Below are 70,409 nucleotides of genomic sequence, written 5' to 3'. Positions count from 1 at the left end.
AACGAAAAACACAATGCTCTTGATTAAACCTGGTAAAAAAATCACGGAGGCAGCAAAAAGAAAAGAAAGGAGGGAAAAAAAAGAAAGAAAAAGAAACGATAAACTAAAACAAAACTTTCTAAAGAGAAGAATGTAAAAAAGATTTTGGGAAAAAATTAATTAATTTAAAAGTAAAACTAATTACCAAAAAGTACAAAAATTATTCCCCCATCTCTTACGCAGATACTAGAACACAAAACTAAAGGAAATACAGAAGCTTAACCATCGAACCAACAGACTCATTCTTAATATAGATTGACGCAAAAATAACTTAAGTCGAGAGTTTGAGGAAAGGGTTTAAACAAAAAAATAAACAAAAAATTTTAAAAATAAAGACTCAAATCCCCGATTTCAACCACATAAATAGAGCACTTAACCATAGATACAGAGACTTAGTTATTGATAGAATTTAGCAAACAAAGACTCAAATTTTTAGAGCATTACAAAACTAAATCATGTTAAAATATATGAGTTAATTTTCAAATTCAATGTAGTAGATGGATGAAAATCGTAATTTAATTAAAAGATTAATCAATTTCCTTGATTCATAGCTAGTGGTGTTAAAATGGAAACTATTTTATATATAATTTTTTAAAATATTACAAGTACAGTACAATTAAAGTATAAATATAAAATATATGTTCGAGTAGTTATAAGTATCAAATTATTACATTGGTGGATACAAGGGTAACCCCATAAATTGAAAATTTTCAATTGTAGCCACTAATAAATCATCAAATTATAAATAAATATAGGAAAATATACTTTGCCCCAATGAAAAAAACTAATCGTTTCAAAAATTATAAAATCTTAAATTAATCAAAGATAAAATCTATATTTAACGTCTAAATCTATATTTGGTTCATTTCACTATCATGCAAACGGCATGATAGAAGTAGCATTGTGGTTGTAGTAAGGGGATAAAGGAAATCTAAAACAAGTGCTGACGTTATATAATTTTCATTTAAAAACTAAAATTAGTTTGGTAATTTGCTCGCTATAATTAATGTACTATTTTTGGTCCAAACCAACAGAAAAAAATTTGTAATTAAACAAGAATATTAAAGATATTGCTATCAAGGATGGGCAGCGCAATATTATAGTGGAGAAACCTCCCGAAATTAGGTAAGGGGGAGTGACTACTTTCAAATATTATAAAAGCTGGTAACTGTGGAAGCACATGAACGAAATCTTTTCTTCTCCACATTATTACACCAACCTAATATTTTGTCCAGATTTTATTAGTCGCATATCTATGTCCACCTTGTCTTTCGTTTTATATATATATAGGGCAGCAAATTTGCTATTGAAAGTAAGTAAATGAAGAATCCTTGATGATGCAGTAACATGAAAGAAATGTGTAGAACCTACCATGAAATTTGCAGTATCATTAGAAAAATGGAAATAAAATACAATTAACAAATAAACATGCAATATTCAATGACAATGATAATAACAAAGTAGGAAGGAACAGAAGTATGTGTGGAGCTTGCAATGCCCTTCATGGCCAAAGATTGTTACTGAACCTCACTTTGCTGCAATTGTGCTGTTGCTTGTTCATATCCATGCACTAGGGGAATCTCGTAATATTTCAAAATATTCACAATAGTAATTTATGAAATCTTTAGAAAATATAACATTCACAATAATAAAACTACGCGAAATTGGAACCCATCATTGGAATCTTTTAAGGAAAGCACCTAGATAAATTGATTTCTCTCTTAGACTTTTTTCCCCTTTGTTTTCATTTGTTTTTAATGTTGTCATTTAAAATTCAGTGATTTTCTCTGTTAAATCGATTTCGCTTTAACATGTAGGACTTATTTCTTTTAAATATTGCAGTTTCTCATATTAATGATTTCTAAGGGAAGCTTTGTTACCGAATAATGAAAGATATTGTTGAGGTTGAGCTCAACAACTTTTATATAATAGCTTGCTTATTTCAATTTATTTTGACTTTCGAAATTTTATGACATTATTTGATTTAATTATGTTTTTAATATAATTATTTATGTTAACTTTTCATTTTATCTTTTATTATTTTGAAAACTATATTTTATGAATTTTAATTATGTTTTTAATTTTGATTTATATGTTTACATATTTGCCAATTTTATCTTGATTCTAAAAAATTTATCTGAAAAAGTGTATAATTTTTTTAAAAACCTAATAGATTCAAAAGAATAAATAAACCGAATGTGTAAACTTTAAGAGCTAAATATATTATTATACTATTAAAAATGATGCAATATTGACAACAAAAATTAATTTTGTAATTAATTGTCCTTGGATGTTTACTTTCAAATTTGAGAGGAATTAAATTGCTCCAAATTTTTAAAGGAGACAACTAGAGAAGTCTTTTATCAATTTATTTTTGTATATTTAATAAAATTAATATAAAATTAAATACTAATTAAACATAATTTCTAACAAATTATTAAAAGACGACCTTGCAATGTGAGGAATATTTCTATTTTTTTAAGAAGAAAGGAAAATTTGTAATATGACTTTTATTATAGGGACCTTTATAGTATTTTTAACTTAAATTTGTGTAAAGGGCATTGATTTGATATGATCAAATTTTAATCAACTATCATAATTTGATATGTTGATAAGTATTCAAATGAATAAGTAAGATTTAGTTGTTATAAAATAAACAGCATGAATCACCATAAATTCAACCACTCAAACTTATGCTTAATTTGGTCTATAATATAATATGGGCTAAAATCTTAAACATTTCTCTACTTTTTAGATAGAAAAAAAGGTTTTACTCTATAAAATTGATGACTATGGGATAAATTATAGGAAGAGAAAACAACTATCAATTCAGATATTAATTTTTTTAATACTAATCTCATTATAAGTTATTATCCGATATGCTCTTTTTTTTTATATAATGCTTAGAACTATCCATAGCCCTTCTTCAATTCTTAAATAAGAGGATAATGAGTTTCAGCGTACTCGAAACCATGTCCTCTTACATTAGCAACAATGCTGATACTAATTGAGTTAAGACTCAATTGGCCAATGTAGATATTAAACTTAAATGATGAGGAAGAGAAAATATAAATATTTTATTTAATTTTTATCTAAAAAGTTGAAATTATTTTATATTAGTTTGCATATTTTGTACAATGTAAGAGTTTTTTATGTAATATATAAATATTTTATTTTTATATTTTATTTTAAAATTAATATATTTACACAAAATATAATTTTGAAAATCATTAGTTTTAATTATTGGAAAATAAATAATTTATGAAGTAATAAAAATATAAATATTATAATTCGATGTTTTTCAATCCTAAAGTAAAACATTCTTAAAATTTTTATTTAAAATATTATTGTATATATATATATATATTAAATATTTTAACGTTATTTTAAAATACTATTTAAAGTGAAAGTTAATATAGTTGTGTTAAAAATTCTCAAACAATTCTTAAAATATTATTTAAAATAAATTTACATACCTTAAAATTGTAATAGAAGTGCTAAGAAATCTGGAAAGAAAATCAAGATTAACCAACATTTAAAATTATACAAAATTAAGAATTATTATAAATTGATCGAGATTTGGACATAAGTGCAAAATGAAAATAAATATTTACATAAATATAATAATGTAAATAAAAAGAAAACCATAGTAAGGACACTTAAAAGATATAAGAATGTAATCAAAATTTTTAGTAAACAATGAAGACCAAAAACTGATTAATGGACTAAATTACATAAAAACAAAATATAAACTCATGAGAGAAATAAATATTTTCTTTTAAAACTTTCATGACGTTACTCAACACGAAATCTTCTTTGGTTGCTATTTTTCACAATAATTTATTTTATTATGTATACAAGAGAGAAAATGACTAATCAGACTTGCAAAGGCATGTACAAAATCCTCTCCCATTCTTGATTTATGCAATTAATTATGTCAATTTAATCTCAATTTTTAAAAATTAGTTCTCAACATTTACATATTATGTACTTTTTTGTAGTTTTTTTGGTGATATTGAGGGTTAATTTTAAAATAATGAGAAAAGATGAAAATTATTATCTTGGATTTTTAGTATTTTCATTTTTTTGTTTATTTTCAATCAAATTTAGCTGATAAAATTGTTTATTTTGCTTTTTAGGTAAAATGGTTACAAAGAAAAGAATAGTTGCAAAAGGACCAAATTAGATAATATGTAAATGTTAAGGGTTAGAATTTTTAGAATCAAGACTAAATTGACACAATGTATAAAACTTGAGAGTTAAAGTTGCTATTATTCTAATTTAAAAGTTGCCACCGATAGGACCAAAAAGACAAAATTGAATAGTTGGGTGACCAAAAAGAAATTTATTAATAGTTGGATGCTAATTTTGTAACTTTTCATAGTTGAATGATCAAAAATAAATTTACTAATAGTTGGATGACTATTAATGTAGTTTATCTTAATTTTTAAAATTTTTAACACAATTTATATGGGCAATTTATCAATATATGTTGACTTTTAAAAAAAAATTGAGAACCTATGCTATTTTTTTTAAAATTTTGTCAATATAGGTTGTTTTTGGAGAGAGGAAGAAAAATGTGCCCTACAGGTCGTGTTTTCAGGCCAATAGTAACCTTTCCCTCAAGGGTCACAATCCCAACGACTACAATACCCCCAACAACCATATTTTTTTTCTATATAAACCTCTCCAAACTTCATTCTTTTCAACTTAATTCTCTATTCTTTTTTTTTTTAATTTTCTCTGAATTCTATTCTCTTTGATTTTATTTTATTCCTTATAATTTGTAAAATGGCAAATCAGCTTATTCGTTTGGATGATAAGCACATCTCCGACATTCAATTACAAATGGTAAGAAATATTATTACTGCCACACTGAAGTTGAAAAGAATGTGCTGGCAACATTGTATCGAGAAATGTGTCGAGCAACGATGCCATTTCTCACATTGAAGTTAGCGACATCTCCGGATTACATAGATTGATTTAGGTATAATGACAAGCCATATTTATTTCTAGATGTGGAAAGGAGTAGACAACATTGCTATAGGAGGCCAAGACAAGGGCCCATCAATCTTTGGTCAAGTGAACATGTCACAAGGAAATCAACATCTCCTCTAGCTCCACACTAGGACTCGATTGCCATGCAACGTCCCGATCAGTATGATTCATATATTTTTTATGCTAACCCAGTTTATTTTACACAAGCACCACTGATACGAGTCACAAAGGCCCAATTCAAGCTCAGGAACGTGATGGGCTCAAATTACCACAAGGCCCAATAACGAGGTCAAAGGCCAGACAAATGCATTAAAAATTAAATGGAACCATTCAAGAATTTATTAGCAAGGCCTTAGATGCGTACACGAAGGAAAAAGAAAATCAAGGTTCACTTTCTTATTTTCAAGAAAATCAAGAAACCGAATCTTAGCCCAAGTTTGCTGTTTGGAGCGATTTCAAGAATCGAGAAAATCAAGATTTCAAATCTTGAAAGTCTTGGTCCAAGAAACTGAATCTTACAGCTAAGGCGCATTGGATCTCCGTTACGAGCATCAACGAACCAATTTCGGTAGGAAACGGACTACAAACCCAAGTTCTTGAAGGCAAGGCCCAATAAGATGTTCCAAGCCCAATCAAGAAAGTTAAATGAGACTTAGTTGAAAATCAGGCCAAATTGTCAAAGTGGCCCAATTTGTTAAGTTTTAATTCTTTAAATAGTTAGTTTAAATTTTAGACTTTATAAATTAATTCCTATGTAAAAATTCAGCCTAAGAGGCCCATTAAAGGCCTTGGCCGAATTTCCCTTAAAAAGTCAATAATTAGGGTTTTTTTAGTTTTCCTAATAGGGTTAGGAAAATAGTTAGGAGGCCTATTTATATGGCTTGGCCAGCCACCCTTCAAAAACATTACAATACATTGAAATCAGATTTTATTGAGTGAAAAATTCTCTTTGATTTTTCTCCAAGAATTCTCTCTTGGCACAATCGACTTGGCCATCCTTGTAATAATGTTTTGGCTAGTGTGTTGCGATCCTGTAATGTTTCTTTCAAGCGGCATATGTTGAATAGTGTATGTACCGTCTGTCAGCTAGGCAAAGCTCACAAACTTCTATTTTCAACTTCAAAAACAGTGTATTCAAGACCTTTCGAACTTGTGGTATCCGATGTATGGGGTCCTGCTCAGTTACCTTCAAACGGTTTTCGTTACTATGTTTCTTTCGTTGACATGTACAGCAGACACACATGGGTTTATTTTCTCAAAACTAAATCAGAAGTGGCAAAATGTTTCTTGAATTTTCATCAGATGGTTAGAGTTCAATTTAATTGTTCTATTAAGATACTCCAAACTAATGGAGGAGAGAGTATCGTACTTTGTCTGCCGAATTGTCTCAACTTGGTGTGCAACACAGAGTTACTTGTCCTTATACCTCGGAGCAAAACGGGGTTGCTGAGAGGAAACATCGCCAGTTAGTAGACATGGGCTTATCTCTCTTAGCACGTGCCAAGTTACCTTTAAAGTTTTGGTTTTATGCCATTATGCATGTTGTTTATCTGACTAACAGGCTACCTACTCCTGTTTTGTCCCACACTAGTCCTTATGAAGTGTTGTTTAAGGTCAAACCTGACTATAGCTCCCTGAAGGTGTTTGGGTGTTCTTGCTTTCCTTATCTTCGAACTTTTCAATAGCATAAGCTGAGTTTTCGATCACAGCAATGTGTGTTCCTTGGAAATATTCCTCACACAAAAGGTTATAGGTGCCTTACTGCAGATGGCCGACTTTTTATTTCTAGACACGTTCTATTTGATGAGACCAAGTTTCCGTTCTGTAGTGGTTTCTGTAAAGAACCTCCGGCAAAATGTGGAAGGGTATGTCGTCGTGGGTCTGTTCTTCCTATAGTTACAACTCTTGGATTTGATACGATCACTCCAGCACAAGCATCATTCAGTTCAAGAAGGTAGTCTAGAATGGGAGCTTCCTCTGATCAGTTACGACCAAATCCAACTCTTTCATGTGTACCTGCTGGCTCTCCTACAAATATTGAGGAATCTACTACTGGTGATCGAAGTATACCTACTGCCTCTCCTACAAGTGTAGAGCAGTCCAATACGGGTAGTCGAGGTGAGCAACCTGTAGTAGCTGCATCTTCTCCAGTTCGTCTGAATTGCCATCCTATGCAGACTCGGTCCAAGAGTGGTGTATTTCGACCAAAGCTTTTTGCGTCTATTTTGGATGAGACTGAACCTTCAACCATAACTGAGGCTTTTCAGAGTTCTGCTTGGACTACAGCAGCCGAAGATGAGTACAAAGCTTTACTTGCTAATCACACGTGGGAGCTTGTTCCCTTACCAGTAGGTCGTCGCGCGGTTGGCTGCAAGTGGATTTTCAAGATTAAGAGGCATTCAGATGGTTCTATTGCCCGGTACAAGGGCAGGCTTGTTGTCAAAGGGTATTCGCAGGAAGCTGGCATTGACTTTCAAGAAACGTTCAGTCCTGTTTTCAAGCCAACCTCGATTCGAATTGTTCTTGCGGTAGCTGTGTCGCTTGGGTGGCCTCTTCGACAACTTGATATAAATAACGCATTTTTAAATGGGGATCTCAGTGAAGACATTTACATGGTCCAACCGCCAGGTTTTGAATAATGTGGCTCGAATGGTGAACCTCTTGTTTGCAAGTTGAAGAAGGCTCTATATGGTCTCAAGCAAGCCCCTCGGGCTTGGTTTCAGAAGCTGAGGGAATTTCTAGTTTCCATACAATTTGAGGTGTCTAAGGCAGATAACTCTCTATTCATTCTTCACTCAGGTACCGAATTGTTGTATGTTCTAATATACGTTGACGACATTATTGTTACTGGCAGTGATTCTCAGGCAGTGGATCAGTTTGTCACTCAACTTGATGCTCGGTTTTCCTTAAAAGATTTAGGCACGCTCATCTACTTTCTTGGTATTGAGGTTAAGTAAACGACAGAAGGAGTTTTTCTGTCACAGACCAAGTACATTCAGGATCTGCTTCGCAAAGCCTCATGGATCGCTCTAATGCCCTTCCCACACCAATGGTTACAAATCATCACTTGTCAGCTATTGATGGGAGTCCCGTTGAGGATGAAAGTCATTACCGAAGCATTATTGGTGCTTTGCAGTACGTGGTAATAACCAGGCCCGATATTGCTTACTCAGTAAATAAAGTATGCCAATTCATGCATAAGCCGTTAGGTGTGCACTTCAAAGCAGTCAAGAAGACATTGCGATACTTGCAAGGGACGTTAAGCTATGGTTTAAAGCTTACTCGATCCTCAAAGTTTCTACTTGAAGGCTATTCGGATGCCAGTTGGGGTTCTGATGTTGATGACCGCAAGTCAACCTCGGGATTTTGTATTTTTCTTGGAGGCAATCCGATTTCTTGGAGTTCAAAGAAACAATCGGTGGTCTCCCGATCTACAGCAGAGGCAGAATACAGAAGTATTGCCCATTTAGCTGTGGAAATGATTTGGATTCAATCGTTGTTAAGAGAGTTATGCGTTCCAGTGTTGCCTAAGGCTTTGGTCTGGTGTGACAGTTCAGCAGCAGTAGCAGTAGCAGGAAATCCTGTTATGCACTCCAAATTCAAGCATGTGGAGTTGGATGTTTTCTTTGTTAGGGAGAAAGTTGCAGCTGGTGTCCTACAGGTTGGTCATGTTCCAGGTTCTCACCAGATTGCAGATGTTCTAACGAAACCATTATCGGCGTTAGTATTCAATAGGCTTCACAGTCAGCTCCGTGTAGAAGAAGCACTTTCAACCAGATGATGGATAAGTAGGGGGAATATTAGGGAATAATATAATTTCTGTTATTAGTTAGTATCAGTTACAGTCTGTTATGCAAGCAATTAAAGAACTGTTATTATTTCTACATTAAATACATGTAATCATGTTGTGATAAGGGATGGAAGTATTATTCTTCTCCTGTATATTCTTAATCTTAACACTTAGGACTTTATTCATCTTTCTTCTTGTTTGTCATTCTTTAATTGTTTTTGTTTTTGCTGATTTGTGGGTTAACTTAATTTAATTGTTCTTGTTGCATTTCAGCCATTCCCAAATTTCAAGATCTGTCTTTATAACATTCTTTGGCATCAAGAAATGTCCGTCAATCACATTTTTCCAAATTTCTTGCCGTCCAAGTATTCTATTTTCCTATTTAGATTTGGGTTTCTTGATCCGTTGAGTTTAACTTGCTGTTTTGGGTTCTCCTTGTCAGATTCGGCTTGGAGAGTCGTTTGTGCAATTTAGATCTCATTTCTTGGCTTCCAAGAAACCATATTAATACGTGTTCTAATTATTAGTTGATTCTTTCTTGTTTTTGGGGCTCCATTATAGATCTATTGCTGCTAAGATTTAATTTTCTATTTCGTTTCAGATCCAAGTGTCTAGCATTTTCGTAGGAGTTTCTCGTGACTTGACAACTCGATCTTGGTCCATGTGCAACCCTCTATCAACCACAGCACGCACCATCATTATTACATCAACACTTTTTCCAGGTGTATAGTTTGCATGACTGCCACCTGTCGCACCATATTATACATCGATACTGTCAGCAACATCGATGCATCTAGTATCACCGACAATTCCTACCTTTTTTGCAATTAGCCCATGCAGTGCCATACAATTGTCCGTCGGTAGTGTCGCAAACACCCCCAACATCGTTATTCTACCGAGGTAGGTCATCCTCGCAACTGCCTATTCATACAAGGGGAATGTACGATGGGTGGCTAGGACCTAGACACGGTCAACCACGGCGGAAGGAGATGAATATAGATATCAACATCAAGGTGCATGTCAAGATGAAGATGAAAACAATGAGGAGTCGCCAACCCAAATTGTTCGACGGAACACTAGGCGTACTTGAAGCCCACCCGGTTGTGGCACAACTCTGGGATGCCGACGATTATGTTATTTGTAATTTTTCTCTCAAATGCTTCATTATTTAGTTTTTTAAATTTTAATTTGCGCTATAATAAATGTTTCCACCCACAATGCACTTGTTCCACTTTCATTGACACCAAATTTTATACTTTATTTTGCATAAAAAATGTACACTTATTTACAATCTACACAACAAATTTATTAAACTGGTTTGCTTTGTACCATATCGTATGGTGAGTTCGAATCATTATTTTCAATTCTATTACTTTTTCATTTAAGTTTTCTCCGTCCATTTGTTAATTACAATATTTTCAAAAAGCAATGATTTGTTCACAAGATATGAGAAAAGATTAAAATTTTTTATTTCATATTGTAATATATATTACTTCAATAATTAATATTAACTTACAATTTCCAGAAAAAATTAATGAATAAACAAATATATTGAATTTATATGGTTTTTGGTATGTTTGCTTTTTTGTGTTTACCAATGAATGAGTTAGGATTCTAATTAGCTCTTCTACTTGATGTTTCCTCCAGGTGCGAACATGTTGGCTTAGTATGACTTGGGTTCCTATAGTAACTGCATAATCTCGGCGTGTCTCTCTGCTCACAAATATCCATATTGTCTCGTACCTGAGTTGATTTCAACCGACCTTTTGGCTTGCGTCACAAGTTAATATTTGGTACCAACTCGAAAGGAGTGTGCGAGGTAGGCGGCCACATGCTTTCATCCGGCATAGGTGGAAATTCAGATTCCCAAACATTATATGTGTTGTAGTTTGTAAACTTTGTCAACGTAAGTCATGCAATCTACACATATCGAGGCACATGCCATAATTGCATGCGCGCATTGATAGTGAAGTGCTTGAAATCTCCTACAATCGCAAGTCATTTGTCTCAGGTCTACATGATACGCTCCCCCAATAACTCATTCATTTGGGTCCATGGAACTTCGTAACCCGAAATATTTGATTTGGACGCGAGTGAAACATTAAAGACTTTGAGGTCACTCTTTCTGTATTTTCCCCAATATCTTTCAACACTGACTCACACCTAGACCTGTTCGGGTGGCGCGACCCGAAGGCCCGCCCGAAATGTGAGAAGGTTTAGGCAAAAATATAGACCCGAAAGATGGGCTTGGATAAAAAAATAAGGCCCGTTTAAAAAATAGGCTGGGCCTCGGGTAAGACATTTTTGGCTCAGGCCCGGCCTGGCCCTGCTATAATTCACTAAAGGATAAAAAATATTTACTTTTTTTGTTTTTTAATATTATTTTCTTGTTGTTTTCTCCCTATTTTGCTACCATTTTACTATTATGTTGCTACTGTTTTGTTGTTCTATTGTTAATTTTGTTATTATTTTAGAGGCATTTTATTGTTAAGTTGCATCCATCTTAGTGTTATTTAAGTATACATATTTTTTAAAATTTATTTTCAATTTATTGGAAAATATTTATTTTGATGTATTATATATTTTTTAAAATTATTTAAAAATTAATATGGGCGAGCCGAGTCGAGCCCGGGTTTTAGCATTTTTATCCGGGTCGCGCTTGGGTAAAAATTTAGGCCCATGTTTTAGCCCAGGCCTGGCAAATAGGCCTAAATTTTTAGTTGAGCCCAACCCAGCCCGGCCCATTCACACCTTTACTCACACTAAACGTGACTACCTTTTATTTGTCCCTCGTATTTCTCAGCCCACTTTGGAAACAAGGCTACTAGTCGAAAATTCATTTTTTTTAACACCGAGGTTACCGACAAATCATGTGTCCCCTTCAGTACGAAATTAATGCATTCTACTGGATTCATTGTTATGTGCCCCTATCGTAGTCCTCCATCATACGATTGCATCCACTGTTCATTGGGTATCCTATTGAGGTATGTCGCACCCTCTCGGTTTATAGCCAGTAATTTCTCCAATATTTTATGGAATCAATGTTGGATGAGCTTATACCCTGTCGACGACAATCAATATTATACTCAAGAAACGCGACCCAATGTATATGTTAAATTGTAATATAGAAAATACTATGTATAACGTACCATGTTAGTGACATGTCTCCGCTTCGCATTCTTATTGTATCGACCCATGTAGTTGAACCCTATATGACATAAATAATACCTATGGTGTGCACAATCTTAGAGGCTTGAACGTCGGTCAATTGTAGCCTGTAATTTGGGGGCTGTGTTAAAAATGATGCATGTATCGGGTTACGGCATAACATGCCTTCTCAAGTTAGTTAAAAAGACATCTCAATCATCTTCAATTCTTCAAGCATTATTCAAAAGCTATTTGCAATATTTTTTTATTACCATCTGATGCAACGGCCAACAACAATCGATGCTGGTATCTCCTGTACATGAATGTACCATCAATTTGTACAAGTGGCTTACAGTACTAGAATGCATAACTGCATTGCTTGAAAGTCCAGAAAAACGATGAAAAAGACTTTTTCTAAAGACCAAGTGATCGCGATAATATACAGGCTTCGTTTGCAAGTCAGTTACGGAACTTGCTACGTACCGCTCTAGTACTTGACACCATTACCACAAATCATTATAGGATTTCTCCCACCCGCTATGTATCTTCTCCAACGCCTTCTATTTTTTCAATCATGCATTGTGGTAGGACACGATGTAATCAAACTAGCTATGAATGTGTGCAATCAAAACTAGGACCGGAATCCTAAGACTCGCTTTCACCATGGGTAATATAAAGTCAGATATCATGTCTAAATCCAATTTCGGATGATCGTAAAAGTATAATGACTAAATTTCTAATTTAAAAAAGTACAAAAGCTTAAGGTATATTTTAATTTTTTGTATTTTATTTGCTGAGCTTGAAATATGGTAAATTAAAGGGTAAATTAAACTGTTGGTCAAAATAGAACCGTTCTTATTTTGATCTCTCTAAAATTTTTCAATTTAGTCATTCTAATTAAGATAATTGTTCAATTGATCATTGTTAAAAATTTTATTAATCCATTAATGTATTTTCGACATGACATTTTTTTGACTTTTGATTAAAGTTACGGGTTTCTATATAATTAGTCAAAAACATTTTTTTTGCACCATAAGAACCATCAATCCTTATCATCACCCATCTCCTACTCCATCTCTATCGCTCATCAGTTCATTGCCCCTGCACCATAAGAACCACTTTACACGATTGCTTGTCCAACATTAGTGATGCAATTATTCGACACTCAGTTGAGTTTACCATAGATTTTATGTGTTGGCTTTTGTATTTTGTTGCATGACCTGCCTTGTGTTTCAAATGATATATTGCCTTGTTATATGCAGCTTCAATATCCTAGTGTTGATATATACCGGGAAGAAAAGTACCTTATACTTGTAGTTCAAGAGCTAGTGTCTAGAGTTCTATGGGAAGGGCGATTTGTTTTTGGACCGCGCAAGTAGGAAACCCAAGGATTTTACTGAAAATAGTAGATTCACGAGGAATGAAACAAACCTAAAGAGCTTGCTACAAACTATGTTAATGAGGGTCGGGCACTCACTTCCAAATTACAAGACAAGCATCTAAAGACAAATGAGTTTTGGGCATTAGTGGAATTCAAAGGAATGCAGTTTGTGGGAAAGCCTATGAAAAACAAGCAGCTTGTTGAGAGTGATGTCACTGTAGAAGCTCATTTGACTCATACCTTTGACAATAGTAGTGTAATGACGATTCCCTTCTTGGTGTCACTGAAAACATGTTAAAAATTTTGGGAAAGCGTTAAAGATCAAAACATCTATAGGTATACATTTCTCTATTGTTGTATGTTGTGCCTATCTATTGTGGCTCTAAGTGGCCTATAATCAGTGTTTAAAACAAAGAAAACTTTGGATATCCACTGCTAACTACTTCTCAAATTGTTTCGATGATTCATTATCGAAACCTAGTAATGTCAGAGTAAGGAGTTGGCACAAGAAATGTCAAAAGGATCTGTATAAGATCTATGAGCTGATCGCTGAAAAAAGAATGTAGATTTCTGAAACAAATGCATGCTCTATATAAATAAGGTAACTCTCCTTGCATGCAAGCATCAACTGTCATAAAAGCTGATTGTTGCATTGCATTGAGCTCCATAAAGAAATAGTTCTGCAATTATATGTTTGCAGAACTTATAACTCTAATTTAAGGATTATTTAAAACATTTTATATTTTTATTTTTGAACTTAAGAAAAAAAATTCACTAATTATATGTTTTTTTCTATAAATTTCATTTTAATAAGCGTTAAACTGCTGCTTAATGAGGAAAATAGGTACCCTAAACCTTAAACCTTAAATAAAAAAGTTGTGATGTACAACATCATAAACCAAGGATTGGAAGAAAGAAAAGACACTGCGAATGATACTTGCATCCATTTCTTAAATTCATCGGATAACTACATCACCCATGTTGGAGAAACAGTCGTGTAAGGTTGTTCTGATGATGTGGTGGTGACAGAATGAGGAGTGATGGAGATGGGGGAGCAAGGGATGGGCGACAATGAATATTGATGGTTCTTATGGTAAGTGTTGGCGGTAAGGATTGGTGGTTCTTATGTTGCAAATAGAAAAAATGTTCTGGAAAAATTATAGAGAGGTCCTTAGCTTTAGTCAAAATTTTAAAAATGCCACGTCAAAGATTCATTAGTGGATTAACAGAAATTTTAACGATAATGACCAATTCGGACAATTCTCTTAATTAGAATATGATAAATTGACAAAAAAATTTAAAGTGACCAAAATAGGAACGATGTTATTTTAGAATGACTTGTGGTGTAGTTTACCCTAAATTAAATTGCTTTAAATATTTTTCTTTCTTTGGTCTTTAGATTCTTTAATGGCTGGCACTTTAGCTTCCTATGACTTTGGTATACTACCGAACATATTTTTCATCATCTCCTTATTTAGAAGGCTTTTCTCAAGTACCTTTAATCTATTGGTAATGTTGATGAAATGATCGAACATCTCCTTTCTTAACTTTGAATAGCTCATAATCTAATGTGAGATTAATATTTAATTATGTGACTCCATTTGTTCCTTTATGTGCGACCTCAAGTTTGCTCCACATTTCCTTTGCATTATCACACATAAATACTTTATTGTACTCTTTTGGACCAAGAGCTCAAAAATTGAAAATCAATGGCCTTGCAGTTTAATTGAATTTTCTTTATGTCTTCTTCATCCCACTCATCTTCTTCTTTGTTGACAATTTTTCCATCTACTCTCTTCCTAGGGATGAATGGATCATTGGTGATGACTTTCCAAACTTCATAATCATTGGCTTGGAAAAACAAATTCATTCTTGTTCTTCAATATGATAAATTTGCTTCATTGAAGAGCGGAGGCCTTATGTTAGCTTGTCTTTCTCCCAACATTGTGGAGTTTTGCTTAGATACCATCAAACACGCCTCCTTCAAGGTAAAAGACTTCTTGATGATGATTTTCCATGATTCTTGTCTCTTGATAATTAAATCGTCTTCAGAAGTCTAGCTTTGATACTATTGTAATGTTTATATTTATATTTATTATATAATATATGCATTTTATAACAATAACAAGTTAAAGTGTTTTTTAAAAAAATGTTAAAAGTGGGATAGCATTTCTCACTAGAGTTGTTTGTTCTTTAATTGTTATTGAATGCTCTAGTTAAAAAACTCGTATTTGTTCATTGCCAAAAAGCAATTCATGCAAAAGAATGATTGAGGTGCAGTTACACCAAAACCAAGAGAAACCACATTGCACTGGAGGTTATCGGACATCTAAAGGAGTTCTCAATCTCATCGCTATAGTAATTAAATTCATCGCCACTATTGTTTTTAATTTCATCATGATAGTAATTAAAAAACAATGACGACAACGAGATTAATTATTGTAACAGTAAGATTAAAATCAATAATAAGATATGTGTTTTGACGCAAAGGCAGCAATGGCGATGGGAGAAAAAGAAAAATGACCATTGAAGACATTAATATAAAGAAACATTATTGAATTCTTTTTATATGTATTTTTAATAATATTAATTATTTTTGTGTTTTTATAAATTTATTTAAATATTTTAACTAACCAATTACATAATTTATAAATATATTTATTATATTAAATAACTTAATATTTTACAAACGAAAATAACTAAATAAAATTTAAAATATTATAAAATAATAAATAAAACTAAAATAAACAAAAACTAATAAATAGAAAAAAATTGACAAAAGGGATAAAATAATAATTTCATTATTCGTTCGGGGTGAGATTTGGTAATTAGACCCTTCCCCCTTCAGTTGAAAACCAATGACCCAATAAGAAATAATCCCACCGGTGATCCTAACCTAAAACATACTACAAACATATTTCAGTGCGTTTAATTTATAAAATAGGGTAGAAAAGAGTTATATTCCAACGCACCAAGGGCACCATTAATGCTATTGTTGTATTAAAATTTTTATATATTTTTTTATTTTCTTATTATAAAAATTTTCAATGTTTAGAATATTTTTATATATATTTTTGCAAAAAAAAAAGTCAATCGGTTTTTTAATATCATTGAACTAAATCGAATAATGAAATGTGATTTTAAATACCGATGAGAAGCAAAAATAAATTAAATTTCAAGTACTACTTCAAGGGCAAAAAAGGGCGGAATCCTGCGCCTTTTTACAAATTACAAGCGACCGGTTCACATTTCAAAGTGACTGGACTACGGGCATCGGCCCAATGATTAGTAGCTAAATGATTGAACAACTTTTTGGAGGTTGAGGCTCTAATTTCAGTGGCTCTCCTCAACCCAAAACCACCAAATCAGGCTCATATGGTACAGATTTTTTTTTTCGTATTCTCTTTGTTGGTTCTATGGTATTATTTAAAATTTAAATTTGCGTTCCGCACAAAACAAAGAAGCTTCATTATTATATTTGAATAAATACATGTTTTAGAACAAAAATTAGACTATTGAAACTTCATGAGCTAAACAAATAATTATGATGTTAAGTATAAAAAATAAAAATATGTAATATGAATATCATTAGATTTGTAAAAATATATAAATGACTTTAATAATATAATATAAAATATATATCTATTAAAAAATATTTGGTACAGAATCACGCTTCATAAACTACTATTCATAACAAAGTTATTGTTTAAAACAACATTAGTATGGAAATTAAAAGCAAACATCGCCCATCTTGATATTTCCTTGTTGATTTGCAATCTCAATCTCGACTCTTCCTCCTCATAGGAAACATTTCTAAGCCTCCTGATATCCTTTAAAGGCCTATGTCTTCAATCGAGCTTATCCTACTTTTACCAATCATTCTCACCAACTAACCGCTCTTCTTAATATGAATGAGAGCTTCACTTATTTAGAAGTTTGATTTTCTTTTTAATTTATATTGAGATTATATGTATTAAGAGAATTTAAGTTATATCTTTTGATATACTATAACTTGTAAGTGTTTTTCTTGATTAATTCAATGCTTTAATATTTTGGGAAAAGAAAAATATACTGGGCAAAATACCAAAAAAAGCCCTATTTTTTAAAATTTACCGAAATGGGCCCGTCATTTTATTATTTACCGAAATGGGTCATTTTCCCCAAAATCGCGTCCACGTCAGCGCGATGTCAGGGGACGTGTCAGCAAATCGCGTCTACGTCAGCGCGCTTTGCTTACGTGGACACAAATCGCACCTACGAGGACGTGATTTTCTAACACATCAGCAAAACACGCTGACGTCCACGCGATTTGCTGACACGTCCCTTGACATCGCGCTGACGTGGACGCGATTTTGGGAAAAATGGCCCATTCCAGTAAATAATAAAATACCGGGCCTATTTCGGTAAATTTTAAAAAATAGGGCTTTTATGTGTAATTTGCCCCCTTTTTTTGGTATTTTCCCCTTAATAATACATATTAATGTAATATTGAAGAGTTAATTGATGAAAAAAAATAAATGCAACAAGTACAAAAAAGATTCAAAATTATTACCAACAAGATTTGAACCAAGTTACTAAGGGAAAAGAGCAAGCATCTTAACCAACTAAGCTAAACTAATTAATTGACATATTATAAAAATATTGTTATTATCTTAATTATATTACTTACGTCTGAATGATTTATCGGACCTATTCCATACACGTGTCAAATCAGAAAAAATAATACAACAATTATGTAAAAAAAATCCGGTGTTTACTTCAAATAAATAAGGAAAATAATGATTTGAATGTTTCAAAATTCAATTTTAAACCGAAAAAATCAAAATTTAGAGGCAAAAAAGGATCTTTTTCGACGAAAAATGCGGCAAACTGCCTTCGACAATTTGTCAACGCGTAGATCTCGAAAAGTTATTCGAAATAAAAAAAAATCGTCTCAATCGGACAACCGAGCCAAAAGTTATGGCCTTTCAAAGTTTTCCAAGCTAAAAAATATAAATTGTTCATGAATTATTGCTTCCACGTCAGCAAATCGCACTTACATGGACGTGATTTGTTGCCACGTAAGTAATCGCGCTGACGTGGACGCGATTTGCTGACACATCCCCTGACATCGCGCTGACGTGGACGTGATTTCGGAGAAAATGGCCCATTCCGGTAAATAATAAAATACCGGGCGCATTTTGATAAATTTTTAAAAAATAGGGCTTTTATGTATGATTTGGCCAAATATACTTAATATAATATCGTATTAATAATTAAAATCTTGATATGTTTTGATAATTTGTATTCTTTTTATCATGCATGTAATTGATGCAAAAAAAAAAAAAAAAGAAGAAGAAGACAAAATTGATGAGAAATCTAATGTATAATTACTCATTTTAGGTCTATCAATAATCAGAATATATGAACACAACTATGGTCTTCATAGATACTTTGAAATTAGTAGGTGGCCTGGGATTACTAAATTATCTTATATTCTCACTTACCTGTTTTGCTTTGATTTCTATATTTTCCTTCATTATTTTAAACCAAAATCCAAATACTCAACATAAAGTCTTCTCAAGTAACCATCAAAACCCTATATTATATAAAACATTTTTAAAAATAATAAAAAATAATCAATGTTGACAATAAGGTGTTACTTAAAACAGAAATTTTGATTCTTTGAATATTTAAGTTCAAACTCTATTATTGCAATTGTGATGTGTGAATTTTAATTTTATCGCGTGTTTATGTTATGAATTTTTTTATTCGTTATATTTTGTACTGATTTAAATTTATATTATTATTTACCATTGTAAATATATAATATTTGAAATATTAAAAAGAAAAAGAAGAAGAAAGAAAGTCAATCTTCAACGGCGAGAATTAACAGGTAGCTACAATGTCTATTCTTCAGAAAGAATAAAAAAGAGAACACTAGTGAGGTGACGCAAAATTCTTTTTAATAATTCAACGGTTTATTTTTCTAAATTGTTTTTCATTTGACTCTTCTAGAATCAAGAAATATTACACAAATTTCAACGTTGAGAATTAATATTTTAATCCAGACATTAAAAAGTAATAAGTAAATAAAGAATTAATTAAATTATTATATGAATATGATCTAAATATATAATATGTTACTATGTTATTGATGTCACTAAAAAATACACGTAATACATTTATAAAAATCAATAGTAAAATTGAGACAATAAAATTATGATTTATTTAGGTTTAAATTTTATTATACATGTAACTTTTTTTGTAAATTTTATATAAAAAATATTTTCAAAATAATATTTGTTGATTTATGAAAATAACATGTTTTTGATGATTTTAGAATTGAATTTGGATTTAATTGGGTATTAAATAAAAAATATTAATATAAATAATATAAAATATTTTAAGTATAGTAAAATACACATATTATGGACACAATCGGTATAAGTTTTAATGTGAATCCATGAAACGCTTAAAAAGAATATATTAACCGTTTATGATTGTCAAACTTATTACACGTGATTAAATCAAATATAAACAGGCCACCTTCAAATTAGAAAAGAAAAAACATCTTTATTACAAAATTCCCAAAGGTAAAATAAGAGATATATATGGTCGATAGGGAGAGAGAGGGATTGGATTGTTAAAATTATTTACAAAGCTATCAGATGATATTCGATTGTTGTACGCCTATAACATATGGCTCGTTACTTACATTTTCTTAATTTCTAGCTCTACAAGTCTCTTTGAGTAGATTCTATTAGCGTAGTTATCTCAATACATTTATCCTTTTACTAAAGATATCGGTAATAATTTTATGACTAACAAATCCAAATTCAATTAATTAATTTATAAATTTATAATGTTGTAATTTTATAATAAAATACTTACTATATGGAATTTAAATCATTTATTAAATTGATATCTTTAAATTTTTAAAAATATAATTTCACTTCTTTAAAGATTAATTTCATTCAATAGAATATGAGTAATAGGTTTTATGTAAAATTTAGCCATTTTATGGAAATACTATCTTAACAAAAATCTATGGTTTTTATTTCTTTTATCAAGATCATTTATATTTAATAAAAGTAATTAATAATCTTTCTTTTATGAAATACATCTAGTTTTATTTTAAAATCCGAGATAAAGAATTAATTTAGCAAAATTTTTTTATAGTTTTGACTATTGTTATTATAAGTGAAAACTATTATAAAAGAGTTAAAAGCAAAATATTAAAAAAAAGTTCTAAAACTAACTTGACTACTAAAGTAAAATATTGCTAAAATAGTTATTATAGACAAGGCTAACTATATTAGTTACTGACTCTTTTGGTTGATTTAAATAAATATGCTGATTTGTTTTCAAAATTAAGGATATCTGCTGAATTTTTTTTTATATTTACTGATATATATATTATTTTTAGAGAGAGTAAGTGAAAATGCGTCCTGTAGGGGTGCGTCTTCACTGAAAACGCATCTTACAAGGCATGCCCTTTAATATGTATTATAGGACGCAGTTTCACTAAAATTAATAGATTTGCTTCTTTGCTCAGATGGTTAAATGTTGGTACTTTTGTCTTTTAGTCTCGGGTTCAATTATTCTCTTTCACATTTTCAAGCTTTTTTTTAACTAGTATTTTTAACATGTTAGCTCTTTTGATTAGATGATCAGATAATTGCAATTTCATCTTTGAGTTCTAGGTTCAATTTTTCTTATAAGCATTTTAATATGTATTTTTTTATTTCATGTTGTTTCAAGCTCTTTTTTAATTTTTAATTATGTTTATAATTAATAAATATATTGTTTTCAAAATTTTTATTAATAGTATATATTTTAGTGTTTGAATTAATATTTTATCTTTTAATTGTAATCTTGATTTTGGTTATATAATTTAATCATCTTTAAAATCCTTAATTTAATCATCTTTAAAATCCTCAATCAAATTGATTCAATCTGCTGTCTTTGAACATGGTATAAAAAAATCGACTGAATCAATTGAATTATATGTTAAGTGGAGGTCTACGCGAGGTTCTTTTAGAAAATTTTACCTGAAAACAACACGTGTCAGACACGTATATACTGATTGTAGAAACTGCACGCCCTACATTGTAGACAAAACCACCCCAAATATTGTTATCAAATTTGTATTTTATTTTTTTATCAAAAAAAAAATTGTATTTTATTTCGTATAAATTATTTCTCATTTTTATTTTTGCAAGTTTTATTTATATTTTATTTTCATAATAATTTTTAATTAAGAAAACTCTAATTTATTTTAAATTAAATTAAATTAAATTAATATTTTATAAAATTCTACTTAATGATACAAATATATTTTTATGATAATTTTACATGTACCAATTGAAAAAATTTCCTCAAAAGTTGTAAAATTTAAAAGGAACGATGGCTTATTTACACTCTTCAAATTTTAAAAAAATATTTTAGCTCTAGATTTAATTTATTCTTTTGTTTCTTTTAACCCTTAAATTTTCGTTATTTGTCAAATCACTTAAAATGGATTGAATAGTTAATATCTATTAATTTTGTTGACATAACATACACGTGCATTGCCACGTAGATATTATGTCAATAATTAATTACTTTTTAAAATATAAAAATTATAAAATTATATATTTTAATTTTTAAAATAAATGCAAAGTTAACATGCGTTTCATTCATTTTGAATAATATAAATTTAAAAGTTATATGAAAAATTAAATAAAGGGATGAAAATATTTTTTTTGTTTATAAAATTAAAGTAGCAAATAAGAGTAAAAAAGGGTAATGAAATCCTGTACCAAGCGAAAAAGGGCTAGCGCTCTAAATTAAGTATTTAACGTTACAAAAAGAGGGGGAAAAAATAAATAAATAAAGGAAAGAGATAAAAATGGCTCTCCTAACATATCTCTCTTTCATCTTCTTCTCCATCTTTCTTCATAACCCAACGACTGCTCAACGTTGTCCAACTTCATGCCCCGGCAGCGAACTCGAACTGAAGTTCCCTTTCGGGCGGAACCCTAATGGCAACCAAAACGGTAGTTGCAGCTATCCCGGTTTCGGTCTTTCATGCAGCAGGGCGACGGGAGAACCGATACTTAAACTTCCGGAATCCGGCGAATTCTCCGTCAGGTACATCGATTACGAAGCACAACAGATATGGATTGACGACCCAGATTCCTGTCTCCCGAAACGGATGCTGGAGAATTTTAATTTATCGGGAACTCCTTTCGGTACTGAATTCTGGTATACCCTCACCTTCTTCAATTGCTCCACTAGTGACGTAACTCAAAAGGGGTTAAGGTCGATTTCATGCCTTAGCGATTCGAATTATTCCGTCTTGGTTTCCACGATGATCTCTACTGTGGATTCCGCCGAGAGTTTACCGTCAACGTGTCAGGCTATAAAGGCGGTCACTATTCCGTTTGTTTTGGACGGAATCCGGTTAGGTTGGAATGAACCGAACTGTAGATCGTGTGTTGAACGGCGAGGGGATTGTGGCTTCACTGATAGAAATAGTCTGGAAACTGGGTGCTTTAATCTGCCAAGCCAAGGTATGTTAATGGATTAAAAACTGAGTAGAGCAAATTAATTGTGTCAAGAAATTTAATTCTAAATAGTGATTGAAACAAAGCGTTTTAGAATACTTGATTTTACGTGGATCAAAGTAAAAAAAGTTAATGGAGTCAACTGGTATGAAGGCTCCCACGCCATCCGGGTTGGAACCGGTTAAATTAGAAATAGGCTGGTATATTGATCTACAGTAAGAGAGAGAGTAGTTTCCCTTGAGATAAAAAAAACTTCGGATTTTATGTTTTTTTTTAACATATTTTTATTTTTATAATTTTTAATAAATTATTTAAATTGAAATTGGACCTCCGATTCAATTGAGAATTGATAATTTGATCAATTTAATTATCAATTAAGTTCTAAAAGCCATATTATATATACCCAATTGGAGAAAAATAAAAGGAAAGCAAAATCTTATTTAAATTATAAAATATCCTCTCTTTTTCTTTTATTATGTTTTGCTAGAATTCTTTTTAGAGTTAGCTCTGTGATTCTTTTAATAATCACGTTTTATAATAATATAACAGTTAAATTTATTGTAGAACTAATTTTTAATCTTTTATTTTTACTCTCTATAGTAATTTTTTATTTATGACACCGATACTCAAAAAGTACATTTGCTTTCTAGCTCTTCTCTTAATTTTTTGTGAAATTATATTTTAAGTCAAATAAAAATAATAAATTTTAATTAATATATTATTTAAATAAAATATTTAAATCGTAAAACAAAGAGCTATTGGTAATAATCTTTAATAAAAGAAATCAATTCTTAAGTTTTATCAAATATATTGAAAAAAAATTTTAAATTTGATCTAAATCTTAAATACTGCTATGTATGTATAGTAGTCTCCTTTTATAAGAGTAAATATAAATCCTTTCAAATAATTAAAATTCCATATTAAATCTGTTGTTAAAATGTCATGGTTGCTTGGTCAATATTTTGATACAGATTGAAACTTAAATTTTAAACTTATTTGGCCTACAATTTAAAAGAAAAAATTTATTTTAACGCTTTATTTAATTTTTGCTACTTTTAATTTTTAAATTTGTGTTATTTATCAAATCACCTCAAAATGGATGAAAAATTAAATTTTTTAACTTTGTTGATATAACACGTGGATGTCACGTCAACAATTAATTAATCATTTAAATTTTAAATCTTTTTAAAATAAAATTATTAAAAATATATAAAATACTTTTAAATATTTTTAATTTTAAAATTAATTAATTACTAACATGACATACACGTGAACTGCCACAATGTTAACAAAGTTAATAAACATTAAGTTTTTCATCCATTTTAGGTGATTTAACAAAAAATTATAAATTCTAGGACTCTGTGAAAAATTAAATAGAGGCTAAAATGAATTTTTTTTATAAAATTGGAGGATGAAATAAATTATTATGTTTTTTTTTGTTTCCTTTATATTTTCCCACTGAAATTGATTTCACATTGCAGGCGGAGGATTGCCAAGGGGTGCCAAGTATGGAATCATCATAGGAGCTGGAATCCCAGGACTCTTATGCCTAATCGGGCTCGTTGCATTCGCTGGAAGCCGAATGAGACACAGGCGACATCAACGAAACCTCCGCAACATCGAATTTTCCACATCAGTTTCCCCATCGGTGGCCATTGTCATGTCGGGACTTGACGGACAAACGATCGAATCCTACCCTAAAACTAAGCTTGGCGACAGTGGCCGTCTTCCCAAGCCTAATGATAACACTTGCCCCATATGCTTATCAGAGTACCAGCCTAAGGAAACATTAAGGACTATACCAGAGTGTAACCATTACTTTCATGCAGATTGCATAGATGAGTGGCTAAAGATGAATGGTTCTTGCCCTTTGTGTCGTAATTCACCCAGCGGATCAGCACCGATTACCCCATCTATATCTTCCTCTGGCTCTTCATCATCGTCGTCACAATTATCACCATGAACAAATTTTATTAAAAATATACCAGCTCCTGTGTATAAATACATATACCCGTGAGGATGTCAGTTTTGTGATGTTATTACAATGTGTTTTAATGGATTTGGTTATTAGATAGGAAAAGGGGGAAAAAATACATTTTGGGCTCCAAATTGTTTATTCATACTTCATCAAAGTCATCATACTATTCCGTTTAATATATGAATAGTTTCATCCATATAATCAAATTAACCAAATTTGAGGTCAAAACTATAAAATCAATAATTTTATCCCATACAAATACTTGATCATGTGTTTGTACTCCTATAATTATTAAAGAGTTTATGTTTGGTACAAGGATTTCAATCAAGGAATTCATTTGGAAAGAGATTTTAAAATTTTAAATTGAATTTTATTTTCCTTTTTTATAAAAAATAAAATTCCCAAATTTTGAAATTTGAATGAGGAATATTAGAAATGACTCAAATTCTATTCTCAAATTCCAATTTCATAGGTGGAATGTGTAAAGTTCCTTGATATTTTATTAGGATATATAATATTTTTACACAATTATCTTTTTGGCTTAATTCAACAAGAGGCCCTTAAACTATGTCATTTGTTTAAGTTAGACATCTAAACATTTTTTTTGTCAAATCAGGTACCTAAACTTTCTTCTATAACTGAAGTTGGCCCCTACCATTACATTCCGTTAAAAAATAAGCCAGAGCTAATTAAAAAGTGCACACAACCATGTAATTAAAATCTAATTAAAGAAAAAATTTTAAATTATTATTAAATAAGATAAAAAATATTCCTCCCCGTCCCCCAAGTCAACATCGTAGTCATCCCTTTCCGTAAATAGGGAGCTCTCCAAAACTATTGACGATGTCATTTCCATCTCCCCAAACCAAAAAACTCATCCCCAGTTGTGAGAGCTGAGTCCTTCGTCAAATCAGCAAACCTTTCTTTGTAGGGCCAACTTTGGTTACGTTGTAATGTTTTTGTACCCGGTTCGACCCAAAAAAAACATTTAGGTACCTAACTCAAACAAAAGACATAGTTTAAGTGTCTCATGTTGAATTAAGCCTTATTTTTCACACTAAAAGTATTTATCGAACTTCATATTGTATTTTTTTCACACTAAAAACATTTACCCAAACAATATAACTATCATAATTATAATTGATAGTTTTTTAAATGAAGGGTAAACTACACCCAAGGTCACTAAACTATTAATAAGTTTATGTTTTGGTCACTTAACTTCAAAAAGTTACAAAATGGCCAGTGAACTATTCAAAAGTTTTCATTTAAGTCACCAGGATGTTAAAATTGTTGTTGTATGGCCTTCTTTGTTCACACCGCCTACACCAATCCTTCCTATTCTCTTCTACAATTCATTTTTTTTTCATGAAACAACTTTGAACTTCACATATTTACGAACCAAAATCCAAACAACTTTCTTCTCCAACATTAACCGTCAGATCGACTTATATCTAATGTATGTTCTACTCATCAATGGGTACTAATCCACTATACTGATCGTTGAATCGTCGCTTAGAACTCACTAGAAGAACTTTAAAAGAAAAAACTTAACAACCCAGTGAATTCAATAAAAACTTTTGAATAGTTCAGTGACTTAAATGAAAACTTTGAATAATGTAGTGACCAAAAAATAAATTTATTAATAGTTTAGTGACTTTGAGCATAGTTTATCATAAATATGAAATTTAAATACTAATATGTTAGTAATGTTGAAAATTTTGAAATTTCTCGTTTGAACGCAACTTTAGACTTTTGATAACAAAAAGATACTTTATAGGCTATTATTATGCTCTGTTTAAAATGAAGAATTGGTTGGTCTGTCGTTGATTTCGTCCCCATCTGACAAATCAAGGGACTTTGATGAAACTTTTATAATCTTTTTGGAAACTATCTAAACTAGTAAATTTCTCTCTACTTGATTATGATGATCTCTTACTTATTGTGTAACGGCCCAAATTTAAGGTTATCAGAATAATGGTTTCGTAACCACAAATCTGATTTAAAGAGAAATTATTATTAATTTTTTATGATTTATTGATTGTTTAGATATAAGTATTGATAAGAAATTTTATTGATTGCATGCCTAAATTGCCTATTAGGACTTAATTGCAAAAGTGGGTAAATATGAGTTTTAGATGATAAAGGATTTATTTGAAGTGCATAATCAAAGTAGAGGTCCTTAAATAGTAATTATACCATAAAATTTCCATGGACAAAAATAGGCACGCATAGATAAAAATAACTAAAGTTTTAATGAAGGGTATTTTAGTCATTGAATAATAAAAAGAATAAAAAGGGAAAAAGATGACAAAAATATCATCTTCTCCAAAAAGCTTGCTGCCAAAATTTGAAGGACACCATAGCTAGGATTTTCTCACTTTCTCAAGCTCATAGTAAGTGATTCCAAGCCCCGTTTTTAATGATCTTTACGTTTTTGAGATCCCGGTAGCTTAATTTAGCTTATTCTAGCAATAATTTAACCTAGGGTTTATATTTGGAAAAATAACCATAGGTGAAAAGTGTTTATTTTGATGTTTTAAGATATAATATGAAGCTAGAAATTATGTTAAACAACTTTTGCTAGTCGATTTTAAGCGAAAACGAGTAAAACTCCATAATCGGTAAAATACCTAATGTTCATAAGTAGATGTTAGAGTGAGAATTTGATGTTGTCATAGAAGAGAAAAATGTTCAGCATGTTGTAAAACATAAGAATAAGAGATGAAGTTTAATTTCCGAGCTTTGGGGCAAAAGTGTAATTATGTAAAAGTTTAGGGGCAAAATTGTAATTTTGCCAAAATTAGAGTTGAGGGCTTTTTTCATGAAAGTGAGTATTAAATAAGTTAAATTTGCTATTATAGATCAAGAAGAATGAAATTCGAGGTTAGATCGAGGAAAGAATAAGATTGAAGACTAAGTGATAGATTTGGCTATATTTGGTACTGAGGTAAGTTTACGGTAAATAAATGTAATATTTTAATAATTATTATTAATGTTGTTATTTCCAGCAATTATATATTTATTTCATGAATTTATCTAATGTTGACTCATGTATGAGATGATAGAGAATTAGTGATACAATCCCTGTTGAAACATTAGGAATGTACTGGATACAAATGTCATGACATTTGGGTAAAGAGATCCCATGTAAGACCATGTCTGGGACATGGCATTGGCATCCTTGAGATCATGAGAGGTCTCATGTAAGACCATGTTTGGGACATGGCATTGGCACTGAGACAAGAGGTCTCATGTAAGACCATGTCTGGGACATGGCGTTGGCACCGAGATGAGAGGTCCCCCGTAAGACCATGTCTGGGACATGACATGGGCACCGATATGAGAACTTCCATGTAAGACCATATCTGGGATATGACATTGGCAGTACATGAAACATCCCATGTAAGACCATGTCTGGGACATGGCTTTGGCATGTTACTATCAGAAAGAGACCCAAGTATCCTTATTGTTCCAATATGGCTCAACGGGCTAGTAAATAACTTATGTCCATGAAAGTTCAGTTAAAAGCATAAATGGCAAGTTCAAGTAAGTTATAAGAGTTAAGAGTATATTACGTTACCCATTGAGAATCAACATTTCAGCAAGAGAAAAGTAAGTCATAATTATGAGTTATCTAAGTATACAAGTAAATGAATGAGTAAGAGATTAAGTAAAGAGGAAATTAAAGATTATGTTACTTGGTATTATTTTTTGTGTTCAATGTTGCTATTTATTTACTTGTAAACTTACTAAGCATTATGCTTACTTTTTTTATTTTCTTTTTATATAGCATTATTAATCAAAATCGAGAATCCTAAAGACGTCAGAGATCGTCCACACTATCAACCATAACGACTCGGTATTTTATGATGAACTATGTTTGAACTATGACATGTATAGGGACTTACTTATTTTGAAAGTTGTATTATGATTTTGCTAAAGAATGATGTGTAAATATCTAATGATGAATGGTTGTCAAAATGGCTAAGTATGAAGGTGTTTGTTGTTATACATGTCTATGTGATAAATTATGCATAGAAATCATGAAAGAGTAATAAATTGCAAAGAAACAGATTTCAAACAGTAGCAGTGACGTGATTTTGAAAAATCACTTAGGATAGTATAAAATGAATTAGGGGGTGTATGATATATAGAATGAAATCTTGTTGAGTCTATTTTCATGGAAAAATAATGGTTTAGCAAAAGGAATTTTATATTTTGAGATATGTGAATTTTGGTGAGACAGGGTCAGAACTGTTTTTGGAGTCCCCTGTTCTGAGTTTATAAAATCACTAAATATTTTAAAAAATATTTATGAGTTGTAATTTATATGTATAGATTCCTTATTGAGTCTATTTTTTGTAGAAACAAGTGAGAACACCATATGAAAATCCTACAATGAGAAAACTTATTTTTAGTGGCAAAAGGTTAGGACAGTCAAGTGGTGAAATAGGGGAGACTTTAACTAATAAACTGTACTAATTGGCTAAACCAAAAATTTTGAAAAATTTATGGTAAGAAGATATATGAGTCTATTTTCAGGAAAAATTTATGGATTTAAATTTAAAGTTTGGTAGCTCGAGTTATAAATGATTTAGTGACTTCTGCGCGAGTGGACAGCTTTATCATAAATCGTGAGATAAATTTTATGCCCCGAACTAATAAGTTAAGTAAAGTAATGCCTCAAGCTCGACTCCGGCAACGGTCTCGAGTAAGGGGTTTTACATATTGAGTCCTTGTGGGATATGTGTTAGATTTTGGATGGAGCACCATGGTCCTTTGAAAACAACCTCTTACTGTTTCAAACATATAATAGTGACTTCTAAGCATAGAACTACATTTTTGACCAATGTGAATTTTAGGTTCGAGTGTATGATATTCTAATAAGTATGTTTCACGAATTGTGGTGGAACATCTTGGCAATTTCCTTGGACATTATGTGTCTTAAAACTTGAAGAATGTTAAAAGGATGGAAGCTTATGGTTAGTTCGAGGGCTGATATCATGTCTACGACCCAATGATCCCTTATTGGGGTCCTTGGGAATTTGTCCCCAACATTGTTAATGGCAAATCTTAAAATTAAATTTTGGGGGTTTAATTAAAATATTCAAAATTTTTAGGAGTTTAATGATAATTTTTTTCTAAAAATAGGGGGTTGAACTAAAATTTTTAAAAAATTTGTGAGATTAATGAAAATTTTCAAAAAATTCAAAAGAGTTCAATTAAAAATTTCAAAAAATATATATATATAATGAGAATTACAAAAAAAATTGGAAGCCTAATTAAAATTTTCAAAAGCGGAAACGTTGCTATGACTATTCCTTTAGTTCATGCTACTACTTTTATTGTCTATCTTACTACTTCCTCTTCTAGACATGTGGGTATTTTGGTTTCCCGTGCTACTACTATTCTTTTCTCGTTTTGTCTTGGTTATTGTTACACTTCATGACCCCGTTGATGATGTTGTTAGCCTATCCTTTGTTTTAAGTAATCTTAGGAATTAGGGCTGAATAAAAAAAAAGGGAAATAAAAAATTGACCCTAAACGAAGTTATTTAGACAATTTATAGAATACAAGTTAAAACCAATGATGTAACGCCCCAATATATAAGTCTCTAATTTTTGCATGTTTTGACATTGATTGCTTGTTTGCCTTAATGGCTAAGTGATTTGAGTGTGTTTGAGGAGCCTGGGTTCAAGTCTTGGTCTTGGCAAAATTTTTAATTTTTGCTCTTAAGTGAATCTGGACATAGGCAGGTAGGCCTTATAAATTTTATTGTTAGTTTTATGTTATAAAAGAGCTTGTGGTCTAGTGGTAAGGTGGTGTGTGAACTTTCCTTAAGTTCTGAGGTTCAAGTCTTGGGTTGCGCAATGGGGTATTTATTTTGTTGCATGAGCCGTGTAAGTGGCAGAGTTGGAGTGAAATACTGCAGAAGGAAATTTGAACTGGTCATGGAGGGAGTTGGGGAGGATTTGATGGATTAGGGATAAGGGGAGGGATTGTAGGAGAAAATCAAGGAGTTTGAGAGTGAGAGGGAAAGTGTATGCCGTTTAGGGGAGTTGAAGTCTTAGGAATTCGGTTAAAGGGGAAAGTTGGCATTTTCGATTCTTGGAAGAATTTTTTGGGGTAGCTTTTAGCCGAATTTGGTCCTTAGGTTCTAAGGATACTCGATTTGGGATCAGTTTCATGTGCTCCTATTCGTTTTTGGTGCCGACTTTTGGCAGATTTTGGGGAAGTACCTTTCGGGTTTGTCCTATGCTATTTTTTTTCTTCTTTTCTCATTTCCTGTCCTCTTTGCCGAATTCCCCCTTCTTTTTCTTTCCTTTTCTTTTCTCTACTGGTCGAACTTAAATTTTTTTCTTCTTTTCTCCTTTGGCCGAATGTCATCCTCTTTCCGTCCTTGATTTTCACCTTCTTTGATTTCTTTTCTTTGTTTGAGGGTTATCTTCATTTACTGGTTGTGGCTCAGTTGTTTATCACACCTCTCTGTAGGTTCAAACTCCTGAAGGATTAAGGAATACCAAGTGTTATCGAGTAATGAAACCTTCCTCTCTTCCCTCGTTTTAAGGCAGGTATGTGGGCTAACTTTCTAATTGTTGGCCGAATGTTTGTTTTTTTTTGTAAGTGGTCATGAAGGGGATTCAAACCTTCTGATTAAGCAATTTTGTTTAATAAATCTGGTTGTGATGCAGAAACCCATCTAAAGGATCATAGTCAACTTTCATTAGTGGTATAAGTGGGTTAAGTCACTGTTGTCGGTCGAGGTAAGCGTTTTGGTTTTAGGATATACAATAATGGAGATCAACCCTTTTCGTTGCGTCTAATGAAAACTCGTATGAATGCAGAATCTGGGTGGTTGTGGATCTTAGTGCGTTTTCACAAACAGGTGTGTAATCACCTCCACTCTCAACTGTAAAACGACAAAAGCTGAAAAGCCGTGAACACGGTGTTTGAGACCACACGGGCGTACAAGCGCTCGAGTGGTAAGTCCAATATACGATTCGTGGGAAAATTACTAAAATACCCTCGTTGGGTAAAATTACCGAAATACTCTCGATGGGTAAAATTACCAAAATATCCTCGAAGGATAAAATTATCGAAATACCCTCGATGGGTAAAATTACCAAAATACCCTCAAAGGGTCAAATTACAAAAATACCTCTAAAGGGTAAAATTACTGAAATACCCTTAATGAATAAAATTACCGAAATACCCTTGAAGGGTAAAATTACTGAAATACCCCTGAAGGGTAAAATGACCGTTATACCCCTAGGAGATGAAATGATTGTTAAGACCTTATGCTAAGTATGACCGTTTTGCTTTATGATAATTACATGACTGTTACTGAGTATGACATATTGCATACACGTATGATTTATGACATGACATACTGCATAGGGTTGAAATTCTGATATAGGGGAAGTGTATTGTTTTGGTGGCTTTGCCACAAATACCATTACTGGTAGCTTTACTGTAATATTGATACTTGCGCCTTTGCCGCATTATCGTCATCGCGCCTTTGTTGCGTTCTCGATCTTGGCGACTTTGTTTGCGATATTGGTGTGTTGGCTCGGTGGGTCAATTTTATCCCCACATGGTGTGTTGGTGGTATGAAGTGGTTGTCGGTTGGATTGGGATGGGTTGCATTACTGCATTTGTACTGATTACTGTTTTGGGATAAGGCCCACACTGTTACTGTATTGGGCTAAGGCCTACACTCTGATACTGTATTGGGCTATGGCCCACACACTGCTACTGTATAGGGCTTAGGCCCAGACTGATTCTGCATGTTGCATGCTGATTGGTTGGTAGAGGGTTACACACTGAGTTTTCGTAAACTCACCCGCTTATCTAACTATGCAGGTAATCCTCAGCCATAGGCGGTTCGGTGCAGCAAGGGACTCAAAGGTGGACACACAATCACTGCTGTTCACTTTATCTTTTATTTTAATTAATAAGTTGGGTTTTGTTTTTGTAATAAGGCCTTTTATTTGGTTTTAAATTTTAATTGGGTTTTTACTTTCATATTTTATACTGTTAGTTATTTGAAAATGGATGTTCAAAATGATTACTGTTTTCAAAGACACGAGCTTTAAACATTAGATATTAAAAAGAGGTTTCCAAAAATAAGAAACATGTTTGTCAACAAGCCAAATTTTTGAGAGACACTTCGATGTGACACACCAGATACGACCATTATGTCTAGGCCGGGTTTGGGGTGCTACAAATGATTATTCCAACTAAACCAAATTATCATGGACTGTTCGAGACATCCAAAAAATTTGACTAAACCGAACCAAACTCACAACTTCTAGGAAATCTTGGAAGAGATTAGCTAGTGGACCAGATGGTATTGGTGCAAGTTGTTTTCTAGTGATAATCACAAACTCCCAATGGCTACTATGGATTCCCTCGATCCCGTGGCACTATAGATTATTGTTAAGGTTTCTTATATATCAGCTACTATTGCATGTAATGTTCCTATATTGAAAAAGGCTACTAGTTAACCTTGTCGATCATTATGAAGTTCTTATTTTGGAACTATTATGGGCTTGAGAACCCATGAGCAATTTGATGCCTTTGGATCTTGTAAAGACAAAGTTATTAAAGATTTGTTTCTTAGGAAGACGAAATTTAATGCTTGCTGAATGGAACATAGTCGAATTAAATGTAGTATACAACATTGTTTTGTAGTTGAAGCGGGAGGATCTTAGGGTGGTTTAGCAATATTGTGGAAAAATTTATAAATATTTAGTTTAAAAATAAATATTCAATTAACCTCAAAATAATGTTCACTATTCCCTCAAGAACCACAAGTGTAGGATATCATTATCAAGTAATACTTACAACAAAATAAATCCACTAAGAAATATTCAGATGGTCAAACTCATAAGAAAATGTTACGGATAATTTAGACTAAATTACTTGAGTCACTAATTAACTAAGCTACTAATATAAAAGAGAATGGAAAAATAAATAAAGTAAATATCAATAATAAATAAAAGAAATAATCTAGCTAGATTAGAAAGGTAAAGTGAAGAACTCTTTCAACCTACTTTCCCTTTAGAGTTTCTATTAACTTGTCACCTAGAGTTAATGCAGTACAGAAATCAAAGAATTAAACAACAACTTTATTCCTAAATCCAATTTTAATCCTATTTTGATTACCATGGCATTAACCTATGAATCTTCCAACCACATTAACAATTTAACTCATTGCAAATTGGCAAACAACACAAAAGGCATGAAAATAAAGCGTCACAACAAGAGAATTAAATAAAATTAAGAAAACTTAATAATAAACAATCTCTAAAAGATTTTTTGCAATTTATAACAAAATTGAGAGTTGAATGTAGAAAATGTTGATGTGTGGGTGTAATGACTTGAAAGTCAGTGATATAGAAAAGTGTGGTTTCGAAACCCTATTTCTGTAAACCAGACTCAAAAGTATCTCCACTAAATATTTACGAAGTTATAGTTTAAGTGAATTGAGTTTCGTTTAGGTAATTTTTATTGAATCAGAGCTTAATTAATGTATAGGGACTAAATCATGTAAGTGATAAAAGTGTTAATTATTAAGGATTTTAATTAGAACTTAATAAAGGGGACTTATAGAGTACTTAAACTAATGGTTTAATGAAAGTGGAAGGAAATGAATGAAATTATAAAAGAAAATGTAATATGTTATGAATGCTATTAAGTGAATGTTCATTATAATCAACTTTTCACCTTTCATCTTCTTGTAACCCATTTCCTATTTATGTATTAGAAAATGAGGATTCTAATCTCCTATATATATAGGAGTATACTACTTGTAATGTGAATAAAAAAAGAGAAATGCAATAGAAATCCCTTTATTCTTATCTATAATTCTTGTGTTCTTTGTATTATTTTATAACACGTTATTAGCACGAGCTTGCTCGATAATATTCAATATTTTGTTGGAGAACAAGTAATCTAGATGTACGATGTCATTGCTGAAGCAACAATCCTAAGGTATGTGATTTTCTATGTGTGCTTGAAAGATTTTGAGATTTCCATATTCTTAATGAAAAAGAAGTTGAAAATTATGCTCATTTTTTTCATATTTAAGTATGAATTTATGTTTTTATATATTCTATGGTATGCTTGTTAATGATCTAAGACTTTGAATAAGATTGAAATATCAACAACTTGAATAGTTTTGCTTAAATATGTATATATTTCATAAAATATGTCATTGATATGATAACTATGTTGCCTATTAGATTATTTCTAATAGAGCCACACATGATATGTGAGTATCAACAATTTTGACTTTTCATATAGACAAAGCAATAATTTGACTTTTATGTGGGGATTAAAAGTAGAATATCTAATTGCGAAAGATTCTCTTGACTATTGAATTGCGTACTAATTTGAAATAATGATTTAACCATTAGAAAATGATAATACTCTCTAAAGCTTGTTATAATTGAAATATTTAATGTGCTCCTACAGCATCAATATTGTGAAAAAGTTTTAAAAAGTTTTTAAAATGATCTCTTGCCTTCTAGTGAAAAAGACTCCATTTTCAAGTGAATGTAAAAATACATAACAATTATGAAAAATCAAAATATAGAGATCGTGGTTGTCGTTGTAATTGAGGATGTGGTTGGAGACTTACTAATAATTGTTATCATGGTAGTTATAATAGTGATATTTCTAACCACTAGAAAATGGTGGCCAAAATATTCTAAAGTTATTGAAAATTCATGCTACCAATGTGGTATGAAACTTCATTGGTCATATACATGTTGTATGTTTAAGCATCTAGTAAAATTTTATCAAAACATGCATTAAAAAAAGGAAATAATGTTGAGATAAATTTTGTTATTCCAAAATAATGAAATGGAGGATAAGTTTTCAACAAAAGATGAAAATTTTTATTATGATGATAAAGCTGACCATGCATACATGATGAATAATATGTTCTTAGTTTGTGTCAAAATTTTGTTGGGATCCAAGCATTGAAATTTAATTGTTTAATAATCATTAGAATCAATGGCTACTTGCTATTTGCTTGGGGATGATCTCTTTCTCCTCATTAAAAAGGATGCTTATAATCACTACTTCTCATCCATGATAACCTGAGCCAATCTAATCAACTTATTTTGAAATTTGATTTGATTTATATTAAGAAGTTCAATTTATATAATTCTCTACTTGTAACACTATGAATATATGAAACTCTTTACGCTTTTAGTTATTGGGGTTTCTATGTGGAGATAAATATTTTATTTTTTATTGGTTTATTTTAATAGAATTTATTGATTTAATTTTAATTTTCATTAAAATATATGATTATTATTGAAATGAGAGTAAAAGTACTTATTTGTCATGAATTTTGGGATATTCACCTGTCGGATAATTTCATGATTGAGATGTTTAAACCTTTAGTTGTAAAGTTACTCTAATCGATCTTATAATAGTTTGTATTTTATTTTGTTATGGTATATAAAACAATTTATCTAACCGCATGCTTCTTAAAGTGATTGATTAGTGACATGAACTTATTTTTTGTTATGTTTAACATATGTTTTATTTATACTTATTTTTTATATAAAAATATTTTTTCTTTTATACGAATAAATAAAGTTATTTTAAGATCTGAAATTTTATCATCCATGTTGAAAAAATTGCAAAATTTCATATTTTTTAAAAATAAAGTACACATTTACTAATGTTATATAATAAAATAATATTCTATTACATGCTTTTGAAGAGCTAATTAATATTGCATTAGATTGTAAAACTCTTGAAGATCTAATTTTGCACCTCCTTATGATGCAAAATTTTGTAAAACATAATATTATTTTTTGATCAAGAAGATATATGTTGAATGTAACCTTTATGTGTTTTACATTAAAACCAATGATAGAAATGACATGAGATACTCGTGTTTTTGTATGATAAATATTCTTCAAGGAATACATTACACATATATGATTGACATATGAGATAGTAAAAGAAGTTAATAGTGTTGGTATGATCGGTTAGATCATCCCAAGTCAATGATGATGCAAAACAATTTGATGAAAATTTATATGATTTTATTGAAGAATTAGAAGTTGTATTTTAATAATTGCCATCAATACTAATTATTTTGACAAGATATTGAACTAACACCGGCTAAAGTTAGAGGTTGGTTGCATTTTTGGATGATAACCAAATAATATATGAGCTCATGTATCACATGTGTGCAATCCGAAGTTTGCGATATTATTTCTTGAAATAATTTAATTGTGCACAATCTCTATAGTATGCAATTTGTGCTAACAACACTGGTGCACTATATCCAAGGCATAAATTTTGATAAAACCCCAGAAGAGGTTCAAGTACTTAAAATTATTAATATAATGAAATATCTTAATTTGTTATGTCATAACTAAATATAATGGAGCTGACAAAAGGAAATTGTTGTTGAAAACGATAATATATATAAAACACTTGAATATTATGGAAAAGTAAGGATCTTGAATGAAAATATATTTGAAAGTATTGATATGGGAACAACTCATCAAAATAAAGAGACACTTCTATTATAACTTATGAAATGTATCTCGGGCTTCAAGTCCAAACACCCGGAAGGTGTAAAGTCAAGAGGAGTACATGTTAGCATAATAACGAAAAAAATACAAGTCATAATATATAGAATTGACTTGTAAGAAGAGCGTTCACAAGACACTTAGGTTTTTTTTATGATGAAAAATGATTAATTTGTGGTGAATGTAAAAGCCAAATAAAGTTATATCTATACGTCTAGTCACTACATCAAAACAGGCTTTTAGCGGCGTTTGGATAAAAAACGGCACTAAAAATCAAGCATTAGCGGCGCTTTTATAAAAACGCCGCTAAAGGTCGAGCATTAGCGGCGCTTTTTGGAAAACGCCGCTAAAAATAAGCATTAGCGGCATTTTTTGAAAAGCGCCGCAAAAAGCCTAAGCCGAACGACATCGTTTTCTGAGTTTTTGGGGCCTTTAGCGGCGTTTTTGAAAAAGCGCTGCTAATGCTCGGGCCTTTAGCGAATTTTTGAAAAAGTGCAGCTAATGCTCTGGCCTTTAGCGGCGTTTTTGAAGAAGCGCTGCTAATGCTCGGGCCTTTAGCGGCATTTTTGGAAAAGCGCCGCTAATGCTCGGGCCTTTAGCGGCGTTTTTTGAAAAGCGCCGCTAATGCTCCGGCCTTTAGCGGCGTTTTTGAAAAGCGCCGCTAATGCTCCGGCCTTTAGCGGCGTTCTTGAAAAGCGCCACTAATGCTCTGGCCTTTAGCGGCGTTTTTGAAAAAGCACTACTAATAATAATAAAATTTCAATTATCTCATTCTTTGATATATTCTCAAGTAATGTGTCAATTATATTTTTTTACTATAAGTTGAAAAAATTGATATTTCGTTGCATTTATTATATATTGGTCAAATTTACATTTAAATGATAACAAATAATATTGTTTAATACAAAATGTTTTATTAAAGAGAAGTCCTACCTCCTAACTATTTATTATTATTTTTCAATCACGTTTATTTAAACTACTTTACTAGAAAAGTATATTAAATTATGAGTAAAATAAAATATCATAAAACTTAAATATCTTATATTTGCAATCATTAATCGAATTACGTTGGGTACTTCGTTAGGGTGGGTGAGTGGTGAGTGGCAAATGTAAAATGGAGAAATTAAAATACTATTATTTAAAATAATTTTAAAATTTTTGGGTACATAATTGATTGATTTTTAATTTATATATTAAATAATTTCAAATATAATTGTAAAAGATACGATAGTATTAATTTTAAAATATTTAATTTAATTATCATTATAGTTTAGGGTTTAATATATATGGTTTAGAGTATATATATGATTAATTTAGGATTTAGGGTCAGTTTAAAAGTTACAATTTTAAGGTTTATAGATTATGGAATTAGGGATTATGGATTAGGGATTCTGATTTAAGGGTTGTGATTTAAGGTTTATGGGTTAGGGGCTAGGGGTTAGGGGCCGGTTAGGGGTTAGAGGTTAAGATCAGTTAGGGATTTAAGGTTTATGGATTTAGGGGTTAGGGGTTAGGTTTAGATTAATTAGTGTGTTTTAATTTATATATTAAATAATGTTTAGGGGTTAGGGATTAAGGGTTAGGTTAGGGTTTAGGGATTAGAGATTTAGGGTTGGGTTAGGGTTTAAGATTTAGATTAATTAGTGTTTTTTATTTTATATATTAAATAAGGTTTAGGGGTACTTAGTGGTTAGGGGTTTGGGGTTAAGAGTTAGTGATTAGGGTTTAGAGATTCGGGGTCGGGTTAGGGTTTAAGGTTTAGATTAATTAGTATTTTTTAATTTATATACTAAATAAGTTCTTATATAATTGTAAAAGAGATAATAATAAATTGTAAAGATTATTAATTTAAAATTGATATGCAATATACAATAATTGAATATAAAAAATTATAAAATATACGAGCTTTGGCGGCGTTTTTGCTAAATATGTATTAGAATTTTTCAAAACGGTGTCGTTTCATTACAAGAATTTAATTTATTAGTGGCGTTTCTTCTGTAAAAGCCGAAAAAGGTAACATTAGCTGTGTTTATGACTAAAAAATATTTAATCTAAACCATTTGATATATTTATATATTAGATTTAAAAAAATTAATAAAAATGTAACAAATTGATACGGACGGTAACTATCTATTTTGGATATATAGGACCAAATTATAAAAATAAAAATAAAATACAAAAACTAAAATCATTCCACATCGAACATCTAGCATAATAGCTATATTTTAGTTAGAAAGAAATATCTCTAATAAAATGGAGATTAGATCGAAATGAATAATATAAAATCATGATTAACGTCTCAATCTTTAATAGAAATTTGATATGTCGAGATTAATTGCTTACATTGGATAATTCTAATTTAATAATTAATTACAGCAATTTAATCATTTTTCTTATTAAAATATAAGATATTTATTTTGAGAGTACTTGATTTTTTAAATTCAAGTTATAAAAAATAAATGTTTTATAAAATCACTTAACTAATAATTTTTAACAGACAAAATAAAAGATTTTTAGCAGAGTAAAATAGTGTCATTTTGTGCAAAATGAAATAATTTTTTACGGCATTTTTCATAAAAATACCGCAAAAGGTAAGCAATAGCGGCATTTTTATAAAAAACGCCACAAAAAATATTTTTACTTTAAAAAAATAGCGCAATTTTATAAATTTTCCCTCTGAAATCCCTCCCTAATTTCCCCCCTTGAAACCCCCAACTTTACAAACACACCGTCCTTTAAAACTTTTAACTCTATGCCCATTGCTATTTTTTCTTCCTCAACCCCAATTCTTAAGCGCTGTCTTTTAATTTCACTACGCCCCCTCTTCCTGATCCTGGTACCATCTTTTAATTTAAGAATAAGCCAAACCCATATTTCATTTTCTTAAGTTTCTGTTAACAACTGTTCATGCTAGTGTTTTCAGGAACTTTTTTATTTTTTTTTAGAGGGAAATGTAATTTGTAGGAAGCCAATTTGTTTTATCTATTTTCCCCCGTTTTATTGTTATTTTTAGTTGTTTTATGTTAATTTTCTTTCTTTTTATTTGGGTTTCAGTTGACATTTATTTTGATATTTCATTGTCGTTTAGAGTAAATGCAGAGTACAACTATCGATGAAATGGATTTCGCCATTTCCGTTTAATGGTGAAGTCGATGTTTGTCTTTTTTAAAGAATCATATGCTACAATTGTTCCTTTCCATGGGTTCTTAACTTAGAGGAAATGGGAAAAGGAAAGAAACTTGATATTTTGAAATTTCTGATTTTGGACAATTTGAAGTTTGAAAGAATTGGTTTTTATGCTCAAATAAGTGTTATAAGATATGTGGAAATCTTGCATGGCTGATCTGTTATTCTTCCACATTTACCAACCACTGGCTTTTGGTTTAAAACAACATTATTGCCTCAGAATTTCTGAATTAAGTATTTAAGTAAGCATTTCAAAAAGTTAATATAAGATGTTCTATAATCATCAATAATGTTAATATACTTTTTCTGTTTGTTTTTGCAATGTGTAAATAATCAAATAGTTCATTGCACTTACAGATAGCACTTTTCTTGCCTTTTGAAGTATCGTTGAAGAATGTGCCTGCTCCTTAGAACCATGTATGTCTGTCCAAGTACGGATTGTTTTGGTGATTATATTATGAAGGACTGATGTGCTAAAATTTACATGCAAAGTTATATGTATTTTATAGTTGAATTTACTTTGTGCTTATAGATTGTAGACTTCATCATATATACCTCTGCATTAACAGATTGGAGTAGTGTATTTTATTCTGTCATATATACCTCTATCCCTACTATTGTTATTGGCATTCTTGACAAGGATTTAAGTCATAAAACACTCCTAGAGTATCCTAAACTTTATGGCGTGGGGCATAGACATGAGGCGTATAATTTGCAACTCTTTTGGATCACAATGATTGACACACTATGGCAAAGCCTTGTTCTGTTCTATATACCTCTATTCACATATAATGAGAGCACAATCGATATATAAAGCATGGGCAGTTTGTGGACTATAGCAGTTGTTATTCTTGTTAATATACACTTGGCAATGGGCATTCGGCGCTGGGTATTCATTACTCATGCTGCAGTGTGGGGATCAATAATTATCACATATGCTTGTATGGTAGTATTGGATTCTATACCTGTCTTCCCAAATTACTAGTTAGTTTCACCTCAGAATATGTTTTCTTGATCTTTAGTTATAGACTTTTATTGGATTGATTTTATATTCTTCTTATATTTGGCAGGACAATCTACCATCTGGTGAAGTCACCCACCTATTGGCTCACCATTCAGCATGTACTGACCTCCGGCAAATTCTTCAAATTGGCGATTTAAATTTTCAAATTTAACTTATTGTAAGGATTTTTTTCTCATAATTTATGGTGAAATTTTACGGGGAAAGAAAAAGGAAGGAAATGCTGCGAGATATGTGACGAGGTCACAAGCTATTAAAATCCTTCAAGTTAGCCTTTCGGATTTCAGGTTCATCTCTTCTTTCTCACTTTTATTAATTTTTATTATTATTTAAGCTATTCAAATGCAATTAGTGTATGGCAAATGCAAGAACTAAATCTACTTATTGTTTCCATGTTCCTATTCTTGTTTGCAGCAAATATGCCATAGAGATTTGAAATTAGAAAATACCTTTTTAGATGGAAGTCCTGCACCTCGTTTGAAAATTTGCGATTTCGGTTACTGTTTGGGAATAATTATATATAGTCCATCTTAAATGTCAGTTGCTTTATGATTTTCCAATCATTAAGTTGTTTGTTTTAACACTTGGTGTAGTCATCTCTGTTGCATTCAAGACCCAAATCAACAGTTGGAACTCTAGCATATATAGGACCAGAAGTTCTGGCGCGGCTAGAGTATGATGGAAAGGTATTATTTCAACTGTATAAAAAATAAAAGAAGAAGAAGAAGAAATATCTGTGTGAAATAAAAATACCTACCTGAGCATTCTATTGATCTGGTGTGCTATTTTTGCCTTTGAAGCCTAACATGTGATCACAAATATCTATTTTTGCATTCTATTCTTCCACTTGTTGGATTTTCTCATTTTTTATTCGATTTATTACTTTAAAAATATAAGAGATGTGATGAAATGCATTTTGTAGTTGTCCTTGTTTATGAAAGTTTGTAATGCCTTATACATGTTGGAAGGGATCAGGTTAATTCTCACATGCTTGTTATAGTCAAGTACCTTTTTCATTCTCTTCTTAATTTGACATCCATCTCTTAATATGTTAATAGAGAGAAATTTTAAGCATTAACCAGACAATTATTATATCATGCTTTTCTGCAATTTAAAGTTTTTCTTAGTGGTTTCGTTTTATTAGGTGATGATATATTAGAAACTTGTAGTAGCCAAAGCTAAAATTAGCAGACCTCATTTGGAAACTGATTCAGCCCATAAATGGTGATTGTAAATTGTGTGAAGTTCAAATTGTGTGAAATAATTGTCCTTTCGGATCTGCCAATTTTAATGTTCTATTTCTTTCTTTTGGCAGTGTTGACGATGTTCTTGTTTCTGAGTACACTCAGACATGCCAATTTCATGTTTAATGACTAACAGTCTTGTCACTGATGCTTAAAGAATGATATTTGGGAAGTAAATGAGAAAGGGCATGAGCATACCAACTTTTGAAATAACAGGTGTCTTTGTTTGTCTTTCTTAGCCTGTTCTTGCTCCCTGTGTGAATTGCTCTTGGCAATAGGGCATAGCTAATATGTTGACTCCCATACCCTCAATTTTGACTTGTGAATGGGATGCAATCACTGATAGGGCAATTTTTGGTGCATGTTCCATTACTTAGATGCAAAATATGCATCATCAAAGAAGATTACTTGATTTAAGGGTGTAACAAACAATTAAGTTGCCTTTGTTGCTTTTACATTCATTTATTTTGCAGATTGTTGCCTTTTAAGTTTTGTTTTGCAGGTGAGATGGTTCTGAAATCTGAGTGTTTGTTTACTTGATAGCTGTCCAGGCATTGATTTGCAGCCTGCTACAATTCCCCCTATTCTCCTTATTCTTTCTCTCTGTTCCTTTAATGTAAAGCATTTGCAAGTCAAAAATCGATTATTAGAACATCCAAGCTTTCATGAATGTATTTTCCAGATAAGCTTAGCAACTTTAGCTCCAAGAGAGCCACATTCATACCTAATTCTTGTAAAACTTGGGCCCTGGCGCGACTCTTTTTCTATGCTTAATTTATGGCTTCACTGGGAATTGAAACATGGAGTTTGTATTCATTATCTATCATATATCTTTCTCACGATATGTCCTGAATCTTATGTTGCAGAAAACAGCAGAGCAGGCCGCAAGACCAAACTAAGCAGCCTTAAGGAGTCATGCATTTTTTAATGATGCCATTTGTACCTTTGTTCCCATTTACTGCATTAAGCCCTACTAATGTGGATGGCATCAAGGTTTTTAATGAGATTTTATTTATATTTTTTCTTGTAATAACATTTCTCCATTTATTGTGGTCAGTCTTTACTTCATTTCATTGTAATGGATAGGTTTAACCAAAACTGGAGAGGTTAGTTTTGTCATTTTACAGGGCAGTCATTTGAATTTTACGAAGATTTTGATGTATTCATGTATTTCTATCATGTTAATTTTATTTAACATTAAACAAGTCATTAATTTTATATTTAGATTTAAAATTAAAATTTTAATAGAAAATTTAATTTAATTAAATTTTTTATCCTTAAAAGTATATAGTTTAAAGTTTAAATTTTAAAAATAAAACATAATATAATATTTATCATAGAAATAAATATCATTTAATTAAAATTTTTTTAAAAGTATGTTTTTAGCGACGTTTGTGAAAAAGTGTCACTAAAAGTCATTTATAACGGCATTTGTAATAGAAGCGCCGCTAAAGGTCATAGTTTTTAGCGGTGTTTGTGTTAAAAGCGCTGCTAAAGGTCATGATCTTTAGCGGCATTTTTGATAAAAGCGCCGCTAAAGACCACGATCTTTAGCGACGTTTGTAGTAGAAGCGCCGCTAAAGGCCGTGATCTTTAGCGGCGTTTGTGTAAAAGCGCCGCTAAAGGTCATGACTTTTAGCGGCGTTTTAGGTAAAAGCGCCGCTAAAGTCCATGATCTTTAGCGGTGTTTTTTCACATAAACGCAGCTAAAGTTAGCGACGCTGTCAATAGCGGCATTTTTTGCGGCGCTCTCACTAGCGCAAATACTTCTAGCGGCGCTTTTTGCCTAAAAAAAGGCCGCTAAAAGCCTGTTTTGGTGTAGTTAGTGAATTTGTATTCAGTTGACATAAATTATTTGATAATATTGATGCCTGAAGCATAAACTCGAGTTTCATGAGAAAATCATTAAACGTGAATATGGTTTTGTTCAAGAGTTTTTATTAATTAATGTATTTATACATATAGGCTATTATCTTCATTGTTGAAATTAATGTATCAAATATAATTAGAGTTCCTGAAGAATTTTCAAGAGAAATAATTATTCGATAGAAAAACTTTATAATGAAAGTATATCTAAAATGAAATTTTGTCTCGACCTAAAGATCGAGCGTTCAATAAGAACAAATGATCATACAATGATGTTATAAAAGAATGGTCTTGAAGTATCAATTCTTTGTGTCAAATACACTCATTGTATTGGTAATAGTGAAAGATACAATACATCATGATATATAAAGTTGTTGGCAATATCTAAAGCATGAAAATGAAATTGAATTTTATGGTTATATTGATAGGCATCAACAAAATTTGTTGTATATGTTGATGATTTGCTATTGATAAATAATATTAAATGACCCTATACTGAGTTATAAAATGATGTTCAAATAAGTGGAGCAAAATATTCACTGTTGTAACAACCCTTACCTGATGCAAACAATAATTAATAATTCAATTAGGATCTCCTTACCCTTACATTTGAGTTCAAATAAGGGGAACAAAATATGCACTATTGTAAAACCCCTCACCCGATGGAAAGAATAATCGAGAATTCAATTAGGATCTCCGTACCGCTACATTTGATAAGTTAATTTTCAACATTGGATTCTGTTGTTTCAAAATCTTAAGTGGTGCTTACATGAGGGGGAGTAAATTCGCGTTACAATTTTCTTTTAAGGTTGTGACATATTGTGTATTAAATAATTATGTACTCTCTTTTTTTCTTCACAAAGTTTTTGTCCCACAGGGATTTTCTTAGTAAGGTTTTTAATGAGACATATCCTCAATACAATGAACAATTAAGGGGGAGTGTTATGAATGCTATTAAGTGGATGTTGATTATAATCAACCTTTTCACCTTTCATCTTCCTCTCTTTTTCACCTTTCATCTTCTTGTAACCCCTTTCCTATATATATAAGAGTATACTAATGTGGATAAAAAAAAGAGAAATGCAATAGAAATCCCCCTTATTCTCATATATTATTCGTGTGTTCTTTGTATTAACATAGAAAAATTAATAAAAAAACATAAATCAATAAAATAAGTTAAAACTAAAGTAGTGAGAACTAAAAGCAAAACACATTTCTTTTTATTTTTACAAAGCTTCGAAGCATAGGAAGAAATGGAAGAACACAATACTAGGGACCCAACCATTCAAACTTCAATTTGGTTAGTGCAATTTAGTCTTTTTCTGTAACACCCTATACCCGGCCTGGTCGCAAAGCCCGAATATTAGGATGCCACACCACCGTCTCATGTCAGTCATAACAATTAAAAGCTCATTCTAAAAGAAACATCATCCATTTTGGTATTTGCTCGAGTTTTAAGTGAAACATGCTCCTAATTACCATTCAGTATTGCTAAACATACCTTAAGCATCATATAATAACATTTGTACATTAAAAAGGGTCACTTAGCAAAATTTTCCAATCAAGTACGTAGGTATCGATACTGGCACATAAGTATCTGTAACACCCCAAAATAGGACTTAGGACTTTTAGGGGTATTTTAGGAATTTGAGCCTTCAAGTGTTTGCAATTTTGTAACATGGCATATCGGTAATGTTTTCAATTATAGTTTTTAGAAAATTAAATTAATTTTTGAAAATGAGTTTTAAATACTTTTAATTTTGAAAATAGGACTGATTTGCAAAAGAGTCAAAATTTTGAGTCTTTATGAAGTAATTAAACCAAAATTTAAAAACCAACCTATTTCTTCCTTCCCACCTACAATTTTTCACGTTAACTCCTCCCCAAATTTGTGTTTTTCATCCCTTGATTCTCTTTTGTTATTTCAATCAATTTTTAACTCTAAATCCTAATTCCTTTTGATTTCTATCATCTCTTAAGTTATTAACCTCTATAAAAAAAACTAAGAAAATCACCCAAAAAAACTTCATCATTTATATCATCTTCTCCAAACATAAGTTTTCCAGATTTGTGTTAAAGCTCATTTTTTCCACCGAAGGTAACCGTTCGACTTTCTATGAGTTTTAAATGATATCTAGTCCCTGAAACTAGATTTTTAGCCATTGAAAGGCATGTTTTAAATAAAACTCAAAAATTGTGTCTTTAATGGTGAATTTTGGGTTTATGGATAAAAACATGGTTTCAAAGTGTTTTTCAACTGGTTTTAACATGATTAAAATGTTTCTAAACTTACTTTGATGTTTCGTTAAAGATTTCTTGAGTTTTAATGATTATTCAGAAAATAGCCATAAAACATGTCGAAAAAGTCAATACTATGAATTGAGTATTTTATTGTAGTTTAAAGGTTGAGAATTAGACATAGGTGAATTATAAGATGAACAAAATTGATTTTAGGCAAAAAGATTGAGTATAGACCGAGATATTCAGATTTAAAGATTGCCATGTTAAAGGTTTTGGTTACATGAGAACTTAGTTTAAGCTTATGTTTTGTATGCTTGTAATGAGTCCTTGACTGATTTTTAGATGTATTGTTGTGTGAATTTATTTTGTTGAAGCTTTGGATTTGATAGAACCTTCTATGAGTATAGATAAAGGCAAGGAAAAGCTAGTTTGAGCTTTCGGCTTTTCAACAAAAGCATAATTGGTAAGTGTTTGGAATAATTGCTTGTGGACATGATCCAGTGCATTATTTGGGAACTTAGTAGTAGCCTAAACCCCTACTCTAAATTCTGAGAGTAAGCTTTCTCATACCTATGTTATCTTGTGAACAAAATGCTTATGTGTTTGTGAATATGTGAATTGAAAAGAAATGCTATAAGATGTGATATATGGTTATGATAACCGTTGTGAAAGTACAAATATGTACATGTTATGTATATGTTAAATGTTAGTGACAGTGTTTTTCTAAAGATGCAAATATGCAGTGATTGTGCACGGATAATCGGTAAGTGATATGAGTTTGATTTCAGATATTTTGGCCTTGTGATCTTGAAACAGTTGGATATAGTTAGCATGCCATAGGATTGTGAGTACTCACCTATATGTATAGTGAATTTGGGCATTGAGGCCTTGAGACATGTTGGAGGGATAAGGGAATGTGAGCTAAGCTCTATTCAACGGGACATGTAAGGGGAAATAAGGAGAGTATAAGCTTTATACTTCACTTTTGGGACATGTTTAACTCTATGAGTCTATGTTTGGTGTGTTGGAAATCTGCGTATCCAATGAGTGATGATAGAGCTCGCTTTTATGTTTCATAGCTCAAGTGTCAAATTATCTTAAAATGTATATATGTGTGACGTGATGTATGCCTTAATGAGTATGTGACCATTATGCAATTTATCTAGAAAGATGTTTTGAATATTGTAATATATGCTTGAATGTTAGGTGATTATATGTGTAATAATTGAATATGTTCACCATGTAAAAGAACTAACATTAATGCACAAGTAAGTATATTATGACACTAAAGTTGGAACTATTAAGGTTATACTATATGGTTGTTTCGTTAATGCTTGATGAACTATTTTTATGGTAGTTGTTCTAGGCATCCACTGCGCTTGTTAAGCTCACTCACTCCATTCTTTAACCATTGCAGATTAGTTGTGTGCCGATGTGAGCGGTGTGGTTCCAAGAGGTGATCCAAGCAAAACTTTTGCATTATTTCGTAGGTGTTCTATATTTATTTACGTTTTGGGGAAAAAGGCAATGTGGTAGACTTGTTTATAGCCATGTTAACTTCTAGAAATTTTGTTGGTTTTTGGTTATGTTTATCAGGATTACATGTTATTATTATGCTTGAGTTCATGAACATGAGAATTGATTGATGTTACTTGCTTGAATACGGTTTTGTGATATTGAACTGTTAATTAAACCGTTGAATGATTATTTGTCGAAGTAATTGATGTATGATGTTTAGAAACTAAATTGGAATGGATTAATTGCATATGTATGTTCCATTTTTGAGGTCTGGAGCAGATGTATCGATAATCAAGTTTTAAAATCAATTCCTCTGTGTTTTGAAATGTGTAAAAAGTCAGAATAGAGATTTGGTATTATAAAATCAATTCCTCTGTGTTTTGAAATGTGTAAAAAATCAGAATAGAGATTTGATATTGATACCTTTTCTCGAGTATCGATACTTGGGTTAAATTTATCGATACTTCATGACAGGTACCAATAATTTTTGAGACTTTGGGATTTAGTCGAGAAACAAAATGCAAATTTGGTATTGTTTTTCCCGGTGGTATCGATACCACATAGAGAAAATATCGATATCCTAATGTTAGTATCGATACCTACGGACCTAGTTTAAGAATTTTTTAGTATCGATACCTACGGACCTAGTTTAAGAATTTTGCTAAGTGGACCTTGTGCATGTTAATACTCATTTTTAAGACTATTCATGATATGCTTTGCATGTAATAATGATAATTAACCAATTAAGTGACCCAAAACCTACAATCATATTATAATAAAGGATGTTTTGCTTAGAATAGGCTTTCCATTTGTTGTGAATGAGATGAGACGGTGGTGTGGCATCTCAGTATTTGGCCTGGCGTCCAGGTTGGGTATGGGGTGTTACAGTATCGATATTTCTTTCATTCTGTATCGATACTGAATGGAAAATAAAACACCATTCGGTATAGGGTGTTACAGTATCGATATTTCTTTCATTTGGTATGGAAAATAAATCGATACCAAAACAACATTCTGTTTCTCTCCCAAAATAAAACACCCAAAATTATCGGTACCTTACTAATAGTATCAGTAATTTTACCCCAAGTATCGATACTCGTGGTATGGTATCGATACCAATTTACAATTTTGACTTCTTGCACATTTCAAAATCACAGCGATATCATTTTAACACCTGAATATCGATACCTCTGTTTTAGACCTAAAAAATACAACACATATAAGCCAACTGACCATTCAAACACCAAATATATTCATCATGAATCCATTACTATATTGAATAAACATCAAATTGTCCATATCAATGGTTTCAAACACCAAAATTAAGTCTAAGAAATAATTAACATATTAAAAAACAAATCTCCTAATCCTAAGAATGAATAGACTATGGAAGCATAAAAAAAATGAAAAATACTAATAAAATTCTACCACATTGCCTTATTCCCAAAACGTAAACAATTAACAATAACACCTATGGAAAAATGAAAACGGACTTGCTTGGATCACCCTTTGGAAACCACACCGCTCACACCAGCACACGACTAGTCTGTAATGGTTTAAGAAAGGAGTGCATGAGGTTAACAAGCTTAGTGAATGCCTAGAATAACTACCATGCAAACAATTCATCAAGCATTGATGAACATATATGTAGCATAATTATAGAAACCTTAACTTAGTTGTCATATTTTACTTCACATGCATATTCGATAGTTTATTTATAGAGTCAATACATACATATTCATGCTTACATCACACTTCATACGATTATATATGTAGATAATTTGACACTTGATCTATGAAACGTAAAAGTGGGAACTATCACCACTCATCGGATACACGAATCTCCAACACACCACATAGACTCATAGAGTCAAACATGTCCCAAAAGTGAAGCATAAAGATAACACTTTCCAACACACCAAACATGTCCCGTTGAATGGAGCTTAGCTCACATTACCCTATCTTTCTGAACATGTCCCAAGGTCTCAACACCCAAATCATATAACATATAAGTGAGTACTCACAATCCTATGGCGTGCCAACTATATTCAACAGTATCAAGAATCACAAGGCCAAAATATCCGTTATTAACCACACATATTACTTACCAGTTTTTAGCTCACTATCACTGTATATATGCATCATTATCACATTATAACCACTATCACTTATCATGTATGATATGCCCATATATACACTTCCACAACGGTAATCATGAACACATAACACATGTAATGATATATCATCTCAATTCACATTTTCACTATAACACAAGCACATAATACATAAGTTATTCATGAGCACGAGAAATATTACACTTAGAATTTAGAGTAAGGGTTTAGGTTACAACTAAATTCCCAAATAACGCATTAAATCATGTCCAAAAGTAATTATTCCAAACACTCACCAATACATTTTCGCCAAAAAGTCGAAAGCTCAAACTAGTCTTTCCTAACTCGTAGATGGTCCTAGCGAATCCAAAGCTTCAACACAATAATTCACACAACAATACCTTCAAAAATCAGCTAAGGACTTACCACAAGCAATAAAAAAAATCCTAAACTAAGTTCTCATGTAACCAAAACCTTTAACATAGCAAACTTTAAATTCGATTATCTTGATCTATACTCAATATTTTCACCTAAAACCAATTTCGTTAATCTTATAATTCACCTACGACTAATTTTCAACCTTTAAACTACTTTAATCTACTCAATTCATGATATCGATTTTTCTGACATATTTATGGCTATTTTCCAAAAATTCATTAAAACTCAAGAAATATTTGACAAAACTTCAAAAAAAGTTTAGAAACCTCTTAATCATGTAAAAACCTATTGATTCACACTTTAAAACCACATTTTTACTCGAAGATATGAAATTCACCATTAACAACTCTATTTTTGGCTTTTATTGAAAACATGCAATTTAATAACTCAAAATCAATTTTAAAGGCCAATTAACATTAAAAGCTAATAAGAAAGTGAATGGTTACCTTTGATGAAAGAATAAATGAGTTTTTGATGTAAATACGAGAAACTTATAAGTGGAGAATATGAAGAAATTAATGAAATTTTGGGGTGTTTTCTTGAAGTATCATGAAGATTAAAGACTTGGGTGATGATGGAAATCAAAAGAATAAAGATTTAATAAAGAAAATCGAAGGTGGGAGATTGGAAGAGTAAAGGGACAACATAAGCAAGCAAAGAAGTGAAAATAACGTGAAAACAAGCTATAGGTGGGTGGTTTTTAGGTTCAATTTTAAAATTTGGTAAAATTGGAGCATAAATGCTCACAATTTTAACTATGTTACAAATCAGTCCTTTTTCTAAAATTAAAGGTTTCTAGAACACTTTTTCAAAAATTAATTTGATTTTCTAAAAACCATAATCGAAAACATTATCGATATAACATGTCACAAAATTTTGAACATTCTAAGGCAAAATTTCCTAAATTACCCCTAAAACTCTTAGTCCTTATTTTGGTGTGTTACATTTTCTTATAATTTTATATTTTCGAATCTTATTACCTCAAAATAGTGACTCATGTTGTATTTTTTGTTATTGTTTAAATTTGAGGATGCTAATTTAGTTGAATAGTTAAATTTTTAGGGACCAATTTGATAGATTTTAGGTTAGAAGTGAAAAAGGACTAAATTGTAAAGTCAACTATTGATTTTGTGTAATAGGGACTAAAATGTATAAATTGTAAAGTTTAGGGTATAATTGAAAAATAGAGAGTCCTATGGGAACATTTGTGAATTCAACACAAAATTAGAGGGCTAAATGTGAATAATGTTACTCCTGATTTTAAGGACTAAATTGAATAATATGAAAAAGTTGCATAATTTAGAAATTGAATGTGAAAATGGTTGTACATTGATGATTTTATGTGTTTTTTTAATCAATAGCTAATGTCGACTCAGATTCCTCAAAAAACAAAGGAAAAGACAAAGTTGTCAATGAATAGCTCAGAGTTTATGATTTGTGTTTCTATAGTCCGAATTAACTCATAGTTGTTGCATTTTGATTTGGTTATGCATGGTAAGAATGTAAGGTTAGGTTCCTTGTTTAATTGAGATGATTTGAATTGATTGATATATCCGAGGACTAAATTGAATGTTTTGTTCAAATGTGAAATTAAGTATGTAATGTGATGATTTAATGTTGCCATATATAAATTTATATGTTTATGATGAAAATAAAGGTGAAATGAGATATTTGTTGTTAATGAAACATGAAATGGGAACCCTATTAATTGTTCGGGTAAAGTTGGATATAGTTGGCATGCCATAGGATAGGAAGAGTTCAGAGTTACTTTAACTACGAGTCAATGAGGCACTTGGTGCCAATTTGCTTCGGTTTAATCGATGAGACATTGGGTGTCAACTTACTTATAGTGTTGAGCGTAACTATTTGCTTCGAATTTATCCGATGAGGCACTAAGTGCCAAATTGGTGTGTTGGTTGGATCCGTGTATCTGTTAGAGTCTGAGTCATGTTAATAGGGAAATAAACAATAAAATCGAGATAATGATTGTACAAACCATTTTTGGAAAAAAAACAAAAAAAATTAATTGGTTGTCAACTTAAAAGACGAAAATTTGGAGTCACCACCGATCCTTTATTAAGGTGTGATTGGCTCACCTTGAAAACGATTTTGAGTCTGCGAATTTTGAGAAAATAGGTTCGGGAGTCGGTTACGCACAAGGAAGGGTTAGCACCCTCGTGACGCCCGAAATTAGTACCGAATTGATTGTTTAATGTCTTAATGTCGAAATTTTGAAAAGATTTTAAAATACGATCCTTTATTTTTATTTATGTTAATTTTATAAAAGATGCTTGGATAGATCGAGGCAAATGCTAAAGACCCTCTCGTCTCAGAGTAATAAAATGTCATACCCAATACATTAGGACACGACATTTTTAGTTCTCGAGAACAAGCTTGTCTTTTGATTTTCAAAAGGCTTACGATGAGGTTAAAAAGGGATATTCAATTGCTTGAAGTCAGATGAAAAATTGAAACCCAATACGTTAGGGCACGATTCTTCAAAATTCCAAGCATTGAACATAACCCTTATTTTTTTAAATCTTCATTTCGAGAAAATGACATGTCACATCCAATACATTAGGACACGTCGTACCAAATTCCCGAGAATGAGTTTTTATTTATGCGTTTTGATTATAGAAAAATTTTCGATTATTTAGATTCAACGAGGAAAATTGGAACCCAATACGTTAGGGCTCCATTCTCTCGAGGATTCCAAATTTCGAGTATTTGCGTTATTTTTGAAAACTTTTGTAAAAAAAAAGAAGTTATAATGCTTTAATAAAACTAAATATTTTAGATTAAAATGATAGGATGTTAATATACAACACAAAACAATAATTGACGAGCTAAATTATATACTAATAATCATCAATAACCAACAAATACTAATAAATAATATAATACATATGCGAGCAATAATCCAACACACATCATGCAAACACAAATATCAACATTCAACAACTAAATGAGTTAATCGTCAAATTTGGAAGAAGAGCTAAGCGAAATAACATAAATAAAATGTGATAAGTTTTCGAATAAATAAAATGAATATTGAAATATATCAAAAGGTTAGAAATGAATACTATGTGAAATAATAATATATAAATGAATTTTTAAGTAAATATTTCATGAAAAGAAACTCAAAATATTTATACATATGCTAATTTAAATAAACGATACATGCAAAATGAAAAGAAAACTTTATAACAGATTTGTATGCTAAATTTATTTAATACTAATTTAAAATAATAGTATATTATATTATTAAAAAATTCTAATGATGAACTTTAAAACTATATTAAAACTTTAATATTAAAATAATACTAGGTTTATAAGTAAATATATATACTAAAGACAGCAAAATCGAAATAAAATTTTTAGAAAATGAATAAATTAAATTATGGATTAAATTAAAATAAAAACGGAATTAAAAGGAATAAATGAAAATAAAATAAAGCAGAGGGGGGCCGAATGCAACATAGGATAACTTGGGGGACCAAGTGGGAAATAATCCCCGTCCCTCCAAAACGCAGTGCATAATCTGGGCCCGGATGAAACAAAAGCAAAATGCAGCGTGAAATTCACAAAATAAAGAAAAATTGATTTGAAAACGCCACGGAAGAAGGGGGACCGAATACGCAAATAACCCTACCAAGGCCACAGTGCGCGAATCTGACCGTGCGCGGGTCGGATCATCGGGTCGGTGCCAATACGGAACCGTTTTAGAGCCATTGAAACAGGCCCTAAACGGTGCTATTCCTTATGTCCCATATAAACCAAGCCCAAACCCTAAAATCCCTAGCACTTAAACCATTTTTTTAAACCGTCAGAAAGAGAGAGAAAAAAAAGGCTAGGTCCTTTCGTTGCCCTCCATCGCCTTCGAACCCGAAACCTCATCAGACTCCAACTTGTACGGAGCAAACGAGGCTTCAGCAGTGCCTCCACGAAGGTAAGTACCTCCCCTCTTTTATTTTACAACTATTAATGGCAATAAAAAAACAAGAAGAAGCAGAAAAGGGAAAAAAGGAAAAGAATCACCTTTAGCAAACTTTTTTGATTTTCTTTGCTATATTTTTTGTATCAGTCTGTATGTAAACGTTTACAAAGGTTCTGGCCTTTGCTTTATAGGCCGAAAAGTAAACAAAATGAAAAAAATGAAAAAATACAGTTTTTTTGCTTTTCTGCTGCGTTGTTTGCGTCCCATTTGCAGGTGTACGAGGGCAGAGGTCGACGTGAGGTACGGAGGCAGAGGCGCAAGCGTACGAAGGCCTGTCATGTGTGAAGGGGAGGGCTGAAAGCGTGTGCGGAGGAGATGCACACACAAAGAGGCGCAGCACGCACGGGGTAGCCTTAGGTTCGTCTACAGCGCTGCTGGCTGCTGAAGGCTGGCCTAGGGTTTGGTTCTATTTTTTGTGTAATGAGCTTAGGGTTAGGTGTATTGGGTTGGTGAGTTTGGGCTGGGGTATTTGGGCTGAGTTGGGCCGCATATGTCTGTTGGGCTTGTTTTCATTTTTGGGTATTTAGTTTATTTTGTAACTGGGCCGCATATATGTAAAAATAGATTGTTTGTTTGGACTTTATATTGGGTTTATGATTGGTTTATGGGCCGGGCAAAAATGGGTATTACAATGATATTGAAATGGAAAATGATATTGAAATAGCAAATGATATTGAAAGGACAAATGATATAGAATGTAATTGAAATGTGAAATAGAAAACGAAATGGTGGATGGAAATGTGAATAATGAATAGTAATGATCAATGAATGTTTATGAAATTGAAAGGTTAGATGGGATATGTCTATGTATGAATTGAGTTATCATATATAAAAGGAGATATATTTGCCATGTAATGATATTAGTATGATGAATTGGTTGTGGTAAAAAAAATTGGTAATTTTGGTAGTAATAAACGGTTATATTGCATGTCATTACTTGATTTAAATTTTATATTTTAATGACCTCTATTATGCTTAAGTATTTAGATTATAGAAACATCACTGAGTTATACTCAGCGCACGGTTTGTCTTTCGTGCGCAAGTTAGGTACTTCGATTCGTATGCCGACTCAGCATCCATGGCAATCCCAAACTCAAGTGTTGGTGAATGGTTCTTTTTGGTCTCGACATGTACCTAGGATGTTTTATACTTATTATAGTCATTTTGAGTCTTGTTGGCTCTTAAAGGTTATGTAAATATGTATAAGTGTGATGACAATGGTCATTTTGTTGATAGCTTAATAGTTTGCTTTGGTTATTTGCTTATTGTCTTCATGGATGAGATGGTTATATGCTAGGTATTATGTATGATTGATGCTTGGATTTGGTTTGATTCAAGATTTTCCTAGATTATGTCTTAGTAAGGAATTGGTGAAAGTCATGTTTATACCTATATTTTACTTAAAAGTTTTGGTAGTTTTTGTATCTAGGGTTTTAGGTTAAAATGAAAATTAAATGTAGAATAGTTTAATGATTGAATGTGTTCATGTTTGGCTTGATCATTTGAGGTTCCATTAAAGGCATATTGGTATGATTGAATAGGATCATTTAGTTAGTTTTGAATTGTTGGTTGAGGTGCCAATTGTGGCATATTGTTTAGGCACTTAGGATGGTTGTTGTAAATGAAATTTTTGAATTGCAAAGGATGCTTCTGAATAGGTTGAAAAGTGGCTTAAATGGTAGCTTGTGGTTTAACTATTTCATGGTTGAATTGCTTGCTTTAAAAAGGCATTTTTCAGGTATAGACGGGCTAACACACGACCTGGCACACATACGTGTGCCCTATGCGGTTTGGATACACAACCGTGTGGCTTGTAAGTTTGGTTGATTTTTGTTGCATACGGTCACAGTAAGTTACATGGTCTACCCATACGGTCGTGTGACCCTAATTTCACACGGCATCATATTATTACACGGTTTGCTCACACGACGATGTGACCCATCCACACAGTCTCAACCCTTCCACGAGGGCACGGGACACGACCGTGTGACCCCTGTTTTTCAGATTCTTCTCAACATTTTATTTTGAATTAAATTTAATCCTCGTTCATTACCGAATTATTTAAGCTTTCGTATACACAATATTTACCTGAAATAGATTGAATAATGTATTTATTCATGCTCATATGCCATTATTTAATATTTATTTGAGATTTTTAGTAATAAATTGTATGAATTTGTTTGGTAATTGTTTGTAGCATCTAATTACTTGGGTCTGGTGATCGGACTGGGTAAAGGGTGGTACAGTGGGGATAAAAATAAACTTATGATGAATTAGCCAAGGCTTCAAGGCATGTATCAATGCCACTTTTTTTAAGGTTCTATTTTAATTAAGTGATGCAAATTTTGGTGATAAGAGACATAACTAATCACTATGAATAGTGACAATTCTTACTTAATTACCAAGTGACATTATTTTTGAATCACTTATAAATTTTTAGTTATAACTATTGGAACATTATAAATATTTTGAAAATGTTCCAATAGAAAACTGCTAAAAATCTAAAACTAGGAAAAAACTAATTAAACATCTAAAACAGAGTCTATTGAAGCTTGATTGCTTATGCTATTTACAAGGCTTTTCGAGGACAAAATCACAAGGTAGGATGGTAAAAACCAAAAAATCCATTTAAAAATAAAATAAAATTTAAGTGTAAATTTCAAGCCAATGTCACAACATCCATGCCGCAACTCAAAGATTTGTTATTACAACTCAAAGACTTAGGCTTTACTTGGTAAAGTGAAACCAATATTGAAAAGTTGAAAAATTAAAAGGACAGAAAAGTATAAAGATGGAAAATAATTTTTTTTTCTTTCCATAGGTTGCATAGTAGGAAGGGTGGAAAAATGGAAAGAAAAAGTAGATTTCTTTCCATTTATTGCTTGACAGAGTTAAAAAATGAAAGGAAATGAAATAAACTATTTGAAAAATGCATACTACAAACATATCTCTTTTAGTTTTATCCTCTCATCATTCCAATTTAGAAGTATTGGTTTTATGTATTAGGATGGAAAATATATCTTTCCAATTTTCTTTCCTCTCACTTTTTTTTCTCTCTACCATATTCAAAATTTATTTTCTTTTCATATTTCCACTCTATTCTCTTATCCTTCCACTTTTCCATTCAAGCAAGCACACTCTTATTGTCACGGCTTAAATACTCACAATGTGCATTCAAAACTTTTATGTTCATTTGCAATGTAGTTCAATGAAAAAAAGACTTTGTAAATAAAAAAATTAAAAGAATATATCACAAAGAAGATAAAGATTTCTAGTACTGAAATTGACTTTAAAAATTCAAAAAGTAAATATTTTTCAACATCAAATCCTTAATAAAAAGACACATAATTTTTCTTAATAGAGTGGAAAGAAAGTTGGAAAAAGGAAAATTAAATAGTAGAAAATAAAAATATATATAAGTTTTTTTTCATAGTTAAGTTTAGGAGGAAAGATGAAAAATGAAAGATGAAAAATTTTCTTTTCATCCATTGCTTGGTAAACTTAAAAAAAAAGGAAATAAAATGAAACTTTTGAAAAATACATAATTTTGAACTAAAATAATCCTCTCCCCCTCCCCTCTCTCTCATTTTGGGCATACTTGGTTGAGTAAAAAAGTAAGAAGATTGAAAGAGAGAGCGAAAAAGTGAAAAAAAATAAGTGTGTTTTGTAGGGAAAAAAAGTGAAAGGAAAGAAAACAAGAAAGAAAATTATTTTTTTATGTTAATGCATAAAAATCAATCATTACAAATTGGAATGATAAGAGGAGAGAGAATTAGAGAGGAGTGTATGTTAGTTCAAAATGATTCATTTTCAAAGTTTCATTTTCTTTCCTATTATTTTCAACTCTACCAAGCAATAGAGAAAAGAAAATTTGTTTTTCTTTCAATTTTTCATGTATCCTATCAATCACACTTATGGAAAGAAAATTTATATTTTTCTTTTCTTTTCTACCATTTCGATTTTTCATCTTTCTAATTTTCTTTCCATTCAACTAAGCAAAGACTTTCTCTCATATTATTACTCCAATTTTGAAGGATTGAATTTTATATATTAGAATGGAAATGATCATCTTTCCTATTTCATTTCATCTCACTTTTTACCTTACCAAAACACACTAAAAAAAAACTTTTTCTTCCCATTTTCTACTCCAATTTTCCATCCTACTTTTCACATGAGCCCACCTTTAATCTTTCAACAACTTTAATCAAAACAATCGGAAAGATTCAATGAAACACATCTACAATAATTTCAAATCCGATGTATTAAAAAACAAAAGTAAACTATAGGTTCATTTCAATATCAGAATCAAATCATGTCTAAAGATGTAACAAAACCTTTGCTCATGATGCCACTTCATAGAAAACTTGATTTATAGAAAATTTCAACAATATGTATCCAACAAACAATAAATTCAAGATCTATAGTAAATCAATAGACAGCGAAAGACAACATAGATTCGTTATTGAAGTCATAAGATTTTCTAAATTTAGACACAATGTTTCTATCTAAATTCTAAAGATATGAACTAATTTTTTTTTACGTTCCGACTTAAAGTCCACAATTAAGTTTAGTTATGAGCCCATCAGTCTGAGATTTCACACACACAAGATTTATACCCAATCAAATAACTAAACTCTTTATATTAAATAAAAAAATCCTAATAACCTTATGCTTGGCTATTGGTAATTACACAGCATTTTCACTTTGTACTCGACGCTAATTACCACACAAGCGACCTTGCTTCTTAATGTAACTAACACCAAAGCTTAAAAGACAAAACAACAGTTTTCTATTAGTTTTTTTGATCTTAGCATAAAACAAAAGACACTTAGTTTTTGGCTAAACAAAGCGATTCATCGGTGACAGCTGAGAGCTACAACAACAGCAAATACCAATCTCTCCTTGCGCAAGGAGGAAAAGAAAATGGCTGCTTTCAGGCTCTTCTCGTTCTTCTTTTTCCTCCTCTTTTATCTTCAACCATCAAGAAGCCATGAAAGTTGCCATCCTGGCTGCGACTTACTGGTGCCAATTCACTTCCCTTTCCAGATGATGAGTAACCCACCCGAGAACCGATGTGGCTATGACGGCTTCACTGTTACATGTAAAAACGAAACCCGAAACATCCTAACGTTCCCATTCTCGGGCGATTTCCTAATCGATTCCATCTCTTATTTCTCGCAACGAATTTCGCTAACCGATCCCTGTAATTGCATTGCGAGACGTCTTCTTCAAGGATTTAATTACTCGGACACTCCTTTTCAGCCACTTGACACTCGAAATTTCACGTTCCTCAACTGTACATCCGATGCGCCGGTTTTCCAAAGTCCCGGCGGAGTATCGCCGATTCCTTGTCTCAGCAGTGAAAGTCATTCCTTTGTGGCCTTACCTACTGAACGTGTGGGTGCCTCCAATAAGTCGAGCTGCACGGAGGTAGTCACGTTTATGCACCCGAGTTTGGATGACTCCATTAAGGATTCTATCTTGTTAACATGGAAAGAACCAGATTGTGGAAGGTGTCAAAGTGATGGAGGGTTTTGCCAGTACAAGTATGATACAAGTTCGGAGGTGAGCTGCTTCACACCTTTCGACCATGGTAAGCTCCTAATTCCATGCAACTATATATATATGTTTTTAACGATTCATTTATTTTCATTCTTATATGTTATGAATATCAAGTTTGGAGTAAAAGGTTATTTATTTTATATAATTTTTTTAATTATTAAATATATCAATAGAGGATATTTTTAAAATTGACATGATAAAATATTGAATTTATTTAAAATTTAATGGTTAAATTGTTAAAATATAAATTGTAAAAAATTGATAATGTAATAAGTAAAACCTAATTGTTAAGGAAAATAGATCCAAGTTCAAGTTGAATTATTTGTTCAATCATTAGATCCGAATTTGAATTTTAATAATAAAAAGAATGTTTTCATTTATTTAATTATAAAAGCATACCAATATAAATCTATATCTTTAAATATTTTATTATAAAATTAATTATTTAAGTCAGCTCAACCTTAATTTAAATAAATTTGGATAAAAAATTGAAAATTCGTAACACAAAAATCATAAACCCCTTTATTCAAAAGAGAATGGTGAGTTTTATTCATGATCTAATATTAATTAATTTTACACATTTTACTAATATTCGTATTTATGTACATATAAAATTTTAATTTAGTTCTATATTTTTATAATATTCATTGGAAATTTTATAATTAGAAGAAATCTTTTAGGTAAAAATAAATATTTAAGATTTTAAAATTATCATTTTAAACAACCAAAGAGAAGTAATTGTGGATTTTTCTCCAAGTAATTAGATTGAATTTGAATTTTAAAGTTTTTATTGTTGACAGCTTTTTTTTTTTAATATCAAATGAAACACATGTGGTTATAGTTTTTTTATCATTTTAAACAAATATAAACAAAAAATATGTAAATTTTAATTAATTTACAAAAAAATATAAACAAATTCTTGCCCCTCTCTTTCTCTCTCTATATTCTAGGTTTTGTAGATGAAAAAATTATGTAATAAATTTGTTAAAATTAAGATAAAAATGGTATTAACTTAAATGGTAAATTTGAAAGAGTAAATTTTAAAGCATTTTAAGTTTAAATCTCATTGCATGCATATAATTTTTAGATTTATTAAAATATAATAAATGTAAATGTCCTTAAAATAATATGAAGTTGGAGATTAATGAGTAATACCAACTCTGCTTCCATTACATTCAATATGAGGTTACTTCATGAGATATTCATCACTTCAATTTACCATAATTGTCTTTTTTTTAGGATTGCCAAAATATGAAAGATACACAGTGTTTGTAATCGTGAGCACTGGCTTATGCATCGTTGGGTTCATAATCATCATTCGTCGTAAGATCCGATCTCAAGGCGAAGAATCCGACACTGAAATCTCAAGGTCTACTAATACCTCCCAATTAGAAAACGTTGCCGGTAAAGGTCTTGACAGTCCGACAATCAAGATGTATCCAACGACGGTGGTCGATGAAAGTCTGCAATTACCTAAACCTACTGATAACATTTGCCCAATATGCTTGTTGGAGTACAAAGCCAATGACATATTAAGAACCATACCGAGTTGCGCTCATTACTTTCATGTGCATTGTATCGACGAGTGGCTTAAGCGAAATGCAACATGCCCTTTATGTCGCAATTACTATTGAACTACATCAATATTTATGATATGTTGTATTTTTTAAGAAATGCTATGTTGGATAGCCGTAACAACATTGAATTTTCTTGATATTAATATTTTCTAACGTATATTATGTAACAGCTCGGTTTTAGCTAAATCGGAATAGTGGTTTCGGAACCACAAATCCGAGATCGTAAAATTATTTTGATATTATTTTTGGTATTTACAGTATGTTATTTAATATGTGTAAAAATTTCGTGATTTAATTTTACCGATTGGTTAGTTAATTTGATAAAAGGATTTAATCGCGTAAAATACAAAAGTTGCATACTATTTGTTTAAAGTGCTCAATTTCTATGATTAATTAAATTAAAAGTTCTTATGATGATATTAGACCATTGGTAGTGTTAATGGACATTAATGGACATGCATTATAAAATTTCTATGTTTATTCATTAAGGGTAAATAAGTAAATTGAATATTAATATGTAATAAATAAAAGAAAACATAAAAATCATGCATGTTCATCTTTGTTGGCTGAAAATAGCAAAGGAAAGAAACCATTTTGAAGCTTTAGGGATTCGGCACTTTGAAGTCTTGATTGATGTATGTTTTGAGTTCAGTTTTTGATGATTTTTACGTTTTTGAGATCGTTGCTTCGTGTTCTAGCTAGCCCATGCTTTAATTTTTGAATTTGATAATGACTTTGTGAAATGCCATTGATGAATATTCAAGCTTTTTGTTGTTTGATGATGAATAATAAATATTTGTTGATAGATTATCATATTTTATTAAGTGATTTTTGATGAAAATGCTTATTAGGGATTTATTTGAGAAATGTGTAAATTGAGTGGTTGAAATGTGAAACAAATGCAAGTTTTGGGCTGTTAGGGACCTTTAATAAATTCAGCTAAGCATGAGTGTATTGAAATTTTGTGTAACTTGTGAAATAGAGACTAAATTGAATAAATGTGAAACTTTAGGGGCTAAAGTGCAAAAATTCCCAAATAGGTATTGTTGAATGAAATTGAATGAATAGGTGATTAAATGAGATAAATTTGAATCCATATAGATCAAGAAAGAAAGAAATCGGGTTTAGATTAGGGGAAATTGAAAGTTGATCAGTAGTCGATCCGATTTGTTCATCGTATATACAAGGTAATTTCATATGCAAATAAATACCTTTAAATTGATTTATATATGTTTATTTGTTATTGAATTGCTTTGATGCTGAATATTTGAATACGAGATAGTATCAACAGAATTACGACGTCTAGAAGCCCCGTAAGAACCATAGGAATAGTATAGGATACATATGTCATGACATTAGGATTCCAAGGTGTGAATTCATGTAAGAACATGTCTGGGAAATTGGAATCATATATGATTTTTTGTAAGACCCTATCTGGGACAGTGACATCGATATATTATAACATGTAAGACCATATCTGGGATATGGCATTGTACGAGCTTTACGTACTATCCGAGTATCCTTATCAATTCCGAACAGTTCAACGGGAAATGTTGTGAAGTGGATGAATATGAGAATGAGTAATCAATTTAGGTATGTATGATGTTATATGAAAATTGAAAGATTAAGGTAAGTGATGCTTATAAATCATTAACAAGTGAGTTAGATGAGGAATGTGATATTTATACATGTGATTAGCCATGATTTTTCATTGATGAGTTGGTTATATTTACTTCATGTATTATAAGTTTATTTGTATATGGGTTACTAAGCTTTTAAAACTTACTGTGTTTATTTTTCACTATTTTATAGATTATCGAAGCTAGCTTGGACTCGGGGATCGTCAGGAAACGTCATCACACTATTGATAATCTTGTTGGTACTTTGAAGCTTTGTATATATGGTATACGGCATGTATAGGCTAGTGAACTTTTGGTATATTTTGAATTGTAATTCTAGCCATGTGAGTTGGCTTGGAAATGGTGTATATGATGGAGTTGTGTTTGGGATTATGTTATGAGATGAATCATGGTAATTGATGTGTATGTACATTGGCTATATGTTTAGCATGCTTATTATGATAGGTGATGTTTTGATGATTAAATGATGGCAAAGAATGAATATGTTTTATGATTGATTGGTTGATTATTTAGGTACGGTTCTAATGAGTAATTGATGACTATGTTTTTGGTATGTTTCATTGGTTATATATATAGTTATAAAGTGACATATTGATGTTTGTATTAGGTTATGAAATAGTATAATTAGCTTAATATTGAATGGTGGAATTGGTATGAATTTTGAGGCTAATTTGCTAGTCGAATAAACAAGAAATGAATTGGTTGTGTATATGTAGTTTTGGCATGATGCTTAGCATATGAATTTGGTCATGTTGTAATGTTTTCTATTGTCTTATATGCTAATGAATATTAGGCCGTATATTATGTTTTGTTTTGATAAATATGCGCATGTACGAAAGCTTTTAAATTGAGGTGTTTGATATTTAGCCAATTAGATAGATGTATACAATTGAGTGTTTTGATATATATATATGCTCATTATATGAAAACACAATGTAATAAGCTTATTTATAATTTGATAATTTGAATGCCTTGTTTGTTAACCATATGAATCAGCTATTGGATTTATAAAGCATATGTTATATGTTTCGATGTGTGTGTTAGTTGGTTCTAAATTTGAATATTTGAAGGGTTATGACTCGATTTAATTTCAAAGTATGAATTGTAATAAATGACTGTATTAGACTATATTGTGCTCGGTAATTCCTCGTGACCCTTTCTGACGATGGATATGGGTTAGGGGTGTTACATATTAAACATATCGATCACATCTAATTGTAATTGGAATTATAATATGATATTTGAGGAATTTTGCTTGATTTTCAAAATTAAAATTACGTTGATTTTGTTTTTCCTTTTGGAGTCTAATTGTTAAAATTTAATACTTGCAATGTAAAGAATTCATCAATTTCTTATTGATCATTGAATTAAAGTACAATGTATCTATTTATACTACTTAACTACCTACCTACCTAACTAACCAATCTTTAACTACTCAATAACTAACTAAAATGATTTTCACACTCCCCCTAAAGTTGGCAGTTGAAAAAAAATTTTAACTCCCAACTTGGATATTAGAAAATCATGATGTTGAGTTCCCAAAGCTTTGGTCATAATATCATCCAATTGATTTGTTGACACTACATGCTCTTTTTTGGTGACTCATTCCTGTATTTTCTCAATTATGAAATGACAATCAATTTCAATATGTTTGGTCCTTTCATGAAACACTGGGTTTGCTGCAATTTGTAAGGCCACCTTACTATCACAATAAAGTTTAGCTGGCTTCAAGTCTTCAACTCCACGTTCCACAAGCAATCCTTTTAGCCAAATAATTTTGCTACTGTTATTGCCATACTCTTGTATTCTACTTAGCAGATGATCTGGCTATGGTGTTTTGTTTTTTTGATCTCTGTGATATCAAAGAATTCCCAAGTTTATTACAGAAGCATGTAATTGATCTTCTAGTCATTGGACAAGATGGCCAATCAGATTCACAGTAAGCATTGAACTGATAAGAACTTGAAGCTACCAACAATATTCCCTGTCTTAGATCCTTCTTAATGTATCTAACCACCCTGAGTGCAGCTTCTAGATGAGATCTCTTTGGTTGCTGCATAAATTGACTAAGGTGATGCAATGCATATGTGATGCCGGGCCTTGTATGTGTCAGATAAATCAACCCTCCTATCAATTTTTGGACGATCTCTTTCTCCTCTGTTAACACTTCATCATTATCATATTGCTGTAACTCAATATCATACTCTAGTGTAGTCAGCTTCATGTTTTGTACGATGGGTGTGATAACAGGTTTGGCTCCCCCTAAACCTATATCTTTGATAAGTTCTAGTGCATAATTCCTCTGACTCAGAAAAATTCTTTCATTGGATCTTAGTATCTCAAATCTAAGAAAACAATCAAGTTCTCTCAAATCTTTCATCTTGAAATCAGAATTCAAGATGTGTTTTAGTTCATCAATCATTACAGCATCATTTCCGGTCAACAACAAATCATCAACATAAATAAGCATGATTACCATATTAGTTTCCTGTCTTTTTGTAAATAGAGAGTAATCATACTTACTTTGAATATATCTAGCAGTTAACAAGGGTTCAGTTAGCTTCATGTTCTACTATCTAGATGCTTGCTTTAGCCCATATATGGACTTTTGAAGTCTACAAACCTTATTCTCCCCGTGACAGCAAAAACCCTCTGGCAGTTGCATATAAACCTCTTCATTCAGATTACCTTGAAGAAAGGCATTGTAAACATCCATTTGAAAAAGAGGCCAATTATGTAAAGAAGCAAAAGCTAGGAATATTTTGACAGTAACAAGTTTGGCAATTGGAGAAAAGGTAACAACATAATCCATCTATTCTTTCTATTTATACCCTTTAGCAACTAGTCGTGCCTTAAACCTGTCAATCTCACCAGTAGCCTTGTATTTGATTTTGTATACCTATTTGCAGTTAATGGGCATTTTACCTGGTGGTAAAGACACAACAGTCCATGTACTATTTGATTCTAAAGCTTAAATATCCTCTTTCATGGCTTGAATCCATAAGGGATTCTGAATAGCTTTAGAATATTTACAAGGTTCAAACATAGTGGACATATAAGAAAGAAACAACTGAGTATGTGTAACACCCCCAACCATTGCTGGATTAGGGTTACGAAGAGTTATTGTACAAAATAGAACCTTTAACTTCAAAACATCACAATAGTTAAATATAATTTTTACTTCCTAATAACTCATTCCAATCATAACAAATTTACATATTTGGGCCATAAATTGAGCCTTCGGGGCCCTAAAAATAATTTGGGAACAACCAAGGATCAATTTAAAATAAATTAGAAAGTTATGAAAAATATGAAAAATTGGGAAAAAAGGGTCGTACGGCTGTGTGGCAAGGTCGTGTGACATAGCCCAGACCTTGTGGACATTACAAGTAGGGTCACACGGCTGTGCCCCAGCCCATGTGTCTGCCCGTGTGTATATTCGAAATAGGGCCACGCGTCCGTGTCGCAGGTCATGTGCTAGACCGTGTGTGTATTTGGTGTTGGGTCACATGGCCGTGTGCCAGATCGTGCTTGAAGCTATTTTGGGAGACACGAACGTGTGGTAAATCGTGTCTCAGATCGTGTGTAACCTGCACCTATAATATTTAAGACAAACGACCTTGAAGGTTGGCCATTTGTGGCACACGACTGTGTGACAGCCCGTGCCCCAGGCCATGTGCTCTATAATTAGCCCCTAAAAAAAGCCATTTCAAAGCCAAACTTGCTCAACAAGAAACTCCATTTGTACTTATATTTAATGGACCTAAACACACTTCAAACATTCATGAACATAGTAATTCAATCAATGTAAATCTTTTAACCAATATGTCATTAAAAGGCACCTCATTTCGAACCAAAACACAATCAATCAAGAACAAAGCTATAATTCCATGTTTCAATCATAAAACATAGGTAAAATAGCTACCTAATATCAACAATTATCAACCTATTTCACCATTCAAAATAAGCATACCAAAATGACCATTTTCATATAGCTTCTAACTTGTACAAGCCAACTATACCATATATACATATAACCATTTACAAAAGTAACCAAAACACAACAAAAGTATAAATGACAGTAAACCCTATACATGCCATTTATAACCATAGATCAAAATAACCAAAACTACCAAAGTGATCGCAGGATAGTGTGATAGCACTCCGACAAAGTTCCAACTGATCGAGCTTTCGATGATCTACAAAATAAAGGAAAACAACTACGTAAGCTTTTGCTTAGTAAGTTCATAAAAAATAATCTTCAACTTACCGAACATCAATTAACAATTCATACAACAATGCTTATTTCATCATTTAACATTAAACTTTTCTATGCACCATAATTCACATGGTTAATAGAAATCATGAAAACATAACATCTATGCATCATCTTATATACTAGGAAATAAATTCCATATCTGTTTTTTCAACACATAACAACTTCCCATTCATTACATTTCATAAATTCATGCACATGTTACCTTTTCAAATAAACATTAGCAATAATAGATTTTTATACATGCCTTTCCTTCATCCTTTACTTACCCATTGAACCGTACAGAATAACACCAGATACTCGGGAACACATTTTCATATAACCGTAACCTTTTCAATAGTGCTCACACGAGTTGTGAAATGGGCATGCTCATACGAGCTATGGGTCAGAATGTTAGCTACACGATACTGTTCACACGAGTTGTGGAGAATCTATAACAAATGCAAGACCTCAGTCATCGGTAGGATATTCAAGACCAGCACCCGAAACATATAATCCCTAATGATATCTCATTTGTATCCTAAGTTTTCTCTAGGTTCAAACGAGACTTTTAAGCTGTCAAGTACTCAATTATCGTATTATTACTGAAATAAATATATCTAACATATCATTAATGAATAATCAACCAAAAAAACACGTAATAAGCATAAAGTTCATAGAAACTGACCTCGATACCATGATCATTTTAATAGAGTCAAAAACTAATCCAACACTTTAGCTTTGCATCAATTTAAGTCTGGTTGTTGCATATCTTGATCTAAATAATAATTTCATTCAATTAAGCACTTCAAATAACCTCAATTATTCATTTTAATCTATAATTCATATTATCATAAAATTACAAAATTACATCTCTTTTAACATTTTCACAACTTAGTCTTTTAACATTTTCACAACTTAGTCCTTAAGCCCATAACTTGATAATTCACCTTTTTCTACCTAAAATATGCTAGCTGATATTTCCCTATACTAATATCAATCCATATTTTCTTCATTTTACAAAATATACATGAAATTTACCATTTAAAAATTTAATCCCTAAACCATAAATTCTCTAAAAATCAGCAAACAAAACATGTTCATTTAATAGTCAAAATTAATAATCTATCAATTAACATTAAAAGACACTCCAAATTAACCATGGCAAGTCTTTCAACCCTTAATATCTTTGCAAATTAACCCTTGGGATAAGTATATTAAGCTAAAATGAGCTCAAAAACATAAAAATCATTAAAAACGGGGTTAAAAAACTCACCATGCACACAAGCAATACTTGGCCAAATGTTTTTCTCCACAAAAATGGAGGAATTGGTTTTGGCTAGGTTCATTAGAGAAAATGACAAAATTTTTCCTTTTTTTATTTGGTCTTTTAACATAATTATCCATTTACCACTTTAACCTTTAAAAAAAACTAATAAATTACACCATAACCAATCCAACATCAACCACTAACTTACACCATTGTATAATTACCAACTAAATTATTTAATTTATACTTCTAAGGCCATTTACTCCATTCAATTAATAGACACCATCTTTTGCATCTTTTACGGTTTGGTCATTTTTACCTAATTAACCATTTAAACTTCAAAATTTCTTAACAAAAATTTAATACAACTTTAAGTTAACCTTATCGACATTAAATAAACATTAAAATACTAACTCACTCATCGGAACAGGGCTATTACGCTCTGTGAAGGTAAATGAGAATAAGAAATATTTAAAGATATAGAATACTAGCCTGAAGTAGAAGAAGATTAGCAACAAACATAATTATTTAACCAAAAAAGAGGTTGAGAGACCCTAGAGGATTTCCTAAGACCTTGTTCTGGTGGAGAGACAACTGATAAAGGCGGAACATAAGTACTTGTTGAAGAAGGAGAATCAGAAATAGAAGGAAAACATGTGGTGAAACAGATGACTGTGGGAAAGGAGGAATAACTAGAAAATCAAAATCAGGAACCTGTGGTTGTGAAGGAAAGAAACGTTTAGAGGAAGCCACTAAAAAGTGAAAAAGAAAGATGGTTTCATGAAATTGAACATCTTTATTGACAAAAAAAGTTTTGGTTTCTAAACTAAATAAAGATAGCCTTTTTTAGTAGAAGAATAACCCATAAAAAAGGAAGGAATTGCTTTAGGAGAGAATTTATCATGATAATTAGGCTGAGTAGCATAGCATAAATAGCCAAAAACTCTTAAATGAGAAATAGAAGGTTGTTTGTGGTGAAGAAATTCAAAGGTGTTTTCCATTGAAGAGTAGCAGATGAGAGCCTAATGATAAGATAAAATGCAGTTACAACACA

At 31.3% G+C, this 70,409-nt stretch overlaps 3 protein-coding genes and 1 long non-coding RNA gene across 7 annotated transcripts; 3 read left to right on the top strand and 1 right to left on the bottom strand.

Annotated features, from left to right (window-relative positions):
- The first annotated feature begins 22,191 nt into the window (after positions 1–22,191).
- On the top strand, positions 22,192–25,041 carry LOC105788218 (RING-H2 finger protein ATL20). Its single transcript, XM_012614995.2, has 2 exons — positions 22,192–22,891; positions 24,367–25,041. Exons 1-2 carry the CDS (start codon positions 22,228–22,230, stop codon positions 24,846–24,848), a joined length of 1,146 nt encoding a protein of 381 aa, XP_012470449.1. The 5' UTR covers positions 22,192–22,227; the 3' UTR covers positions 24,849–25,041.
- Positions 25,042–40,118: 15,077 nt separating this feature from the next.
- On the top strand, positions 40,119–44,042 carry LOC128036091 (uncharacterized). Of its 4 annotated transcripts, none has more exons than XR_008192959.1 (4): positions 40,119–40,265; positions 40,973–41,923; positions 42,230–42,322; positions 42,952–44,042. It is a non-coding gene; the product is annotated as an uncharacterized LOC128036091 (long non-coding RNA). The 4 variants fall into 4 exon arrangements; XR_008192960.1 differs by having other exon boundaries at positions 40,123–41,561; positions 41,686–41,923; XR_008192958.1 differs by having other exon boundaries at positions 40,123–41,599; positions 41,686–41,923.
- Positions 44,043–59,974: 15,932 nt separating this feature from the next.
- On the top strand, positions 59,975–62,247 carry LOC105789573 (putative RING-H2 finger protein ATL21A). Its single transcript, XM_012616945.1, has 2 exons — positions 59,975–60,644; positions 61,853–62,247. Exons 1-2 carry the CDS (start codon positions 59,975–59,977, stop codon positions 62,245–62,247), a joined length of 1,065 nt encoding a protein of 354 aa, XP_012472399.1.
- A 3,390-nt stretch (positions 62,248–65,637) lies between these two features.
- On the bottom strand, positions 65,638–66,642 carry LOC128034063 (uncharacterized mitochondrial protein AtMg00810-like). Its single transcript, XM_052622713.1, has 2 exons — positions 66,454–66,642; positions 65,638–66,318 (listed from the first exon to the last, which is right to left on the bottom strand). Exons 1-2 carry the CDS (start codon positions 66,640–66,642, stop codon positions 65,638–65,640), a joined length of 870 nt encoding a protein of 289 aa, XP_052478673.1.
- Positions 66,643–70,409: the final 3,767 nt, after the last annotated feature.

The sequence above is a fragment of the Gossypium raimondii genome, chromosome 2, assembly GCF_025698545.1.
Source record: "Gossypium raimondii isolate GPD5lz chromosome 2, ASM2569854v1, whole genome shotgun sequence".
Classification (NCBI taxonomy): Eukaryota; Viridiplantae; Streptophyta; class Magnoliopsida; order Malvales; family Malvaceae; genus Gossypium; species Gossypium raimondii.
Note: the sequence above shows the minus strand (reverse complement) of the source record. Positions and strands in the feature narration are given on the sequence as shown.

What these genes read in the sequence shown, in the direction of transcription:
- LOC105789573 (XM_012616945.1), top strand. Translation starts at nt 59,975, where the DNA reads ATGGCTGCTTTCAGGCTCTTCTCGTTCTTCTTTTTCCTCCTCTTTTAT. An exon ending in CTTCACACCTTTCGACCATG is followed by an intron (nt 60,645 to 61,852) that starts GTAAGCTCCTAA and finishes TCTTTTTTTTAG; the next exon opens with GATTGCCAAAATATGAAAGA.
- LOC105788218 (XM_012614995.2), top strand. Translation starts at nt 22,228, where the DNA reads ATGGCTCTCCTAACATATCTCTCTTTCATCTTCTTCTCCATCTTTCTT. An exon ending in CTTTAATCTGCCAAGCCAAG is followed by an intron (nt 22,892 to 24,366) that starts GTATGTTAATGG and finishes TTCACATTGCAG; the next exon opens with GCGGAGGATTGCCAAGGGGT.
- LOC128034063 (XM_052622713.1), bottom strand. Translation starts at nt 66,642, where the DNA reads ATGGATTATGTTGTTACCTTTTCTCCAATTGCCAAACTTGTTACTGTC. An exon ending in GCTGTCACGGGGAGAATAAG is followed by an intron (nt 66,319 to 66,453) that starts GTTTGTAGACTT and finishes ACAAAAAGACAG; the next exon opens with GAAACTAATATGGTAATCAT.